Source organism: Miscanthus floridulus, chromosome 7 (genome assembly GCF_019320115.1).
Source record: "Miscanthus floridulus cultivar M001 chromosome 7, ASM1932011v1, whole genome shotgun sequence".
Taxonomy (NCBI): domain Eukaryota; kingdom Viridiplantae; phylum Streptophyta; class Magnoliopsida; order Poales; family Poaceae; genus Miscanthus; species Miscanthus floridulus.
The window spans coordinates 72,747,497-72,819,585 of record NC_089586.1 but is presented as its reverse complement, the minus strand read 5'-3'; the positions used below and the strand labels follow the sequence as shown (position 1 = coordinate 72,819,585).

The 72,089-nt window shown below is 44.3% G+C and overlaps 1 protein-coding gene across 1 annotated transcript; it reads left to right on the top strand.

Annotated features, from left to right (window-relative positions):
- Positions 1 to 20,216: 20,216 nt before the first annotated feature.
- LOC136465652 (uncharacterized) lies at positions 20,217 to 67,852 on the top strand. Its single transcript, XM_066464304.1, has 4 exons — positions 20,217 to 20,408; positions 65,561 to 65,565; positions 65,683 to 65,783; positions 66,058 to 67,852. The coding sequence occupies exons 1-4, from the start codon at positions 20,217 to 20,219 to the stop codon at positions 67,122 to 67,124; spliced, it is 1,365 nt and encodes a 454-aa protein (XP_066320401.1). The 3' UTR covers positions 67,125 to 67,852.
- The last annotated feature ends 4,237 nt before the right edge of the window (positions 67,853 to 72,089 follow it).

The following is a 72,089-nucleotide window of genomic DNA, read 5'->3' as shown; positions in this document are numbered from 1 at the left end:
CAGAGAGAAGACAAAAGGCTATTCTGCATGTGTCGAGTGCTTGGATGACACCGATATGGTAAATCTGCCAAATAACTCAAAGATAGTTTATATGGGACACCGTAGGTTCCTACCTAAGGATCACCCTTACCGTAGGAACAGAAAAGATTTCAATGGTGCTATTGAGAAATGCTTAGCTCCAAAATATCGAGACGGGCCTACGATACTTTGAGAACATAACAAACTGGAGGTTGTCCTTGGGAAGGGGGACAATGCAGTAGCAGCGCCTGATGGGAGTGTTTGGAAGAAAAATTAGTTTTCTGGACACTACCTTACTGGCTATTTCTGAGTATACGCCACTGTCTTGATCCCATGCACATCACTAAAAACGTGTGCGCTAACACTCTTAACACCTTGATGGACATCGGGGGGACATCGAAGGATTCACTAGCCACACGCCTGGACATGCAACACTTGGGAATTAGGAAGGAGCTGCATCCCGTGGAGCTAGAGAATAGCCAGTTCGAACTTTCGGTTGTGTCATGGACATTGAAGAAGGAAGAAAAGCGTGCGCTTATTTCTTTCTTCAATGAACTCAAAGTCTCGATGGGCTACTATGCGAACCTGAAGAGACTAGTGAATATGAGAGAACTCAAGTTCAACTATGGCCCTATGAAGGCCCATGGCTGTCATGTCATTATGACTCAGCTGCTCCCTGTTGCCCTACGTGGTATCCTCTCCCCAAAGGTCCGCGCCCCAATCATAAAGCTTTGCTCGTTCTTCAACACGATATCAAAAAAGGTCATTAATGTGTCCACGCTAGAGCAGCTGCAGTGGGACATAGCCGAAACTCTCGTTAGGCTTGAGATGCATTTCTCGCCGACTTACTTTGATATATCATTGCATCTGCTCATTCATCTTGTTGACCAAATTAGAGCCCTTGGTCCAATGTACCTGCATCAGATGTTTCCTTTCGAAAGATTGATGAAAGTTTTTAGGAGGTACATTAGGAACAGATTCAGGCCAGAAGGGGGCATGGTTGAAGGATGGTCAACAGAGGAGGCCATTGAGTTCTGCACATATTATTTGTACATCAAAAGGGTCAGAGTTCCAGAATCTCGTTATGAGGGAAGACTACGTGGCAAAGGAACGATCGGGGAGAAATCTATTACAGTAGATGACCCTGTTTCTTTTAGATAGGCGCAGTTCGTTGTTCTCCTGCAAGCCAAGGGTGTGATGCCATACATTGATGAGCACAGGCAATCACTGCAAACTCTATATCCGAACAGGTCACAGGCTTGGCTAGATAAAAAAACATAAAGAAAAATTTGTTAGCTGGTTGCGACGTCGCTTGCTTGGAATAAAGTTGGGTAATCAACTGGATGCCTTAGCCAAGGGGCCTTCAAGTACATATCTTAAGTACCAAGGGTATGAGATCAAAGGATTCACATTTTACACAAAACAACAAGATGAAAAGAGCACATACCAAAATTGTGGTGTTCGTTTTGATGCGCACGACGAGAACAGCAACGTGCAGGCGACATACTATGGTTTCATAGAGGAGATATGGGAGCTAGCCTACGGTCCGTTGAAGGCAGCTCTTTTTTGCAGCCAGTGGGTCTGGCTCGAGGAAATCAACACTGACAGTGAATGGGTCACTACCGTTGATCTCACTAAGACCACATACAGAGACGACCCCTTCATCCTTGTAAGAGATGTTATACAAGTCTTCTATGCAAGGGACAACAAGATAAAAGAAAGGCTAAAAGTAGTCCTAGAAGGGAAAAGGAAGATTATTGGTGTCGATGGAGTGACGGACAAAGAAGACTACAGGGGCTATCAGGAAATGAATCCATCCCGGGCGAACGTACCCCTACCTATCCTTCAAGAGGGTGATGAACCTGCTTACATACGAATTGATCACAATAAGGCTCTCATTGTTGATGCACCTAAAGATAGTTAGATTATTGTTAACTATGTAATCATTATGCAGACGTTGTATCAGTAATTCACACTGAATATTTAATTTATATTTTATGTGCATCTCTATAATTTAATTATTGACTATGTAATCAAATATTAAGATGATGTTCACAAACACTATTATTTGATAATTATAGACCATTAATTAATTATCATAGAATTAAATAATCAAGACATAAATTTTTATTTTATTTTAGAATATAAACTAACTGCATTATTTCTATTAATAAATATATAAAGAAAAGCAAACTAACCGAACTCTCTATCCTAGCTCATCTGTTAAGGCCGCACACTCTATACTCTGAGACCCGCGCTCGAATCCCAGACGGGCCAAACTTTTTTGATTTTGCATTTATTATTTAGTAGTGCATTACGATAGGATAAAAGAAAAAAATAAAACCATTCTAACCGAACTCCCTATCCTAACTCAGCGGTTAAGGCCGCGCACTCTCGACCCCGTGACCCGCGCTCGAATCTCAGGCGGGCCAAACTTTTTTATATTTTTTACAAAAAGCCTACGATGGCAGGCTCCAAACCCACCTTTTCTTTCTCTCTCGCATCTTTACATCTGGAACTCTGTATTTTTTTCTATTCTCTTACCCACTCCTAATCAAATCCCTGTTCTCAATGGTACCATATTTTTTTTCGGGAGCGGGGCGGAGGAGGCGGGGAGCAAACGATTCCCTTAGGAATTTTAGGTGGGGTGTTTAAATTCAGAGCTAAAGTTTAGGAGTGTCATACCGGGTGTCACATAGAGGTGTCACATTAGAGTGTTCGGATAGTAATAATAAAAAAAATTACATAAGTCCTCAGTAATTCGCGAGATAAATTTATTAAGCCTAATTAATCAGTCATTAGCACATGTTACTGTAGCACCACATTGTCAAATCATGGACTAATTAGGCTTAAAAAATTCATCTCGCAAATTAGTTTCAATCTGTGTATTTAGTTTCGTAATTAGTCTATATTTAATACTTCATGCATGTGTCCAAATATCCAATATGATAGGAACTAAAGTTTAGGAGAGGAACAAACAAGGCCTAATCAGTTACAGTTATAATATTTTACATTATATTTCAATTGTTAATAAAACATTAAGTCACATATGCTTATGGATATCAAAACATATACCAAACAACATCAATAGACACATATTAAACTTTTCCTAGAAAAATCTCTCATTTCTGGAGCTGGAGCCAAATATGTTCACCTGCTCCAATAACTCTAAAGTAGAGTTCCTCTATAGTAAAGTTGGTGAAGCAAACAAAAAAAAATATAGAGTGGAACATTGCTAAATAGACTCTTAAGCCATCGACTCACGCATTGCTAAAGTAGAGTTTCACTACTAGAATGGTAAAAAATGTCTAACAATTTTTCAATCATGAGGCATTACTTTCTACCGTTGGTCAAGATAGTAGCCGAGCGTATACCGCCAGCCACGCTTGGTTGGGGATTCCCCCGTTTGACAATGGACGGTTGGTAAGTTGCCGATGGTGTACTGTTGGCAGCTTGATGGTCAACGGTCCTAGTTTTTGGTGAGCCAGCATGCTTTGCCGATGAGACTCCGGTTCGCAACATTTTCTTTAACTGTTTATTTTACCAGTTGGAAATTTGATCTAATGATGGTAGTTTCTTAACCGTCGAGGACTATAAACCATTGGGCATTGGCCATAGATACAATTCGTAATTGCTGGCTATCCATCGATCTTATTTGCCCGTCAGTTCTAGTAGCATGCGTCATTTTTTCTAGACAATCAAGATTTAAGTATATGATTATTTTATAAAAAAAAATAATTTACTATATATCGAAATTGGTGGTTGAGTTTGTGGCAGTTATAAATTATAGTAATCACTCAAATATGATGAAAGTACATTGCATTGAATATTCTTTTACGCTACGCCTAGCGGCCCGATGTCCGGCGCCAGGACGCGTCTAGACTCACCTCCAAAAACGGCACCCGCGTACAGAAACAGCGCCAGCATGCGTGCGCATGTCCCATCCACGGCCTTATCTCCTCCACAACCCCATCCCACCACCGTGCTGCCATCTCAGGCGTGCTCCCTCTACAAGCCCCCCGCCGTGCCCCATCCGTAGGCCCCTGCCGCGCCAGCGCCGCACGCGGGGCCTGCACCACCCAAGTGACAAGAGGGGAAGGGCGCACGGCGCCTTTGATTTGGAAGGATCCGGCCGCGACGACGTATGGATGCCCTGCCGACTCCAAGAGATACGATGCAGTAGAAGGTGGGGAGGAGGGATGCAACACCCGATCTAATTTTGAAACGTCTAAATACAAGAGTTGCAACATAGTCTGAAGGCAGTTGAAACACTTGAAACATGCTTCTGAAACACTTAAAAAACACCTGAAACACACTTGAAAACCATTGCAACAATACGCAACATCCAAATAAAACACATGCAACGTATCACGTGAAACATATGCAATATTCAGATAAACACACTTGCAACATGCGTCCAAAAAACATAGATCAAACATTCCTCTGAAACATCTGAAACACTCGAAATATACAATTACAGCATGCCTCTGAAATAATTACAACATGTGCAACATCCCTTGATTTACTTTTGCAACATCCATATGAAACAAATGCAATATACATCTAGAATGCACGAAACACTTGAAACATATATTTGCAACATAGGAGAGGGAAGGCTACGCCGGTCGATTCCGGCCGCTAGGGGTCGGCGACGGTTGCTCTTGAGCCTGGCCATCGCCGATGGTGGTGACAAGGACCGCCGCGACGGCGACGGCGCAGGGGTGCCTTTGCTCCGCAGCCTCAACTCCGTGGTGCTCACCGCGATACCAATGGTAGTGGTCGACACAGGCACAGGGAACGACGAGGACTGCGCGTTCTGCCTCGCGGAGCTCGAGCCCAGGGAGAAGGCCCGCATGCTGTCGCGGTGCGGCCACCGCTTCCATGTCGAGTAACTGGGTGGGGGAAGGGCCCGCCACGGTGGGAAGGAGAGCACCGGGGTGGGGGAAGGGGCTGCCGGGGTGGAGGAGGAGGACGCCAGGGGTGGAGGAACGAGCCGGCGGCAGCCATGGAGTAGCGATGGCCGCGTCGTCGGGTGTGGGGCAGTACCGAAGGGATAAAAATGGGGAGGGGTGCGAGCGCTGCGGGAGTGAGCGAGGCGTCCATCCATCCGGACAGTAATCATATTATTATTGATTCTAGTATCATTTCACAACTAGCAATATATTGCACAATTCATTCAAATTTAACATCTATAAAATAAATGAAGTAGCAAAATAACATTCTCCCTACGACTAATGTACGGATGAAAATACTTGCTTAAGGCTTTGTTTGACGGCACACAAATCCACCCCAATCCACGTGGTTTGGGAGGGATCTTTATGCAGCCAAACAAGCACTACGTCATCATTGTTTACTAAGCATAAGATAAACCGTTTAGTGGACAAAGGGCATTATATTTCCTTTGTTGATCAACAAAGGTCATCATCAGGGTCCAAATCCTAAAGTCCTTTAGATCCATAGCCTTTATTATCATATAGTTATCATAATTCTTGTTGTCATGGTCATAGTCTTCATCACCATCTTCTTCTTTATTTTCATTGTTGTAGTCTCTTGCATCATTGTTGCCTGTGGGGGATATGACCCCCGATATCCATAGGACAAGACATGGGCCGCACCATCAGAGGTGGCCCAGCTCACAAGATCAAGGCGTGCATGGCACTAGTCGACGTGCACCGCTAGATATTGTATAGCACCAAATAGGATACTTTCCTTGTAACCCTACCCCTCTAGAGTATATAAGGAGAGGCAGGGATCCCCTAGTCGACATATACATACATATCATATTCAATACAATACACCAAAGATACAGGACATAGGGTATTACGTCGATCAGATGGCCTAAACCTATCTAAATCACTCTCTATGCCTTGTGTCACCATCTAGTTCCTGATCACGCGCACCTCTATGATAAATCTACCATCGTGGGATACCCCTTGGTGGACTGCTGAGCATCTTTTGTCGACAGTTGGCGCGCTGGGTAGGGGTGTGCACGCTGATCCATGGTGAACTAGATGGAATCTCAAGATCAAGATCACCCGTGGGAGCTCACCAGATCGCTATGACAAGCTTCGACAACCTAAGCGTCGGCGCACCTCGCTACAACTCCATGATGAGATCTCACAGCAATAGTCTACGGCGGCTTGCGACCTCAAGCGTCTCCATGCGTCTCATGGGTGGCCGATTTGCAATCACTACACTAATCGACCGAGTTGCACGTGGCGGTTAGCAGCGGGTGTCAAGACCGAATCAGCAAGTGCTAGCCGATTTCCTGGCATGGCTTAGCGTTACACCCATACAATCACCAGCAACACCGCGACCATCATTATTCTTCACAACAATGCCCTGGCACGATTGAAGCCATTGCTGGCGGCGTACGACCATGACTCTGAGTCGGCAAGCAAGGCCACGTTTGATCTACTAACAAGCAAGCAAATTATGCGTGGTCTACATCACCATGATGTGAAGATGATGCAAGCAAGCAAGGCCAAGGCGTATATGGGTATATGCATGTGCAAACCATGTCCGACTACCAGACCTGCTAACTCTCCCTTGACAATTGATTTTGACTCTAACTCGGACATGCCGGGGGCTTCAGCTTCCGTGATACTTGCCTCTGTTAAGACAAGAGTCTGACGTCTCCACGACATGATCCAATCTGATCGCCAGGCATGCAAGCAATCAGGAGTTGCATGTATTCATGCATATATGTTGCATGTACTCAGCATCAAGGCCATAGATTTATCTACTCTAGCGGCATCTACGAAGACGACACACGCATCAACATCGTGACATGCCAACTACTTCGCTCGGCCGTCTATCAAAGCGCCATGCCACATCACTTCTCCGACCAGATCGAATGCAGCTACGTCAACGATCTCCCTGATTCTGATCTGCCTAAGGCCGACCACTAATATAAGGATGATGTCGCTCGAATTACTTACTCCGATCACCTGCCTCATCGCAATGATGATCACCGCAAAGAACTGCGCCGTGACAACCACGGCCGCCGCCATATGACAGTTTGAAAAGCTTGAGGGCCAGGCAATTTCGTCAATGCTAACTAGATAACACCATACGTCACTGACCAGACATTCTGTCTAAAGCTAAGTCACACTTTAATATTTTTCTAAATATTCTCCAATCTTTGTATATCGCCATAATGTTTCTCCGAGCTATTTTCTCCATGTTTGCTCTCCAAACAATTTTCTTTCATGTATACCATCTTAAAGTTGACATACAACTAAGTCTAAGGCGAACCCCTGAATAGCCATGTTGACGCTTGGATGTCCCTAGAGATGGCCCTGTCTTCGGCTCCGCCCTACACGTGCACGAGTGTCTGCCCTCTGTGTTATGGGTGGTCGACAGCAGCTCCCAAGCGACGCTTTGTTCTTCCTACATGCACACGGGTTCCACACTCCATGTTATGGTTAATAGGCTAGCTAGGGCTAGAGACTCAGCTACACACTAACTGGTCGGGCGGTTTGTATTAAATATAAATACATCTTTAGAATAACACTAAGTGTTCTTACCAACTGATTGCCGAGCTACATACGCTATTTCATCACCATTGCTGATTCTTCTCTAGAGTTCATATATTTTTACATCATGTACTACCCGTTCTACATATTTGTATTGAAGGATCATCGTCTAAGTGATCAGACCACCTGGTGCTCGGACTTCTCCACCGATCAACTGGTCAAACCACTAGCTTCATGGACTTCGTTGTCGACCGGTTGATCGAACTGTTCACCGGTCGCTTCTACGGAATGCTCACTTCACCGCTGACTAGTTGACCAGACTGTTCATCGCTCTGCTTCATCATTAGCTACGCTGGGGGCTTACTAGCTAAGCTGGGGACTCCTCGGTGCTTGGACATCGCCAGCTATGCCAGGGACTCCTCAGTGCTCGAACATCGCTAGCTACACCGGGGACTCCTTGGTGTTCAGACATCACCAGCTACACATGGGGACTCCTCGGTGTTCGGACATCGCCAGCTATGCTGAGGACTTCTCGGTGTTCGGACATCGCCAGCTACACCGGGGACTCCTCGGTGCTTGAACATCACTAGCTATGTCGGGGATTCCTCGGTGCTCGGACATTGCTAGGTACGCTGGGGACTCCTCAGTGTTTGAATTGTTTGTGCAAGCATCGCCAGCTAACCTGAGGACTCCCTTGGTGGTTAGATCTTGCTATGTCTCATCGGTTTCGATGTTTCGAACAAACACCAACTAGTAAATTTATATTTGCTGCGCGTTAGGCTCGGATGGTGTACTAAAGGACACAAGGTTTATACTGGTTCGAGCTGAATGTCCCTATGTCTAGTTTGCTGCTGCTCATGTTATTAGTACCAAAAAAGGTTCGTAGTAGGGGGTACAAACGGTCGAGAGAGGGACAGGCCCCAAATCTCTGATGGAAAGGTCGAAAGGATGCCGAGAGCTTGGTTGCTACTTGGCTATGTGTTATGTGTGGAATCAATCCATTTCTCTAGCAGGGTGCCCTGCTCCCCCTTTTATAGACCAAGGGGGAGCAGGGATTTACAAATGGGAGAAAGAGGAAAAAACTAGAGGGTAGAGAAGGTCCTTCGAAGGATCCAAGTCTTCCTTTCCCCCCGTGCCTGCCCTACTGACATGATAGACCATGTTAGGGATGGCGTGTTCGCTGATCTTCATAGGGCCATGCCCTGGCCTCACCTAGCAAGTGGGTACGTCCCATCCTGCACCAACGGATGGTGCGGCGTGCTAGGGAGCCAAGCTGTGACCCTATAGGGAGTAGACGGGGAAGTGCCCATACGTTCATCATTGTAGATGATGTGAGTTCTCTCTTGGATTGTAGTGGTTGTCGTATGCTTGTGTTAGGATCCACATCCAAGGGCAGATGGTGGCGCCCACAACACTGTAAGACCAAAGTCGGTGTCTACAACACTATTTGGGCTCCACCATGCCTAGAAGAGCCTAAAGCGCCTGTCCTATTGTATCCTAATGGTACCTTCCTATAGGCATGAAGGGCATGGTCCTCGGTACTGCGGTTGACTTAAATGTCTTGTCTTACCCCATGCTCATCATTATGAAGGAGTAAGGTGCAGTCGTCGGGCGGGGCAGACTTAGCCCTTAGCCATCGGGTGAGGCGAAGCCTGCCCTCATCTGTTGGGTGAAGTGGAGCCAGCCCTCAGCCATCGGGGGTCGGGCGAGGCGGAGCCAGCCCTCAGGGGTCGGGCGAGGTGGAACCAATCTTCCGTCGTTTAGGCAAGAAGTGTAGTAATGTTCTTGTTTGACCGGAAGCATCAACGTTCGATGGTTATTAGCTCCACCTCATTAGGTACCCTGGTATTAGGTCCCCGACACTAGCCCTCGAGCCCCTGGGTGATTCAGATAGAATCGCTTAGGGTTTTTTTATTCGCCAGAGGGTGTGCGCGAGCGCACTCTTAGGGTGTAGCCCCTAAGCCCTCGGGTGATTTGGATAGAATCGCCCGGGGGGTATTTTGGACCCTTCATGGGTATGACTATGATATTTTGTGTTTTGACAACCAGATAGCTTAAAGGAAACCCTGGTATGCTGTTCATGGGGATTCGTCCAGGGTCAGCCCAGTTGAGATTTGTTCATGGATTAAGACTCCTTTGAGGCTTGTGCGCCTAAGTTTTGGTCGTTCATGGGCCCATCCCTCGTCGAGATGACCATCGAAACTATTGGGCTAGCCCTCAAACTACTGGGCCTAGGTAGGCTGAAGAAATGCTTTTTGGCCCATATCCCCTATGTGGGAAAAGAGTCCTAGTCTGCTCAGGAAGGTGAAACGTCCGGCGCGATTTTGGTGGGAAAGGATAGGGATCGTGGGTGCATATTCCATGATGTGATGCGGTGGTGTATCGTGGTAGGCTCGGAGACCTAGGCGGACGATTGCTCTTCTCGCATCCATCGCCCCTATAACACCAAGGGGTTCGCCCCTAGGGTTCCATACTTTGCCTTCTCACCTTTGCATCCACAACCTCCACCGCCAATCGCCTAAGCCTCCCGCACCTACATCGCAGCCACCATCAAGCTTGCACCCATATTGCAGCCATCGTCAAGGTCGTAGCTACCCCCTCCCAACTGTTCAATGCAGTCATGGTGCAGATCTGACATCACCCCTTAGCACCTAGAGGGCCTCATTCGTCGTGGCCTCCTTTGCTCGCTGATCACTGCCGAGGAGTGGTGGCTGCCTGGTAATGAGGATGAGTCATCACCGCCCAAAGGGTATGTCATGTCTTTTGCTCACTTCCACGAGCGGGGATTCGCCATACCTGCCCACAAGTTCCTTCATGGGCTGTTGGATTACTATGAGGTGGAGTTGCAGCAGCTTACCCCTAATGGGGTCTAGCACATCGTGACGTTTGCCACCCTATGTGAGGGGTTCCTAGGGATTAGTCCCCACATCGACCTATGGTGGTATCTCTTCGCTGTCAATCTTTTGAAGAAGTGGGTCAGGAAGCAAGAGCTGAGCGTGCCGATGGGATGCGCCGACATTCATCTCCGCAACAACCGGGTGAACAAATACCCATTAATGCTTCTATCGACCTCCAATAAGGGGTGGCATTTGCATTGGTTTTATGTCAAGGATGACATCACCGCCCCCTTGCCAGCGTTCTCCGGGCGCATCATTAAAGAGGTCCTGGGGGCCATGGAAGTGGGGTGTCCCAGACAAAGACAAGAAGAAGATCAAGGACCATCTCGCCGCCCTCCAAATCCTGAAGGAGAGGGGCATGAAGGGATCAAGGATCAGCGGTGCCTACCTTATGTGGAGGGTGGCGTCGCTGATGAGCCATGCGCTTCCCCTATACCTAATGGTGCCCGGGGCATTGCTCGAGGGGATGGCGCTTATCGATGAAGTGCTCCCCCCCCCACTGAAGTGGTGTAGTGCATCAAGGAGGCGATGGAGCCTTCGAAGGATAGTGCTGGCGTTATCCTTGATTTTGTGTATCTGGTGCCGGGGCATCCCCAATGTGGCCAGAACCGAGGTTCATCAATTTCATAAATCCTCTTTCCTCATGCCTTCTTTTTACTTGAATTCTTGGCCCCTTGATGCTAACCTCAGGATAGCGGGACTAGCCGAAGAGACTCATCTTCGTGGATAGCCCGGCTCCACTACCAAAGGATCGGCTCGTGGCGATGGTGAATTGCACCATGGCCGAGTGGGACAGGAAGACGAAGGAGCTCAAAAGGAAGAAGATGCTATAGAAGCAGCAAGGAGAGGAGATAGATAGTGACGATGATGACAACAACAACAAGGAGTTTGACAAGGTAGTTGCTGATGTGGAGTGGGATGTCCTAGAGGGTGAGGATACACTAACAGGGACCCCCTCGTCCATGCAGGGACCCTTCCCGTTCCACATGAGGGGAAGTGAGTCCGTGTGGCTGGCAGAGGCAGGCCAAACCATCGGCCCATCCTTAGGACTGGGTGGGAGCGGGTGGATCTATCACCACCCCTGGGGTGCCGATGGAGGACTAGTGGGTGGGGGGAGGTGGATCTGCTGCCGCACCTGAGGTGCCAATAGAGAGGGGTGGTTCTGCCACCGTGCCCTCAAAGGCAAGGGAGACGAGCCCCTCTACCCAGGAGCAGGGGGCAGGCTCAAAATGGTCCCGCCTAGATGAATTGAAGCAGGAATCTAGGGGTTCATCCCCAAAATGTTCCTACCGCCCAACATCGCCCACGTAAGTCACCGATTCCTATGTTTTTCCTATTTCTCTATTTTTCAACATGACCTTATGCCTTTTAACTCTTGCAGAGTCTTGCGATTGGGCCATTCTTTGGCGCTGGCACCTAAGAAGAGTGTTGCTCTTCAGGCGGAACAGGTGCTGTCGCTTGACATCGCTCCTATTTTGGGCAGGAGAGGAGCCGATGTTGCAGCCTTGTCGACCGATCAGGTGCCACCTGCGGTGGCGCCCATGCCCTTAGTGGGTCAAGTAGGCGTCGGGGCTGAAGAAGCACCCTCAAGGGTCGTCGAGCAAATGACGACGGAGGTGATTTCACCGCCTACATTGGAGCGAATGGAGTCACCACTCGTGCTTGTGGTGCCCTCTATGGTGGGCATGGCACCGCAAGCTGAGGCCCCAGTGTCACAAGCGGAGGTGGCTATGACCATGACAAGCTAGGCGTAGTCAAACACAGCCATGGTGGTGTTCGATGGAGTGGCATAATATGTGCCACCGGTGGCCTAGGCGACGGCACCCGAGGCAAGCCAAACGGAGGAGGACATGGCCGGAGGGTCCTCGGGCATCATGGCAGTGGTGGAGAAGAGCAGCGGGGGGTCACCCTCAGCCCTAATGTTGAGGGGCAGCCGCTCACCCATGCGGGGTGAGCTACCGCTCTAGTGGATGGATCCTCGAGGCCCAACGTCGACTCTCTTCTCGCTCGACGATGCTACCAAGAGCATAGAGTGGGGGAGTCTCGATGAAGGGATCTTGGCTATGATGGATGTCCTAAACTAGGCTAGGGGCATCCTACGTGGCATCATCATTCCCAATGGCTAGGTATTCGCTTGATCTCCCCTCTCGCTTTCTTCTTTTTTCATGTATGTTTGTATTTTTGACACTGATCTTCTTTTCAGTCCCTCATTGCTCGTAGCCAAGAGAAATCCCGGTTCCTCCATGAGCAAAAGGTGGAAAGGGACTGCCTCACCAAGGAGGCTTGGCTGCACGGAGATGTGAGCGCCTAGCTTACTACCGCCCAACAGTGGGAAGCTGAGGCATGTTAGGACATAGAGGGTCCGAAAGGAGTGGGACGAGCAGCTCTAGAAGGATGCCGAGGCCAGCCAGTGGGCCATCGACCTCCTGGAAGAGCTAGAGAGGGAGTAGGATCTCAAGGTGGAAGCCAAGGATAGGTCTGCGGCCCTACGGCAGAGGGTGAATTAGGATGCCGAGGTGATCACCCAACTACATAGGGAGCGAGACAAGCTACACTAGACTATAGAAAGATTTCACTTGGAGTGTGGCACGGCCTATGAGGAGCATGACTAGGCCATCCGAGAGCGCGATGAGGCATGTCAGGGGGTCAGCTCCCTCTGGGCGGATCTTGGAGTGGTAGTGACCCGAAGGCTGGAGGCCAAGAGCATCTCTGCCAGGCTGGGCATAAAGCTTGCCAAGGTGTGGGGGATTCTTTAGGCCGAGAGTGATGAGCATGATCTCCTATGTGCTGCCATTGGGGAGGTTTTCGATGACCTAGGGGTGGCGCGGCCGGAGGAAACCGGCTCACTTGCGGCCGATGCCGTAGATATTACGTCATGGGTGCGCTAGCTTGAGGAGAATGCCTTTCACGCTGTGATCACCCAAGCCTTTGCTTTTGCCCGCTCTCATTATGATCAGGAAATCAACTTTGAGGCAATGAGCCTTGCCTTTGCGCCTGGCTATGAAAACTCTGAGCTAGATGAGATTGAGAAGGCGGTGACTCCTATCATGTGTAAATTTATATTTGTGGCGCGTTAGGCCTAGATGGTGTACTAAAGGACACAAGGTTTATACTGATTCAGGCTCAATGTCCCTACATCTAGTTTGCTGTCGCTCATGTTATTAGTACTGAAAAAGGTTCGTAATAGGGGGTACAAATGGTCGAGAGAGGAACAGGTCTCAAGTCTCTGATGGAAAGGTCAAAAGGATGCCGAGAGCTTAGTTGCTGCTTGGCTATGTGTTATGTGTGGAATAGATCTGTCTCTCTAGCGGGGTGCCCTGCTCCCCCTTTTATAGACCAAGGGGGAGCAGGGATTTACAGATGGGAGAAAGAGGAAAAACCAGAGGGTAGAGAAGGTCCTTTGAAGGAGCCGGGTCTTCCTTTCCCCCCATGGATGCCCTACTTACATGACAGACCATGTTAAGGACAACGTGTTCATTGATCTTCATAGGGGCATGCCCTAGTCTCACCCAGCAAGTGGGTACATCCCATCCTACATCGGTGGATGGTGCGGCGTGCCAGGGAGCCGAGCTATGACCCTACAGGGAGTAGACGGGGATGTGACCATACGATCATCACTATAGATGATGTGAGTTCTCTATTAGATTGTAGTGGTTGTCATATGCTTGTGTTAGGATCCACGTCCGAGGGCAGATGGCAGCGCCCACAACACTGTAAGACCAAAGTCGGCGCGTACAACACTGTTTGGGCTCTACCATGCCTGGAAGGGCCTAAAGCGCCTATCCCATTGTATACTGATGGTACCTTCCTACAGGCGTGTAGGGCGTGGTCCTCGTGGTACTATGGTTAACTTCAATGTCTTGTCTTACCCCGCGCTCATCATTATGAAGGAGTAGGGTGTAGTCATCGGGTGAGGTGGAGCTAGCCCTCAGCCATCGGGTGAGGTGGAGCCTACCCTCAGCCGTCAGGCGAGGCAGGACCTGCCCTCGGACATTGGGTGAGGCAAAGCCAGCCCCCAAACATCGGCGTGAAGCGGAGCCAGCCCTCAGCCATCCGGCGAGGCAGAGCCAGCCCTCAGCCATCGGGCGAGGTGGAGCCAGCCCTCAGCCTTTGGGTGAGGCGGAGCCAGCCCTTGGGGGTCGGGCGAGGTGGAACCAACCTTCCATCATTTGGGGAAGAGTTGTAGTAACGTTCTTGTCTAACTAAAAGCATCAACGTTCGATGGTTATTAGCTCCACCTCATTGTGTACCTCGGTATTAGGTCCCCGACAATCGGTGTGCTATCAAGCTGCTCCATGCTCTTCGGATCAGGGTGCTGATCTTGGGCACCATGTCTAGGGTTTTGATACACGCATTTCAGATGATGGCGGCAAGCTTTCAGACTTCTTTTCTTTGACCCTCCTACAAGATTCATTCTTCATCTTTCAGCAGGCTCAGGGACTAAGTGGCTATACTTCACCTGGTGGTGAATGTAGTGCTTATTTCTTGATTTACCCTCCTTAATGACGGAGTCTAAGTGGCCACACTTCTCCTAAGTGAAAGAATTTTCAAATTTTATCTTGAGCCCCTTACCTCCTTCTAGCAAGCCTTACTTGGCTAAGTCCGAGGTCTCATAACCAGTTAAACTGGTCGGCATTGACTTTCACCACCTAGGTCACCAGTTAAACTAGTCGGCATTGACTTTCACTGCCCAGGTCACCGGTTAAACTGGTCGGCTTTGACCTTCATCGCCTAGGTCACCAGTTAATGTAACACCCAAAATTCTTACTACAAATTAGCAATTAATTCTTAACATTTATTAAATTTTCTATGAATTTTTAACTTAGGCTAAATAATAAGTGTCGGATAAATAAAATATACTATAAGGATTAGAAACAATGGTTGTTGCATTCATGCTGAACCATATGGTTTTTGGTTGAGTGTAGGGCTAGATGATTTGAAGTTGAATTCAAATTCTATTTGAATTTGGCTTAGAATTGAAAATAGATTTGGAAAAGGTTTTTTTGAAAAATCTCCTTTCTTCCATTCTGGCCCTACCCCAGGTTCTGGCCCAGTCTTTTTTTTCCTCCCCCTTCCTGCGCTGGCCGCTGATGGCCCAGCCATGCCCTTCCTCCCTTCTCCTCTTTTCTCCCGATGGCCTGCCGCACCAGCCCACTCGGCGGCCTACCCGCACCGGCCTTCTCCCGCGCGCGCACCGCACAGCGCGTCCTAGCTGGGCACCGCGGCCCATAGCACCATGCCCATCCACTCTCTTTCTCCCTACCCTCACTGCACTACTGGTCCCGTGCATCAGCACCGTCTCCTTCCCCTTCCTTTTCTTTCCCCTGCTCTTTCCTTCCATCGTCCCGTTGATGGCGCTGCCCTGATGGCAAGTCATCGGTCCTCCGCGCATGCAAGGAAGGCAACCAATCAACGCGCTCCCGCTCCCTTTCCTTCTAGTGCTCACTGCCTGGCCTATAAAGCTCTATGACATCCCTTGTTCCTCTCCCATCCTCTGCTCGTAGCTGAATCCCACCGCCGCCGCATCTCTCCCTCGCCCGTGCCTCGGAGCTCAATGCCGACGCCACCCGACGATCCGCCGTGCTTCCCCGCGTCCTTAGGTACCTCCAGTTTCATGAATTGGTCATAGATTCCTTGGATTCTTCCTCACCTGCATGCTCTCTCTCTCTAGAGCACCGCTGCCATTGACCTCGCCTCTAGAGCCTGTCCCGGATGCCACCGACTCTTCCCATCAACTCGCGGTGAGCTTCTGACCCTTCCTGTGCCTTCCATTCACTGTTTCGTGTGCTAGAACGCCGTATCATAGATCACTGTCACCGCCGGCCATGGCGAGTTCGCCAGTGTCGCTGTACAGTCATCGTAGGTTCACCTGCATGCACTAGCGCCATCAGATCTGGACAAGCGGCCATGATTAGCCCGTACCGCTTCGGTACATGACCGGTCCACCATGGACCCATGCACCCAGTCCACGGTGCCACATCAGCGCTGGCCCATGCCGCATGGCACACTGCACCAACTAGAGGGCGCCACGCATCCATCCAGTCAGCAGCCTGATCAAACCCGTAGTCAAGCACGCCCCTTTTGTAGAAAAACCCCTCTGTTTTCATAGAATCAACCCGCAGTACTCATCAGTTCAAAAGTATTTCTATGTAGTCCCGTTTTCTTCCAATTTAGCTCCTATATTTCTAAGTAATAGTGCTTGTAGTCCAAGAACACATTACGGTATGATTTTATTCAAATTTAAGTTTGTTTTATTTATAGAAATGCCATTACATCTTAATTCATGCATAACTTTCATGTTTTAAGTCTGATTTGAGTGATTCTTTTGCTCTTGTGTTCGTAGTAGTACGTAGAATAGATTTATAAGCTTTTCAACTTATGTTTTTACTATTTGGTGTACTGTTCTAATGGAAGTCTATCTTGTATGCATGTAATCATTGGTATGATGCTTGATTGGTGATTGGATCACGATTAGAGGGTGAGCCATTTGAGGTGATTGAAGCCCCACAACAGGATCAATAGTACTTTTAGGATGACGTTGAGGAAGGCAAGTGTACCAAAGGCCCTTGTTACCTATGAACTATTACCATTCATATTCATGCATGTGTTTAATTTGAAATGCCTTTAAGGACTTTACCTAGATGATTTTTTGTACCACATATCCTTGATACCTGGGGTTTTTGGGTAGGCATGTTGGATAGATGCTACAGCGCTTAACATAAAGTAATTGTTAAACATGACTAAAGGCTATATACAATATGATAAAATAGAGCTTTTTAGCAATAGATAGGGGGCTAGAGTACGGGGTTGAGTACTCTAGTGCCTCTCCATAAGGACTTAATCCTGAAGCGACAACCCAGGAGGGTCCGTACAACCCCGAGTGTCATATGGCTCTAACTTTAACCTATTAACTAGATTGTACTAGCTCGCCTATAGCTCCAGTAAGGGTAAGAGGGTATCTTTACTTTTTCTGCTAGGGTGTGTACTGTGCTGCGATGCCCACGTGTGCCAGTCCTTTGTAGCTATGACTTGTTAGTGCAACTAGTTAAGGGTTTTATAGTGAAACCCTACCACACTTCCTGGGAAGAGGTGTAGTGGGTCTCGCGAACCCTAGCTTTGGGAATCATGGCTCGATGGGTAAAGATGTACAATTTCTGTAGAAATAATTAACCTGTTATAATAGCCGTGCTCACGGATATGAGCGGCCTAGATCCTTCAAGATTAGTGGTTACTGTGGATGGTGGATGGTTGGGAATTGAGATAAATATGACTATACTTTAATATCACTTGGGAATTGGGACTGTTCATTAAAGTAGAGAATCAGGATGCTAAAATTTACTCAACTAAAATTGCGAACCGTAGTCAAACAGTGTCAAGCCTTTTGAGCCTCATAGATCCCTTTGATATACTTGCTAAGCATGGTGAGCTTACACTTGCTTTACATCCCATGAAAATCCTAGATGGGTAACAGATAATGGATATGAAGAGTTTCCAGAGGATGTTCAGGACTACTAGGGAGACATTCACCAGTTGGAGTCCCTATGGCAGTTTGGGCTAGTTATTCCGCTGTGATTGTAATAATATGCCCATTGAGCAAACTTTGTATTAACTTTATGATGAGATATGCGATGTAATAAGTACTTTACTTTGATACTATTGCACTTTGTGATATATGTGTGTGTTTGGACATCCTGGCGCATATATATGAGTACTTGGTTTTGCTATGCAAAATTGGGTGTGATAAATTGGTATCAGAGCTATAACTGACTGTAGGATGATCAACCTAGTTAGAAATGGATGTTTCTAGGATCACCTTATCTTTATTTTACTACCTTTAATTTGCTATAAAATTTTTTTCTTATATTCTATTCTTTATCTGTTGCCTAAAATTATTTTGTTCTAATACTCAACCTTTTCGTTCTTATAGATGGCCTGCACCAAGCAGACCCCACGCAAGAGGACTATCGCGATGCCCACTAGGAGGACCAGGTTCACATTGGGCAAGCGTGTCCCAGCACATCTGGTGGAAGCTCTAAGGAACTAGGAGGAGGAACCGCCTGTGGAGGTGCCCATGGGGGAACCTCTGGAGGACGTGCTGGAAGATCCAATGGATGAAGAAATAGAAGAGGGGCCCATGTTTGAGGAGCCCATCGAGATAGAGGAGTCTGAGGAGGATCCTATGGAGGAGCATGAACAAGGTGGCCAGGAGGGAGCTGGTGACCCCGATGATGGAGATGACTCTGATGATTCTAATGCTGATGATGATGGTGGAGATGGTGGTGATGGTGGTGATGATGGAGGAGACGGCAGAAATGGGGGTAATGATAGTGATGATGATCACAATGCATTGTTGGCTCAGGGATGGACTGTGGAGATCCACTATGACTTGGAGGGTGATGCCTACTACCACCCCAAGCTTCTCGCACTTGTACATCGCTACCACCCCGGAGGCACTGTTTAGTATAGGACGGAGCATTGGACCCACCTCGACTACACCGGCTTCTAGGAGACAGAAGTGTACATCCGAGAGGGGACTCAAGTGCACTACATCCATTGCGCCATCACTGCACGGCTCACATGTGGGGCCATCATCAGGGATGCAGCTCAACAGGCACTGGTGGTCAACCGTGACCGCCACTTCAACGACATCGCCTGGGAGGACGACCGATATCTTCCCCGCCATCGGAGCGGCTAGTCTATATGCAACATCGCTGCACCACTTGGAGAGGCGAACTTGAGGCTGAGGCCTATCTTATTGTGCTTGGCTGAGACCAACACCGACTTGGATCAGGCCCTAGACGAGCTCGATGTCATGGGGAAGGCCTATCTGTAGCTTGCCCGTGAGAACGCTACACTGAAGCAGCAGCAAGGAGGTCCATATGTGGAGACACCAGGTGTACCTACTCAGTCACCCCCGAGGAACAGAGGAGAGTTTGGAGACCCCAGCACCAGCACCAACGTCGACCCGTACCCATATGAGAGTCTTAAAAATATGTAATAAACACGCGTAGATATGCGAGAGAGTGTTTAGTTTCTTTCTTTTAATGGTTGAACAAGTGTTACTTGCATGGTTGGATGTTTATCATTATGAACAATGTTTGATTTGGATCTTTGATATGATTGTGATGACTTGTGGGCATGTCCACGGTCATTTAGTTAAGGTTAAGGTTTAAGGATATTATGAATAAATAGTTGGGTTTCGTTTTATCATGCTGTCCATTCTATATCATTCCGAGCAGTCTATCTTTATCAGTTCATATCTCATAATCTAGATGTCCAATGGTCATGAAAATTTTATGGAGATAAGTAGACTTCAACATATTTCTTTTGGATCTGGAATCACTTCAATACCTATTATAAATTGTGAGATACAGCTGTTGTAAGTTGAGGTTCCTATGCTGTCAGAATTCTGGAATAATACTTCTTATCGTCTATATTTGACTATGTAAACGTCAGAATCTGAAAAAGTGTTCTAAATGAAAGTTGTAGAGAATTTCATAAGCTTTCCAGAAAGGTAAACTACCCAATCAGCAGATAAACATAGAGGAACATATGCTCGTTTTACTACACTACTGTTGTCTAACTCGCTGGAAAAGTTTAGAACAAATATCTTCTTGTATACCCTACATATATCTCTTGCCTACACCTACTCTTGTTATACCATTATCTTTAAGGTTTTTATGCTTGGACATGTGAGACTTATATGATGCATCTACAGATGGTGAACACCAGGAGGAACAACCAGGGAGGCGAGGACCTGCCACCACCACCTCCAGTCACCATGGAGCAGTTGATGATGATGCAGACACAGCTGCTTCAGTAGATGGCCAAGAACATGCAGAACATGGGGCAAGGGAATAGGAATGCAACCCCTCATGTCAGAGATAAGAGGGGAGAGTTCCTAAAAGGACACCCACCTGTATTCAAGCACTCTGCCAACCCACTCCAGGCTGATGACTGGCTACGTGCCATTGAGAGGCAACTGGAGATTGCCCAGTGTGATGATAAGGAGAAGGTTTTATATGCTTCTGGACAGTTGCAAGGAGCTACACTAGATTGGTGGGACTCATTCCGCTTCGACCGTACCGAAGCTAATCCCATCACTTGGGCCAAGTTCTGTAGTGCCTTCCGCTCTCACCACGTGCCTACGGGACTGATGAAGCTAAAGAAGAAGGAGTTCTTGGCTCTCAAGCAAGGGAGCATGACTGTTGCTGAAATCATGACAAGTTCATACAATTGTCACGGTATGCACCGACTGAGGTAGATGAGAACGGAAAGAGGCAGGAGCTATTTATGAAGGGCTTAAATGATGGTCTCTAGTACTAGTTACTATCTCATACTTTTGCTAATGTCCAGCAGCTGGTGGATAAGGCTTTGGTGATCGAGAACAAGCGCCGCTAGATGGAGGACAAAAAGAGGAAGTTTCAAGGACAGCAATCCGGGAGCAACTCTCACTTCTGTGCCAACCCTCAACAAGCTCAACCTCAGCAGCGCTATCAAGGCCAGTCAGGTCTCAACCGCAACTAGCAACCCTAGCATGTCCAGCAGCAACAGCAGCACTACAAAGCACCAGCTCAGCGCCAGCAGCAGTCCAACAATGTACCTATGAGGAATAATGCCCCCAATGCTCCACAGAGGAATGGCACACCAAAAGTGCCTAATGCAATTAATGATAATAAATGCTTCAATTGTGGAGAGCCAGGACATTACTCCAACAGATGTCCCAAGAAGATGGCTAACGCATAGCAGAATTATGTTCGGGGGAAGGTGAACCATGTGACTGTTGAAACAGCTCAAGAGGCACCAGATGTGGTGATCGGTATGTTTTCGGTCAACTCAAACTCAGCTACAGTACTTTTTGATTCTAGTGCTTCGCATTCCTTCATAGCATATACATTCATAAAGAAGCATGGTATTCTAGTAAGTGTTATGAAGAAACACATGTTAGTAAGTTCACCTGGAGGGGTAATGAAAGCAGAGTGGATATGCTTAGCTGCTAGCCTCAACATAAGGGGGGTAGAATTTCAAGCAAACCTTGTAGTCATAAACTCATCTAGTATTGATGTCATCTTGGGTATGGATTGGTTAAGGTTGTAGAAGACAATTATTAATTGTGGCAATAGTTCCGTGAATCTTACCACTCCATCCGGAGAGAAAATTGAGTATGTGGCAACACAGTTAGCTGTAGAAATCTATCGGGTTAATCAGTTGGAGGGCACAACCTTAGAAGATATAAGGATAGTAAATGATTACCCAGATGTCTTCCCTGAGGAATTGCCAGGTATGCCACCTGAACAAGACATCGAGTTTATAATTGAACTTTTACCTAGAACTACACCCAAAGCTAAGAGATCCTATAGAATGGGAGTGAATGAATTAGTACAACTTAAGAAACAATTAAGGGAATTGTTAGATAAGGGTTATGTTCAACCTAGTTCTTCACCTTGGGGTGCACCAGTACTGTTTATAGAGAAGAAGGATGGTACACAGAGGATGTGCATACATTACAGGTCACTTAATGAGGTCACTTAAGAACAAGTACCCACTGCCTAGAATTGATGACCTGTTTGACCAGTTGAAAGGGGCTTATGTGTTTTCCAAGATCAACCTTTGATCTGGATACCATCAGTTGAGAATAAGGCGTACTAACATCCCCAAGACTGCTTTTGTGACCCGATATGGACTGTATGAGTTCACAGTCATGTCTTTTGGTCTAACAAATGCACCTGCTTACTTCATGTATCTAATGAACAAAGTGTTCATGGAGTACCTTGACAAGTTTGTCATTGTATTCATTGATGACATATTAGTGTACTCTAAGAATGAAGAAGAGCATGAAGAACATTTGAGGTTGGTGTTGTAGAAGCTTAGAGAACATCAGCTTTATGCCAAGATTAGCAAATATGAGTTCTGGCTAAAAGAAGTATCTTTCCTTGGTCACATAATCTCTAATGGAGGAGTAGCAGTGGATCCCAAGAAGGTTAGAGATGTGTTGAGTTGGAAGCCACCTAAGGATGTTAGTGAGATTCAGAGTTTTCTAGGTATGGCTAGGTACTATAGAAGATTCATCGAGGGATTCTCTAGGTTAGCCAAGCCCATGACTGCTTTGTTAGAGAAGAATGCCAAATTTGTATGGACTAAGCAGTGTTAGGACAATTTTGAGGAGTTGAAGAAGAGATTAACTTCTGCCCCAGTCCTCATCTTACCTGATCTCACCAAAAGCTTCTCCATCTATTGTGATGCCTCACGACAAGGTCTAGACGGCGTTCTTATGCAAGAAGGCAGAGTTGTTGCCTATGCATCCAGACAGCTGAGGAAACATGAGTTAAATTATCCGACTCATGATCTGGAGTTAGGAGCCGTGCTACATGCTCTCAAGATTTGGAGGCATTACTTGATTGGTCATAAGTGTGAGATTTATAGGACCATAAGAGTTTGAAGTACATATTCACATGGTTAGATCCAAATCTGAGGTAGCGCAGATGGCTAGAGTTAATCAAGGATTATGATTTGGACATACACTATCACCCGGGAAAGGCTAATGTTGTAGCAAGTGCCTTGAGTAGAAGGAGTTATGTGAACATGGCCTATACAACTCAACTACCTAAAGAGTTGTGTGAGGAGTTCAAATACCTAAATTTGGGTATTGTGGCTAACACCATGGAGTTAGAGGTAGAACCTACTCTGGAACAAGAAATTCATAAGGGACAGCGGAGAATATCTAGTGAGAATCTTGGAAACAGCGGAGAGAATCACAAGGAGCAAAATAATAAGAATGTGCAAGGTTCAGTTGAATAGACACTCAGTGGATGAGGCAACTTGGGAAAGAGAGGAAGATCTGAGAACTGACTATCCCAATCTCTTTGAACCATCTAAATCTCGAGGACGAGATTCATCTCAAGGGGGGTAGGTTTGTAACACCCAAAATTCTTACTACAAATTAGCAATTAATTCTTAACATTTATTAAATTTTCTAGGAATTTTTAACTTAGGCTAAATAATAAATGTTGGATAAATAAAATATACTATAAGGATTAGAAACAATGGTTGTTGCATTCATGCCGAAGCATATGGTTTTTGGTTGAGTGTAGGGCTAGATGATTTGAAGTTGAATTCAAATTCTATTTGAATTTGGCTTAGAATTGAAAATAGATTTGGAAAAGGTTTTGTTTTTGAAAAATCTCTTTTCTTCCATTCTGGCCCAACCCCATGTTCTGGCCCAGTCTTTTTTTCCTCCCCCTTCCCGTGCTGGCCGCTGGTGGCCCAGCCGCGCCCATCCTCCCTTCTCTTCTTTTCTGCCGACGGCCTGTCGCACCAGCCACTCGGCGCCCTGCCCGCACTGACCTTCTCCTGTGTGCACACCGCACAGTGTCCGCTCTCTTTCTCCCTTCCCTCACTGCACTGCTGGTCCCATGCGTCAGCACCATCTCCTTCCCCTTCCTTTTCTTTCCCTTGCTCTTTCCTTCCATCGTCTCACCGATGGCGCTGCCCCGATGGCAAGCTGCCGGTCCTCCGCGCATGCAAGGAAGGCAACCAATCAATGCGCTCCCACTCCCTTTCCTTCTAGCGCTCACTATCTGGCCTATAAAGCTCTACGCCATCCCTTCTTCCTCTCCCATCCTCTACTCACAGCCGAATCCCACCACCACCACAGCTCTCCCCCACCCGTGCCTCGGAGCTCGACGCCGATGCCACCCGGAGATCCGCCGTGCTTCCCCATGTCCTTAGGTACCTCCAATTTCATGAATTGGTCACAGATTCCTTGGATTCTTCCTCGCCCACTCTCTCTCTCTCTCCAGAGCACCGCCACCATCAACCTCGCCTCTAGAGCCTGTCCTGGACGCCACCGACTCTTCCCATCAACCCGCGGTGAGCTTTCGACCCTTCCCGTGCCTTCCATTCGCTGTTTCATGCGCTAGAACGCCGTATCGTAGATCACTATCGCCGCCGGCCATGGCGAGTTCGCCGGTGTCGCCGTACAGTCGCTGGAGGTTCACCTGCACGCACTGGCATCGTCAGATCTGGATGGGCGGCCATGATTAGCCCGTACCGCTTCGGTACATGACCGGTCCACCGTGGACCCATGCACCCAGTCCACGGTGCCGCGTTAGCGTTGGCCCACACCGCGCCAACAAGAGGGCGCCACACGTCCGTCCAGTCAGTAGCTCGGTCAAACCCGTAGTCAAGTGTGCCCCTTTTGCAGAAAAACCCCTTTGTTTTCGTAGAATCAACCCGCGGTACTCATCAGTTCAAAAGTATATCTATCTAGTCCCGTTTTCTTCCAATTTAGCCCCTGTATTTCTAAGTAATAGTGCCCGTAGTCCAAGAACACGTTATAGTATGATTTTATTCAAATTTAAGTTTGTTTTATTTACAGAAATGCCATTACATCTTAATTCATGCATAACTTTCGTGTTTTAAGTCCGATTTTAGTGATTCTTTTGCTCACGTGTTCGTAGCAGTACATAGAATAGATTTATAAGCTTTTCAACTTATGTTTTTACTATTTGGTGTACTGTTCTAATGGAAGTCTATCTTGTATGCATGTAATGATTGATATGATGCTTGATTGGTGATTGGATCACAATTAGAGGGTGAGCCATTTGAGGTGACTGAAGCCCCACAGTAGGATCAGCAGTACTTTTAGGACAACTTTGAGGAAGACAAGTGTACCAAAGGCCCTTGTTACCTATGAACTATTACCATTCATATTCATGCATGTGTTTAATTTGAAATGCCTTTAAGGACTTTACCTAGATGATTTTTTGTACCATATATCCTTGATACCTGGGGTTTTTGGGTAGGCATGTTGGATAGATGCTGTAGCGCTTAACATAAAGTAATTGTTAAACATGACTAAAGGCTATATACAATATGATAAAATAGAGCTTTTTAGCAACAGATAGGAGGCTAGAGTACGGGGTTGAGTACTCTAGTGCCTCTCCATAAAGACTTAATCCTAAAGCGGCAACCCAGGAGGGTCCGTACAACCCCGAGTGTCAGATGGCTCTGACTTTAACTTGTTAACTAGATTGTACTAGCTTGCCTATAGCTCTAGTAAGGATAAGAGGGTATCTTTCCTTTTTCTGCTAGGGTGTGTACCGTGCTGCGATGCCCACGTGTGCCACTCCTTTGTAGCTATGACTTGTTAGTGCAACTAGCTAAGGGTTTCATAGTGAAACCCTGCCACACTTCTTGGGAAAAGAGGTGTAGTGGGTCTCGTGAACCCCGGCTTTGGGAATCATGGCTTGGTGGGTAAAGATGTACAATTTCTGTAGAAATAATTAACCTGTTATAACAGCTGTGCTAACGGATACGAGCAGTCTAGATCCTTCAAGATTAGTGGTTACTGTGGATGGTGGATGGTTGGGAATTGAGATAAATATGACTATACTTTAATATCACTTGGAAATTGGGATGGTTCATTAAAGTAGAGAATCAGGATGCTAAAATTTAATCAACTAAAATTATGAACCGCAGTCAAACAGTGTCAAGCCTTTTGAGCCTCATAGATCCCTTTGATATACTTGCTTAGCATGGTGAGCTTACACTTGCTTTACATCCCATGAAAATCCCGGGTGGATAACAGATAATGGATATAAAGAGTTTTCGGAGGATGTTCAGGACTACTAGGGAGACATTCATCAGTTGGAGTCCCTGTGACAGTTTGGGCTAGTTATTCTGTTGTGATTGTAATAATATTGCCATTGAGCAAACTTTGTATTAACTTTATGATGAGATATGCGATGTAATAAGTACTTTACTTTGATACTATTACAATTTATGATATATGTGTGTGTTTGGACATCCTGAGTGCACATATATGAGTACTTGGTTTTGTTATGCAAAATTGGGTGCGACAGTTAAACTGGTCGGTTTTGACTTCAACTGCTCGGATCACCAGTTAAACTGATCGTCTTCTCGTCAAAGTGCTCGGACTTGTTCAAGATAGCGTTGCTCAAAGGATACAAGGCGCTCATGGACTAGCTGTGGGGGATATGAGCCCCGGTATCTATAAGACAAGACATGGCCTGCACCATCAGAGGTGGCCCAGCCCACAAGATCAAGGCGTGCACAGTATTGGTCGACGTGCACCGCAAAATATTGTATAGTACCAAATAGGATATTTTTCTTGTAACCCTACCCCTTCAGAGTATATAAAGAGAGACAGGGGTCCCCTAGTCGACATATACATTTATATCATATTCAATATAATACACCAAAGACACATGACGTAGAGTATTACGTCGATCAGATGACCCGAACCTGTCTAAATCACTGTCTCCGCACCTTGTGTCACCATCTGGTTCCTGATCATGTGCACCTTTATGATAAATCTACCATCGTGGGATACCCCTCGATGGACTGCCGAACATCTTGTGTCGACATTGCCCTATAAAAAATAATATAAAATCAATAGGATAATTTACGTGGGTACAAATAAGTTGTATGAGTACATGTACAATCTGCATTTCTCTTGCTTGCAAGGGATGGCAAGTATTATTGCAATTAAATTTCTTTTCTCGTGGATTTGCACCAAATCATTTGCTCGGGTGCAAAAAAACAAAGGGTGGGTTGACTTTCCATGTATGATTTATGTGCAGCATTTAGTTTTCTGGATCCGTATAAAATCCAAATGAAATCTCTTGTAGCTGGAAGGAGTACCTTTTTCTTGGATCCCACAATTTTGGACTTGGCTTTCCGCAGTCATCGTCTCAATATATTTTCCTCCAACTAAGCCACCAAGTTTCAGTGTTAGTTTTCTACACGTGACACAAAAGCAGAAAATAAGACTGCCATCAGATCAAATTGTAGTTTTTTAAGAAAAGAAGTTTTTCTTTAGCTGCGGTCTGCTATTCATCAGATGCATTGACTTTCGCTGAAAAAATAAGCCGAAACACTGTTCCGCCTGAAAAAAACAAACTGAAAAATATAGATTATAAGAAAAGCGAACAGGGCCAATACATGATCCGCAAAGCTTCTGCAGGTCTTTGATTTATTTATTTATTTTGAAAAAAGCATCACATTGTCCTTATTGTTAAGATTGGACTTTGGCTTGCCAACCCCAACCCGCCCCTCCCTTTTCTCCATGATTCACACGATGCCTTTCTTTTTTCCTTTTTGCCTAAGCGTGTTTTAGACAGAGGGAAACTATGAGTGTGATGTATTAAAAAATAGAGTAATTGTGAATCATAGCAACAGGATAGATATCATAAAATATTCACATGGAGATTAAAAAAAGAAAATGAATATAGAGCAGGTACTACGCACAGGAATGAAATTGAGTTACATCAAACTGTGTATTAGTTATATATATGGAGCAGTGTACTAGCTCTCTATAAAAAGTCTTGCCAGCCTATAAACAGGGGCAGAGTCAGAATCAACGGAAGGGAGGTGCTAACTACCTATGATGTTACTTGAACAGAAAATGTAGTACCGCAGGTGGCTACCGGCCCTGTCCGGGGTGCTAGTGTCCGGCCATGGGATGGAAACATCTGTCCGGCAGGTTTTCCGCCCAGCGCGTCTAAAATCCAGAGGGTAGCGCGCGGGCTGATGCTGCCATGCTGACCCACGCCCACCTCACCCATGTCAGCTGTAAGGTCACGCAAGCGAATGACTTTCAACAGACTAAAAAAAGTAAGAACCGATTATACTATCGGATTTTTTATAATAAATCATTCAAAACAAGATCCCACGTGGATATATTTAGATAAAATTTTATTAACAAACATTTATCTTATAAAAATATAATATTTTGTTTTATTGAACAGATACGATGTTCTAGGTTCACAAAACAATGTTCCGTATTCGTAAGAAAAATATTCTCATTTTAGAAGAACAATATTCTAGTTTTAGGTTCATGAAATTGGTATTATAATATATATAAACATAAATAAATAAATACATAAACATAAATAAATAATAATAAAATCTAGAGCAAAGCCTAAGAAAAAAACACGTATTAAAGAAAAAATTAAAAGAACATCATATGGATACTTTTCAAACATCCTAAGATATACTATAGAATATTATATGTATAATAAATGAACATCACTAAATACACCATAAAACATCACTAAATACATTATAAACATCACATCTATATTACGTAACATCACTAAATACATCACAGAACATCACTAAATATATTATAAAACATCGCATCTATATTATGTGAACATCACTAAATACTTTATAGAACATCGCATATATTACGTGAACATCACTAGGATACATCATAGAACATCATAGGTATCCTGTGTGAACATAAAAAATCATAAAACATCACATGTATACTATAAGAACATCAAATGTATATTACACGAACATCGCAAAATACAACATAGAACATTACATGCATACCACGTAAACATAAAAAAACATCACATATAACACGTGAACATAAAAAACATAGAACATCACGTGTATACACATGAACATCACAAAAAACAACAAAGAACATCATAAAATTAATAATAAAATAAAATAAAATAAAATAAAAAAGAAATAAAAGAAAGGTTAAAAATATAAAAAATGAATAAAAATAAACACATAAAACACAAAAATAAATTAAAATAATGAATGATGCACGAAAAGGAAAAAGAAAATATTAAAGAAAGATTAAAATATAAAAAACATGAAACAAAGAAAAACATAATTAAAAAAACAAATAAGAAAAAGAAAAGATAAACAGAACATTACATATACAGCACACCAACATAAAAAAGATAATAAAAAAGTAAAAAATATAAAAAAAATTAAAAGAATAATAAAAAACACATAAAATAAAAATAGAAAACGAAGCACGAAAAGAAAAGATAGAAAGAAAAAAAAAAGAGAAAGTAACGTACGGACATGGACACGGGATTGGGCTGCTGCGTCGGGCTCGGATCTCCAGCGAGCCTTTCGGCGGGAAACACTAGGATCTCCAGCGAGCCTTTTGGCAGGAAACATTAGGCGGGAGCGCTGTTCGGCGCATTGATCCGGTCCGGCCGTTTGGACCGAAAGGTTTCCGGCTTGTCCCCTCCCCTGCCTAGAGACTATAGTCTGCAAAATATAATTTGTAAGCATTCGAAGTGCAGTGGTAGGACCACTAGAGAATATCTTGTAGTAGATAAAAATTTTAATTAGTTGCGGTTACAAATGTTAGATATTTAGATAATTTTAGGCATAATTTATTGTAAAAAAATAGCAATAGATTTGTGATGACATATATGTCATCTATTTGTAGTAGCGTACATGAACACACTAATCATAACAAAATACTGCTGAAAACACCAGTACAGGGAGTCGTGATGCAGAAAGATGTATTCTGTGCAGTCCCGCGAAAGGCCACCCGTAGTAGGCATTTACGTAGCTGGAAACAAGAGGTCGCAAAGCGTTTGAATACAGGGACTAGGATAGGGAAAGAAAAATGGATGAACAGCTATGATTAAATGAGGCGTAAATAATAGATGGCTAGGATACAATAATATCCTTTGGAGGGTGGGATATCCATTTCCCTATCCCTATCCCAATCTCCCTCCAAACGTCACGTAGGAAGTAGATGTTGCAGATGATCGAGATACAACGAAGAGAAGCAATCTCTCCGTAATTATTCTTGTAACAGGCAGAAGTAAGCGTGTGCCGATAACAGCTCCATTAACCGGCCCAAGTGAGAAAACCACAGCCCACCCTGCACGATGTCGTATCGTATTGTGTCGTGTTATGGCGCGGCCCGAGCCTAAGCCTAGCACCGCTCAAGCTCTCGCCATGGCTTGGTGCGGTGGCGTACCCATGTGGCACGCGCATTGCCTCCCTTAACTTCTTAGTAGGAGCACCGAGCACACCTAGACCACCTATTTAAGTTGAGTCGATGTTTGGTCAAAATCCTCATCGAGACAAACTAGGGCCATGTTCACTTGAACTTATCAGCGTGGCTTATCAGCCACGGTATAGTGTTTTTCTCTCACAACAAATCAGCTTGACCTGGCTTATCAGCCGTAGAAACCATCAGCCGTTGTCGGTGTTTTCGGACCACCGATGAGTAAATTGGTATTTGCGCATCTAGCTCGGATGGTGTGCTCGGAGGACACAAGGGTTTATACTGGTTCGAGCGGAACGTCCCTACGTCTAGTTCACTGCTGCTCGTGTTACCGACACTTGGTTTACAGTAGGGGTTACAAACAGACGAGAAAGGGAGAGGATCCCAAGTCTCTGGTGGAAGGAGTGAACGGGTGTTGAGAGCTCGCTTTCCACTCAGCTGTGTGCTCGTATCATACTCTTGTGTTCAGATCCCTCTAGCGTTGGGCGCCCTGCTTCCTCTTTTATAGGTGAAGGGAAAGCATGGCTTACAGAGGAGAAAAAGGAGAAGAACGAGAGAGAAGACGGCTTCCAGGGTGGCTGGGTCCTTCTTCTCCTTCATACGGGTTCTACTGATCCTATAGATGTCAATAAGAATGGCTCCATGTCGTGTCCCTGTTCGTCACTAGCGTCATGCGCAGGCATCATCTGTTGGTCATGGCATTCGACTCTATCCTGGCGGACATCGTGGTGAACTGACACGTCTGTCATGGCGGAGCTCCTATTTATAGCAGAGAAGGATGCGTCCGACGTCGACAGCTCACGAACGAGCTCGCCACGGAGACAACGGCGTGTCACCGTGCGAGAAAGCGGTGAAAAAAGATCAGCGGCGGCAGCTACGTGGCGCCGGCGGCAAGCAGGGAGGTGGCGCTCGGCTTTGTCCTGATTTTTGAATTATTTACAGAATTGCCACTACGTTTATTTTGCAAATTACTCACAATTTTTCTAAAGAAGTTGAAAATCTCCAAAAATGAAAGTTGCTCAACTTTTCAAACTCTACAACTTTGCTTTAATGAACATTTTCAAATTCTACCTCCATTTTGAAATTTGAATTTGGGGTGCACTTGAGTATTTGAATCATTTCAAAATTACTCCAAATTTTATATGTAAACTTGAAAAACTTTGAATACCAAAGTTAATCCTTATAAAATAAGCTTCAACTTTGCTTTTTGTCACAACCCCAAATTCCAAATGGATTTTGAATTAGACAAAAGGGGCAAAAATGACTTTTATAATTTGAATTTGAATTCAAATTTGATTTGTTTACCTTTTTACTTTAACTTTGATTTTTGACCAGTAACATGGCCCATTAGGGTTATTTGAGTCAAATGACACATGGCCTCACATGATCACATGAAATTTGACCCTTGTGGTCATGATCTTTATTTAGAGTTTTGAATCACATCACATAAAATAACAACTTATGAAATAAAGCTTATTTAGTGAATGTATTCAAAATTTTCTACTTTATGAATGTTTTACAATGCACATGATGACATGTCAAGTTTTAGTGCTAGGTCAAAACACCAGAGGTGTTACAACCCTTCCCCTTAAAGAAATCTCGTCCCGAGATTTAAAACCTAAGGCTAAGTAATGGAAAAGGAAATGTGTCAAGCTAACACATTATAACTTTATTCAAAAGGCTAGTGAGGGAGTTTTCCATTCTGTTGACAAACGAGACAAGTTACAATATAGACAAGGTATTACAACTAGATAGAAGCGAAGAAGTTAGGAAAGTTTTCTTCTAAGTAATCCTCGGAATCCCAAGTAGCTTCATCTCTTGACATAATGTTCATTGCATAGGTTTCACAGTCAGACAATGGCAATGACTCTTACGACTCAGGGCATCGGCAACCACATTAGCCTTGCCCGAATGATAATGCACTTCTAAGTCATAATCTTTGATAAGTTCTAACCATCTTCTTTGCCTCATATTCAACTCTAACTGAGTGAAGATATATTTCAAACTTTTGTGATCCGTATAGATATGACAGATGTTGCCTAATAAATAATGTCGCCAAACCTTGAGTGCATGAACAACAGCGGCTAATTTAAGATCATGGGTAGGATAATGTTCTTCATGCTTCTTGAGTTGTCTGGAAGCATACGCTATGACTCTGCCTTCTTGCATAAGAACATAGCCAATACCAATTCTAGATGCATCACAATAGATATCAAACAGCCTCTCGATATCAGGTTGTGCTAATACTGGTGCAGTTGTCAGTAACTTCTTCAATGTCTGAAAGGCCTTCTCACATTCTGTTGACCATACAAACTTAGTTTGATTTTTTAGCAGTCCAGTAATCGGCTTCGCAATTCTGGAGAAGTCAGGGATGAACCGACGATAATATCTTGCCAACCCTAGAAAACTACGAACTTGATGAACAGTGGTAGGTGCTTTCTAGTTCAGGACTTCTTCTACCTTGCTCGGATCAACAGCTATACCTTTAGCAGATAACACATGACCCAGAAATTGTACTTCTTCTAACCAGAATGCACATTTACTGAATTTGGCATATAATTGGTGGTCTCTTAATCTTTGTAGAACAATGCGGAGATGTTCCATGTGTTCCTCTTTGCCCTTAGAATAGATAAGAATGTCATCAATGAACACCACTACAAACTTATCCAACTCAGACATGAAAACTAAGTTCATCAGGTACATGAAATGAGCCAGGGCATTGGTCAGCCCAAAAGACATGACTAGATACTCATATAGACCATATCAGTTAGTGAATGCTGTCTTCAGCACATCTTCTCGTCTGATCTAAATCTGGTGATAGCCTGATCTCAAGTCTATCTTTGAGAACACCTTAGCTCCTGCAAGTTGATCAAAAAGCAAATCAATTCAGGGTAAGGGGTATTTGTTCTTTATGGTGACTTCATTTAACGACCGATAGTCAATACATAACCTTAAGGTTTAATCCTTTTTCTTCACGAAGATAGCAGGGCATCCCCAAGGTGATGAACTGGGTTGAATGAAACCCTTGTCTAACAACTCTTATAGTTGGATCTTTAATTCTACTAGTTCTTTGGGTGGCATCCTATATGCTCTTCTAGACACAGGTGCCGTTCCTGGTTTCAGATCAGTTCTAAACTCTACATCTTGGTCTAGTGGCAGACCATGCAGATCATTGGGAAAGACATCCGTAAATTCACATACCACTGGAATTTTCTCAGCTTCTTCAACAGTAGTTGCACAGACCGTTTCAACTGTACTCTTAGGAAAGGGAAGTTGGATGAGAAGTTGGGTTTTGCTGTTAGGTGCATTTACCCTTATGGTTCTATGTAGGACATCTATGATAGCCTCGTGTTGGGTTAACCAGTTCATACCAAGGATCACATCTATATCTTGATCCTTTAATATCAGCATATTGGTAGGGAACTCATAACCTCCCAAATCAATAGGTACATGCTGGACTACCTCCCTTGTATAGATTCGTCCCTCGGGCAACTGTATATGATATGGTTCTTTTGTTTCCCCAATAGCTATCCCATGCTTCACAACAAATGTACGATTGATGAATGTATGGGATACACCAGAATCAAATAAGGTAATTGTATGATGCTTAGCAATGGGAAACATACCCATCATTACTGGTTCTCCTTCTAGAATAGATTCCACCTGAGTATAGAAGACCCTTCCAGTTTTCTTTTCAGCCTGACCCTTCTAACTGTTCTGAGCATTGCCCTTGTACTGATTCTGAGCTTGAGGAACAGGGGCTTTAGGTGCATCAGGATTATTCTTCCTAGGATACGGACATTCTCAGGAAAAGTGTCTGGGTTTACCACAATTATAACATGGATAATTGTGATTCTGGGGAGTAGCAGTGCGGTTTGCATTATTTATATTATTTTGCTGCTGCGGTGCTTGATGAGGATAAGGCGTATTAGTTGCAGGGCGAATAAAAATTTGCTGCCTGCTTTGGCTTTGTTGTGGGCGGAATGGTGCACGGCCATGATTCTAAGGATGATAGACTATCTTTTGACGCTTTCCACTTGACGATCCGGAAGCAGATATTCTCTTTTTCTTCGCCTCCTTGTGTCGGCGATAATTCTCCTTTGAAGCGATGGTAATATTGACTGTCTCATGATAAGTTGAGTTACCACAAGTTGCCATCATGGTCTGAAGTTTAGTGTTCAGGCCTCTAAGGAAATGATTCTTCTTCTTCCTATTAGTATTCACATACTCTATAGCATACTGTGATAGGTGATTGAAGCACCCAACATAGTGCATCACCGGGTGCTCCCCTTGCATAAGAGCCAAAAACTCTTCTAACTTCATGGTCATCACACCATCTGGAATATAGTGTGCCCTAAAGGCATCCTTAAACTCCATCCAGGTGATTTGGTGACCAGCGGGCTGTATAGCTACCAAATTTGCCCACCAGGCACCAGCAGCTCCTCGGAGTTGCTGTGCCGCAAACCTTGGTTTCTGAATCTTGGTATAGTGAATCAGCTCAAACTTTTGCTCTATTGTCCTAAGCCAATCGTCAGCTTTTAAAGGCTCTTCTACCTTAGAGAACACAGGCGGACGTGTGTCAGTAAAATCAACATAGGTTGACTCATCATTTCCATTATTATGGCGGCCACGATTAGGGTGTGGTGCCTGTTGATTCTGATCCAATTCCCTTAACAACCTAGCATTCTCTGCCGTTGCATTGATGAGTGCGGCTATGGCATCTGCCATAGTCGGAGGCATTGGTGGAGGGTTTGGGATATCATCATTGTCATGCGAGCCACTAGCACCAGCTCGGGTGATAGGACAAGGCATCTATTAGAGAGACACGTTGATTTACATTATTATTTATTGAAAGCAGTTAAAAGGTTTCATGCTACAAAGGGTTACTTATTTATATTACATGTCTTGTATCCCACAAGACAACCCTGGTTTACTAGGAAAGCAGTAAAGGAACTATTACTACTTCGAGCTCTCAATCATCGGTGTCCGTGCCCATACCGGACGAAACCTCATCTTCATCTGAGAAGTACACTAACTCCTCAAGATCCTCCTCCTCTTCTTCATTCTTGACTTCTCCTAGATCTACAATCATTTCTTCATCTGTAACTTCACCATCCACATGAGGAGGACAAAGTTGAGCGTACAGCATGTGTACATTCTCATGAAGAATGGCATTGTCCATCTCCAGGTCTTCTACGTAGAACTCCAACTCATGGACGCGTTCATTGGCCGCATCCTCTCGTGTCCAGGCTTCATTCCATAGCTCTATGGTCATGGTGATGCCCCTTTGCATTTCCACTAGCTCCTCTTGATCTTTGGCATGAGCTTGACGAAGAGTGTTGAGCTCCTTGGTAAGGTTCTCGATGTTGGCGGGATTGCTTGAAGATCCTTCATCTCCTAGGGTCTTGGAACTTCCTTCACCAAGCTCATGGTTTCGCGGTGCCAACTGGTGACGAGGGACTCCGTGAGGTCCAGTGGACTTGCGTGCGGTTATCTTGGTCTTTGCCATAGCCTATAGAAGTTAGGGTAGGACTATAAGAATAGCTCAAGGATAATAGAGGATAGCAAGAATGGGATTGACATTACTTACCCAACCATTTTTAAGGGGAATTATTATGCAAAGTGTTCAAGCATGATGCATGAATCGATCTTACAAATCTAGGTACAAAAGATTTATATAATCAAAAGTACTAGATTTTTAGTACATAGGACAAACCTAATCATATTATCCGCCATGAACTTTCAAATAAGATAGGATTGAGACTAGATCAAAGGTAAGAAGAAAGAAATTTAAACTTTAAAATATCAAGTTTACTTTCTTTGATCCAAATCAATTTGAAGGTTTTCCAAAGTAACCTACAATGATCTTAGATAGGACCTTCTCTGATACCAGCTGTGCAGAACCTCCTAAGAAATTGGGCCCATGTGCATCTATCGTTGTCTCAACAGACCTCTGATAGCATACACGAGTTCCCAACAACTTAATAGGTCTGTTGGGTGTCCTCGGGAAACCCAAATCATCCATGAATCTTTTTTGAACAGGATCCTAATCACAGACATTGCAGATTATAACAGTTTATTCAAATATATACATCAGAGTGAAATATAGCAAAAGTCTTAAGATAACATAGTTTACAAACTACTTGTTTCAAACTTACAAAACCATAAGTGTCATACAACCATAGTAGCAGGATAATATTACATTAACTTTATTTATCATACAAACTAGTGCCTTGTCTAAAGGTCATTCATCATTCCTCATCACCATTGACTTCAAACACAGACATGTAGTAGGGACCAAAACAAGCCTGCGCATGTGACTCACCTGCAACAAGGGTTAACAAACCCTGAGTACAAAGGTACTCAACAAGACTGACCCAACGTAACAGGGGTGAAATACTTTAGAGATGAAGGTGTTGGGGCAAGGTAAGGATGTAGCAAGATTCAAAAGTTCTTTTGCCAAAATGCTTACTATTCTTCATTCTATTTTCAAGTTTTACCCCTAAGTCCTTTTAGTTCATTATCTCAAACTAAATGTACATTTCTCATATTCCAATCCTTTTCATTCCATTCCTTTTCTCAAATTTTAGTAATTCACCAGTCCTACATTGCTTCTGTAATGAATCGAGTCTCCATATCCGCGGAGCACCGGCAATTCGAATTGATTCAAGTCCCAGCTGGGGATTCCTTATCACATGACATATGTAGAACTTAATCTTGCATATATCAACCTCGCTACTGGATCCTCCTATACTAAGCCATCTCCACGCCACCCGAGAGCACAGCACACCTCAAATCTGGCCACATTCTAGCCACGAGGGTACACGCTACTCCTACCATCTCTCCACTCCTAGTGCGTGGGCATTCGTCTTAGTATCAGATTAGCCGAAGTAGGCTTACCGGAGTATGTGACCAGTACTACAAAGTGTCTCATTCAGAAGATCCACAATGAGTGGCCTTTAAGCGACATAGTCGGCAACATTACCCAACATTCAAGATAAGTCACCCGACTAGTCTCTAGTTTACTCTATCTTCTTTCTTTCTTTGGCCAATATGCCATCTTTGATTGTATCGAAACTTTTTACTTTGAAAGCCTACCATAAAGCATACTAAGCATTCTATGCCTTTGTAAATGAAATCATCTTCAAGGATGGTAAACAATTATCAAGGTAGGCAATGCATCAAGTAGGTAACATTTGAATAAATCAACTTAATGCAATAGATAACATAGGTGATAACTTTTCAAAGTAAATAAGGTAATGGTTTAATGCATAAACCGGGGCTTGCCTTCGTTGACGATCTCAGGTTCTGGATCAGTACCACAATTATCGAATCTCGTGACAATCAGGGATTCTTCCACAACTTGCTCAACTAGAATCATTTCACTCTTGGATTCTACACGAAATAATAACATATGATTCAACATGATGACAATGTAAACATGATGCTTTCATGGTGCATGAAATATAATAACACCTCAAATACAACTTTCCTTCACGGTATAGTTGCAAGCCAACAAAACCAACTTACAATTCTACCATCAAGGACTACACAAGTGACTTAACTAAATTGATCTTGAAACCCTACTGGTCACAAAACATGACCAAAACAAGATCAAACCCTAAACTAACACTTAGGGTTTGCTTTCATCCATTTTTGAATTAATTTGGAAATAAGCCCAAAAATGAACTTGTTCCAAATGACCTCAAAATTTTATGTAAGCTTCCTCATGACAAATTACTGTACCAAAACAAATTTCATAATTTTTGAAGTTATACAGTGGCCTACAAAAATCATGGAAATCACATTTATCAATTAATTAACTGAAATTTTGAACATTAAAAATTTATTCAAATTTGAAGTTTCATATTTTTAAACCATACTAGAACATGTACAGAAGCTACAAACAAAATTTTAGAAGTTTTGGAGCTATAATGATTTTCTTATAAATTTCTAAAGTTACTGCACTATTCAAAATCTAGAAATAACAAAATCTCACTATTCCCTCTCTCTCTCTCTCTCTCACTGACAGCCAGGCCCCGCTCGTCAGTGACACAGAACAAGGTTACGGCGGTGCTGCCATCACCGGTCGGCCAAAACGCGCTGGCGGTGATGCTCCGACGAGGCAGACCGCACCTGCATGACCTACTCTACCCCGTGAATCTACCCTAGCCCTCAAGATAGCAGTAGACGCCTCGGAGTGAGCTCTGCACCGGCCATGGCGGCGCGGGCGCGACGGCGCACGGTACAACGTCGGCTACAGCGCGGTAGAGAGTAAAACGGAGAGAGCATCACACTTAGGAGCTCACCGCGAACACGACGGTGGACTCGGTGAAGGCGGAGACGGTCTGGAACAGCTTGGCCACGGTGAGGTCGGTCATGGCGGAGCTCCTATTTATAGCAGAGAAGGATGCGTCAGGCGTCGATAGCTCACGAACAAGCTCGCCACGGAGACAACGGCGTGTCACCGCGCAAGAAAGTGGCGAAAAAAGATCGGTGGCGGCAGCTGTGTGGCGCCGGCGGCAAGCAGGGAGGTGGTGCTCGACTTTGTCCTGATTTTTGAATTATTTACAGAATTGCCACTGCATTTATTTTGCAAATTACTCACAATTTTTCTAAAGAAGTTGAAAATCTCCAAAAAAGAAAGTTGCTCAACTTTTCAAACTCTACAACTTTGCTTTAATGAACATTTTCAAATTCTACCTCCATTTTGAAATTTAAATTTGGGGCGCATTTGAGTATTTGAATCATTTCAAAATTACTCCAAATTTTATATGTAAACTTGAAAAACTTTGAATACCAAAGTTGATCGTTATAAAATAAGATTCAACTTTGCTTTTTGTCATAACCCCAAATTCCAAATGGATTTTGAATTAGACAAAAGGGGCAAAACAGACTTTTATAATTTGAATTTGAATTCAAATTTGATTTGTTTACCTTTTTACTTTAACTTTGATTTTTGACCAGTAACATGGCCCATTAGGGTTATTTGAGTCAAATGACACATGGCCTCACATGATCACATGAAATTTGACCCTTGTGGTCATGATCTTTATTTAGAGTTTTGAATCATATCACATAAAATAACAACTTATGAAATAAAGCTTATTTAGTGAATGCATTCAAAATTTTCTACTTTATGAATGCTTTGCAATGCATATGATGACATGTCAAGTTTTAGTGCTAGGTCAAAACACCAGAGGTGTTACAGGGCTTGTTCTGATCGCTAGCAAAGATACCCATCGGCACCGGCTCTCGGTCAGAAGTCATTTTTGCTAGCGAGTTGGCCGCCTCGTTGAGACACCTCGGGATGTGATTGAGCTTGAGACCGTCGAACTTGTCCTCGAGCTGGCAGACTTCTCGACAATATGCAACCATCTTTGCATTGTAGCAGCTTGATTCCTTCATGACTTGGTTGATGACCAGCTGGGTGTCGCCTCGAATGTCAAGCTATCGGATACCCAACTCGATGGCGATGCACAGGTCGTTGATGACTGCCTTATGCTCGGCCACATTGTTGGATAAGGGGAAATGGATGCAAACCATGTACCTCATGCATACATTGAGGGGAAAAACAAAGACCAGCCCCATGCTAGTGCCTTTCTTCATCAGCGATCCATCAAAGTACAACATCCAGTACTCTTGGTCGACGACTGCTGGCGGCATTTGGATCTCATTCCACTCTACAATGAAATCAGCCAGGACTTAGGACTTGATGGCCTTCCGAGGGGCATATGAAATGCCTTGACCCATCAGCTTGAGTGCTCCTTTGCGATTCTTCCTGTGGCATCCTAGTTTTGGACGACCTCACCGAGAGAGAAGGATGTCACGACTATCACCGGATGAGACTCGAAGTAGTGACATAACTTCCTCTTGGCGATAAGGATGGTGTACAAGATTTTTTAGATTTGGGGGTAGCGAGTCTTGGAATCAGACAAGACCTCGCTAATGAAGTACACGAGATGCTGCACTTCGAGGGTGTGTCCCTCTTCTTCTTGCTCTACCACCAGGGTGGCGCTGACCACTGTATGGTGGCCATAATGTAGAGCAGAAGTGGTTCCCTATCGGTCAAGAGGACCAGGATTGGGGCCTTCCTCAAGAGCTGGTTAACCTTGTTAAGTGCCTCCTGGGCCTCGGGCATCCATTCGAAACGATTAGCCTTCTTTAGAAGCCAATAGAGGGGGAGACCTCGTTTGTCGAGGTGCGAGATAAAGCGGCTGAGCACGGTGAGGCACCCTATAACTCGTTGTACCCCCTTTATGTTCTAAATTAGGCCGATCCTCATGATGGTCGGGATCTTCTCTGGTTGGCTTCAATGCCATGCTTGGAGACGATAAAACCTAGCAGCATACCCCTTAAGACTCCAAAAATACACTTCTCGAGGTTGAATTTGATGTCGTTTGCTTGGAGTTTCATGAAGGTCTGCTCTAGGTCGGCTATGACCTGGTCAGCCCATTTGGACTTGACCATGATGTCATCCATGTAGGCCTCAACGGTCTGCCCGATGAGATCCCTGAAATACTTGAGCATGCAGCATTGGTACGTAGCCCCATATTCTTTAGGCTGAACGGCATTGTGACATAGCAGAATGATCCGAATGGGGTGATGAAAGATGTGGTGAACTAGTCTGACTCTTTCATCATGATTTGATGGTACCCGGAGTACGCATCAAGGAAGCAAAGGGTTTCACACCCTGAGGTTGAGTCGACTACTTGGTGTATGCGTGGCAAAGGAAACAAATCCTTTGGACATGCTTTGTTGAGACCCATGTAGTCAACACATATTCTCCATTTCAACTCTTTTTTCGTACAAGAATGGCATTGGCTAACCACTCGGGCTGGTATACTTCCTTGATGAACCCGGCTGCCAAAAGCTTCACAATCTCCTCATCAATGGCCCTATGTTTCTCCTCGTCGAAGCGACACAGGCACTACTTCACTAGCTTGGAACCTGGCCTGATCTTCAAGGCATGCTCAGCGACTTCTCTCAGAATGCTTGGCATGTCCGTGGGTCTCCACGCAAAGATGTCTTTGTTGGCACGGAGGAAGTCGGCGAGCATGCTTTCCTATTCGGAGGAAAGCATGGTGCAGATGCGCACCACTTTGCCCTCAGATTCACTAGGGTCTATGAGGACCTCCTTGGCGCCCTCTACATGCTTGAAAGACTTGGCCGACTGCTTGGGGTCGGGTGCTTCTTTGACGACCTCCTCCTTGATGGCCGCAAGCTCTTTGGAGGAGACAATTGCCATGGCATGTTCGTAGCACTCGACCTCGCACTCGTAGGTACGCTAAAAGGAGGTGCTGATGGTGATGACCCCGTATGGACCTAGCATCTTCAACTTTAGATAGGTGTAGTTGGGGACAGCCATGAACTTCATGTAGCATGGACATCCTAGGATGGTGTGGTAGGTCCCGTGGAACCTAACCATCTGGAAGGTAAGGGTCTCTATCCTATAATTGCTCAGATTCCCAAAGGTGATGGGCAGATCAATCTACCCAAGTGGCACGGCTTGCTTTCTCTACTGGATGCATGATCGGTTGATGCCCATAGTGTCGAGTGTTTTAGCATACATGATGTTGAGGCCGCTGCCTCCATCCATCAACACCTTGGTGAGCTGCTTCATGCCGATGATTGAATCGACCAGGAGTGGGTATCTTCCCGATTATGGGACGCTTTTTAGGTGGTCTGTCTGATCAAAGGTTATGGCAGACTCTAACCATTGGAGTAAGGAAGGCATGGCTGGCTCGGCCATATAGACCTTGCAGCGTGCAAGCTTCTGGTGGTGCTTGGAGTCATAGGCCACCGACCCTCTAAAGATCATGAGGTAGCCATCCAGTGTCGAAAATCCGCTATCCTTCCCCTTAGCGTCATCTATGGTCATCTAAGGCTCCTTCGTATGCCCCACCTATTGGAGCCTTCGGACAAGAACCGCTTCATGAGGACACAGTCCTTGTATATGTGCTTGATGGGGAAAGCATGGTTCAGGCATGGCCCTTCGAGCAGCTTCTCAAAGTGGTTTGGGGTACCCTCAACAGGCTTCCAACCCCCATTGTGGTTGGCAGCGACCACAAGCGAGCCCTCGTGCCGCTGCTTGTTATTCTTCTTGTTAGGCCACAAGCGAGCCCATTTTGGTGCCTTTCTTCATCAGCGATCCATCGAAGTACAACATCTAGTACTCTTGGTCGATGACAGCTAGTGGCATTTGGATCTCATTCCACTCTACAACAAAATCAGCCAGCACTTAGGACTTGATGGCCTTTCGAGGGGCATATGAAATGCCTTGACCCATCAGCTTGAGTTCCCACTTTGCGATTCTTCTTGTGGCATCCCGGTTTTGGACAACCTCACCGAGAGAGAAGGACGTCATGACTATCACCGGATGAGACTTGAAGTAGTGACGTAACTTCCTCTTGGCGATAATGATGGCGTATAGGAGTTTCTAGATTTGGGGGTAGCGAGTCTTGGAATCAGATAAGACCTCGCTAATGAAGTACACGAGATGCTGCACTTCGAGGGTGTGTGCCTCTTCTTCTCGCTCTACCACCAGGGTGGTGCTGACCACTTGCATGGTGGCCACAATATAGAGCAGAAGCAGTTCCCTATCGTTTAGGGGGACCAGGATCGGGGCCTTCCTCAAGAGCTACAACACCTTGTCAAGTGCCTCCTGGGCCTCGAGCGTCCATTCGAAATGGTCAGCCTTCTTTAGAAGCCAATAGAGGGGGAGACCTCGTTTGTCAAGGTGTGAGATAAAGCGGCTGAGCGCTGCGAGGCACCCTATAACTCGTTGTACCCCCTTTATGTTTTAAATCAGGCTAATCCTCATGATGGTCGGGATCTTCTCTGGTTGGCTTCAATGCCATGCTCGGAGACGATAAAACCCAGCAGCATACCCCTTGGGACCCCAAAAATGCACTTCTCAAGGTTGACTTTGATGTCGTTTGCTTGGAGTTTCATGAAGGTCTGCTCTAGGTTGGCTATGACCTGGTTAGCCTATTTGGACTTGACCATAATGTCATCCACGTAGGCCTCAACGGTCTGCCCGATGAGATCCCTGAAACACTTAAACATGCAACGTTGGTACATAGCCCCGCGTTCTTTAGGCCGAACAGCATTGTCACGTAGCAGAATGATCCGAATGGGATGATGAAAGATGTGGCGAGTTGGTCTAACTCTTTCATCATGATTTGATGGTACCCAGAGTATGCATCAAGGAAGCAAAGGTTTTCACACCCTGAGGTCGAGTCGACTACTTGGTGTATGCGTGGCAAAGGAAATAGATCCTTTGGACATGCTTTGTTGAGACCTATGTAGTCAACACATATTCTCCATTTTCCACTCTTTTTTCGTACAAGAATGGCATTGGCTAACCACTCGAGATGGTATACTTCCTTGATGAACCCTGCTGCCAAAAGCTTCATAATCTCCTCGTCGATGGCCCTACGTTTCTCTTCGTCGAAGCGATACAGGCGCTGCTTCACTAGCTTGGAGCCTGGCCTGATCTTCAAGGCATGCTCGATGACTTCTCTTGGAATGCCTGGCATATCTGAGGGTCTCCACACAAAGATGTCTCTATTGGCGCAGAGGAAGTCGGTGAGCATGCTTTCCTATTTGGAGGAAAGCGTGGTGCCGATGCGCACCACTTTGCCCTTGGATCTGCTAGGGTCTATGAGGACCTTTTTGGCGCCCTCTACACGCTCGAAAGACTTGGCCGACCACTTGGGGTCGGGTGCTTCTTCGACGACCTCCTCCTTGATGGCCGCAAGCTCTTTGGAGGCGACAATTGCCATGGTATGTTTGTAGCACTCGACCTCACACTCATAGGCACGCTAAAAAGAGGTGCTGATGGTGATGACCCTGCATGGACCTACCATCTTCAACTTCAGATAGGTGTAGTTGGGGACGGCCATGAACTTCACGTAGCCTGGACATCCTAGGATGGTGTGGTAAGTCCTGTGGAACTCGACCATCTTGAAGGTAAGGGTCTCTATCCTATAATTGGTTAGATTCCCAAAGGTGATGGGTAGATCAATCTGCCCAAGTGGCACGGCTTGCTTTCTCTGCTGGATGCTCGATCGGTCGATGCCCACGGTGTTGAGTGTTTCAGCGTACATGATGTTGAGGCCGCTGCCTCCATCCATCAACACCTTGGTGAGCCGCTTCGTGCCAATGATTGGATCGACCACAAGCGGGTATCTTCCCGGTTACGGGACACTTTTTGGGTGGTCGGTATGATCAAAGGTTATGGTAGACTCTGACCATCGAAGTAAGGAAGGCATGGCCAGCTCGGCCATATAGACCTCGCAGCGCGAAAGCTTCTGGTGGCGCTTGGAGTCATAGGCCGCCAACCTCCAAAGATCATGAGGTAGCCATCCAGCGTCAAAAATCCGCTGTCCTTCCCCTCAGCGTCGTCTGTGGTCATCCAAGGCTCCTTCGTAAGCCCCATTTGTTGGAGCCTCCGGACAAGAACCGCTTCATGAGGACACAGTCCTTGTATAGGTGCTTGGCAGGAAAAGCATGGTTCGGGCATGGCCCTTCGAGCAGCTTCTCGAAGTGGTTCGGGGTACCCTCGATGGGCTTCCAACCCCCATTGTGGTTGGCAGCGGCCATGAGCGAGCCCTCATGTCGCTGCTTGTTATTCTTCTTGTTGGGGCGGTTGGAGGCACCTTCACCGGCATCTTCGTCCCGTTTTGCCTTGCCCTTGGGCCGGTCGAAAATCACCCAGACTGCCTCCTCGCCCGAGGCATGGCTGGTGGTGATGTCGAGGAGCTCCTTGGTGGTTCACAGGCCCTTACATCCCAGCTTATGAACCAGGGACTCGCACGTGGTCTAGGATAGGAAAGCTCCTATGACGTCGGCATCGGCGACGTTGGACAGCTCGTTGCACTATGGGGAGAAGCACCGGATATACCCACGAAGAGTTTTCCTGGACTTCTATTGGTCGTTTTTTAGATCCTATGGGTTCCCAGGACGTGCGTATGTGCCTTGGAAGTTTCCTACGAAGATTTCTTTTAGGTCCGCCCAACTTTGGATTCGGTTGGGCGAAAGGTGTTCCAACCATGTTCATGCCGAATCGGCCAGGAATAATGGAAGGTTGCGAATAATGAAATTGTCACTATCTGCTCCACCGGCTTAGCAAGCAAGCCAATAATCCTTGAGCCACAGTCTAGGTTTTATTTTCCCGAAGTATTCGAGATGTTGGTCGGTGGTCGGTACCGCGGTGGGAAGATGACATTGAGGATGTGTCGGCCAAAGGCCTAAGGCCTCGGCAAGTCGGGGCTCAGACTTTGGTCCTCTCCACTGTTGTAGTGTCCGCCACGACGAGGGTGGTAGCCGCAGCTAGCCTCCTCCCTCTCATTGCTGCAAGCACGCCTGTAGGCATCTAGGGTGTCGCGCGCGTCATGGTGCAGGCCAAGACGCTCATGCACCGGGACCTTGGTGCATGGCTTGTCATCTCGCTGCGCCTGGTAGACTAACATGTCCCTATCGGGTCGCTCTGAGGGCGCGCGCTGGCTAGCGCCGAGCTCGCGTCATCGGGACAGCGAGCTCTCGGCCTACTACGCCGCCGCACGCTCGAGTAGCGTGTGAATTTCGTGATGGGCCCAACGATACTCGGGCGTCGTCGGCCCCGAAAGCCCCTAGAGCAAGGTCGCTGTGGCAGCGATGTTCTAGCTTGCTCGGGTGAAGTGTGGGAGGGTTTCATCGTCCTCGATGATCCTTCGGTTCGCGTTGAAGGCCATGGCATGCGCACGCCCACTGTCTCCGTGGCGCTCAATCTCTCACTTGAGCTCTGCGTGTTCCTGCTCCAGCTAGAGTCGTGCTTTTTCGAGCTCTTGGTGCCATGCCCTCAGCTGCTCTACCTGCAGACGAGGTAGAGCCCCTACGTCCCCCTCGACCTCATCATCGAGGTCATCTATTGGGGTAGCCCCTCTCTCATGGATGCTTTCGATGTATCCTTTGGGGTACCTACTATGAAACATTCTCGCGAGGTGTGATGGCTCCCCCTTCTGGAGTCAGAGTCGCAGGGCGACCCCAATTCTCCTGCAAGAAGGTCATGAAAGGATTCCGCGACGTATTCGGTCATCCCCACAAATTCATCGTTCATAGGGAATGGAGGTGTGCATTGCACCATAAGGTGGCCAACGGTCTCTGCGGCATTGCGCTGACCGAATAGGAGCGTTGTCGAAGCGCTCCGGATGAGGTATTCTAGGGAGAGCAGCTCTCCTCCGACAAGCTGCATCATGACGTTGGCAAATGAGAAGGTGAGGTGGCGTAGGTCCTCCCGGGACGATCGGGGTCCCAGGAAGGCGCCGAGCTGGCGCTCTAGCCTCCCGTAATCGAAGCCGAGGAGCTGGTCGCTCCCAGGGGCGCGGGCCTCCGGTGCGTGTAGCTGCAGCTCCTTAAGCGCCTCGACGATCGCGTCGAGGCCAGTGGAGTAGAGAGGTTGGACAATGGCAGGAATCTACACCAACTCTCCCTCTGTCGTAATGATGAAGTCCAGGCTCCCAAAGCGCACGTGCGCGCCTAGGACCCAACTGACACCGTGACTAGACATCTGAGGCCTGATGTGGACATCAAGACACGCAAAAAGCCCCTACCTAGTGCACCAACTGTCGGTGTTTTTGGACCACCGACGAGTAAATTTGTATTTGTGTGTCTGGCTCGGATGGTGTGCTCGGAGGATACACAGGTTTATACTAGTTCGGGTGGAACGTCCCTACATCCAGTTCGTTGCTGCTCATGTTACCGGCACTTGGTTTGCAATAGGGGTTACAAACAGGCGAGAGAGGAAGAGAATTCCAAGTCTCTAGTGGAAGGAGTAAACGGGTGCTGAGAGCTCGCTTGCCGCTCAGTCATGTGCTCGTGTCGTGCTCTTGTGTTTAGATCCCCCTAGTGTGGGCCACCCTGCTTCCCCTTTTATAGTCGAAGGAAAAACGTGGGTTACAGAGGAGGAAAAGGAAAAAACGAGAGAGAGAAGGCTTCCAGGGTGCCCGGGTCATTCTTCCCCTTCATACGGGTCCCGCTGATCCTGTAGATATCAACAGGGATGGCTCCATGTCGTGGCCTTGTTCGTCACTAGCGCCATGCGCAGGCGTCATCTGCCGGTCATAGCATTCCACTTCGTCCCGATAGACGTCGTGGTGAACTGACGCGCCTGTCAGCGTTCGTACAAGGATTAGGCAGAACTGCACCAATACGTCCGACACTATTCTTGATGTGAACCCCAGGTATGGCCCATCATGGCCACGGGTTACATCGAGGCGTGCCAACCTCTTCCCTGGCGTCAGAGTTTTGACCTAGGCCCATACGCTTGGACCTGAAGTGGTTGGCGGTGGTATGGGTCCCCGTCGGACAAGATGAAAACCACGTCCTCGAGGTCGGGCGAGGCGGAGCCCGCGACCTTGGGCGAGACAGAGCCCGCGTCCTCGAGGCCGGGCGATATGAAAACCGCGTCCTAGGGTCGAGCGAGACGGAGCTCGCATCCAAGGGGTCGGGCGAGATGGAACCCGCGTCCTTAGGGTCGGACGAGACGGAGCCCGCGGACTTGAGGTCGGACGAGATGGATCCCGTGGCCTTGAGGTCGGGCGAGACGGAGCCCACGGCCTTGGGGTCGGGCGAGACATTTTAATATGTCACGAGTCATCCGGGGAAGTCAGCGTGGGCGCTAATTTCTTTGCTTTGGGTATCCCTAATATCGATACCCGACAGCCGTAGAAACCATCGACCTAGCATTCAACATGAGCCTTAAAGTTTATTCGATTTAATTGAATTAAAAATGGGCAAAGCCCAAATTAAATCCACACAAAAAAGACATCAATGATTTGTAAGATTCTAAGAGTTCGATAGGCTAACGAGGCGAGTTGTGGTGTATGTTACTTCGATATTTAGAGCCTAGTTATTTTCCAACATTTTTCTCTGAGGCTTGGTCATTTCTGTTGATGAATAGAAACGAGGAGAAGCCTGTTTGTGTTGGGAGGGGGAGTGTGAGGATAACCCGACCTGGGAATCTGAGATCACCGGCCATCGGAAACGCAACACCAGATGAGACAGGACTGGACTCCGAATACTGCAGAATAAGCTGAAACTACTCTAGATCTTTCAACGTACTACGTACAGCACACCACCTAATGTCCCAACGTGGAGACGTGGGACGGCGCCCGCGAGCCACAGGTTTCAGCCTTTGAGGCCGGCGCTTCGGGCGCTGTTGATCAGACGCTCAGCCACTACTACAGAATGAACTGGTTGGCCCATGCGGTAACAGCCTTTAGTTCCGGTTACCGTGCCGGAACAATGATCCCGGGACTAAAGGTGGAACCTTCAGTCCTGGATCATCGAGCCGGGACTAAAGAGGGACCTTTAGTCCCGGTTGGTAACACCAATCGGGACTAAAGGCCCTCCAGCCGAGCAAACCTGGCGCACCCTTTAGTCCCGGTTGGTAACACCAACCGGGGTTCACCCTTTAGTCCCGGTTGGTAACCTCAACCGGGACTAAAGGTTCCTTTTCTTTTTCTTTTTTTTGTTTAATTTGTTTTCAGTTCAGTTACACGTATTTGTTTAATATATAATATGTTTTTATGTACGTATTCTACGCTACTAATATAAATACACGCATGCGTATAATTACATCTAATTCTCATCTTGAGCATTATTATATTCGAATAAAGTATGAAACTATATATATTATAGATATATATATATATATATGTATATATACAACACTTTCATAATCTTGTTCTCGAAAATAACGATATCAATAAACATTTAATTTACATCATTTATTCCTTAGGATTAAAGTAGAACTCGCCGTTGGAATTTAGCACTTTTTCTAGAAGATATCCTGCTATTGACTCTTGAACTGCTTTCAGATGGTCTTTTTGCATGACCCTTCGTTTCAACCATTCAGTCTTGCATTTGAAATAAAAGGAAAAGTATTAATACACATATATGTATATATATTCATTTAAAAATAAATAAAAATTGATATATACGTACTCTGAGGACATCTTCAGGAGTTCTACTTATGTGCGCAGTGATAAATTCACAAACGTAGTATCCATACAAGTTATTACCTGGTTCCTGCCGTAAACACCACTGTATGAGAAGAAGATTATTCTCATCATCTCACACGTAAATTGAAGTACGATATAGTAATTAAACACGTGGGGAAGTGTATATAGTACAACTTACTGGTATTTCAACTACATTAAGTGGTGCCTTGCAATCCTTGCGATGTTGCCGAATAAACTCTTTCCAAACCCTGTGCGACCAATAATGTACGATCGTTAATAAATTATGGCAAAGTCTATTCAATAATAGTTGTGCGCGAGAGATCGAAATTACCCTTGGATAATGTCTATCATATCTTGGTATAGTGCCTGTTCTTTTCTCCACGAGTTAAAGATTAGTAACCGACTTGAGTTTAACTCAATGACAATGAGTATCCAGTGAAAACTGCATTGGTTTATACACACACGTACATGCATATAAGTTGTATTGATATTACATAAAATGTGTAGACTACATTATTATTAACACTTACTCAAAGTTGTATGGGAAAAGTATTATTGTCTTGTCGTGCTGCTTCACGAAGAACATCATGATATTCTCCTGTGCTTCAGATACCCATCACTCCTTGACAATAATACCGGTTTTGAATACGATATAAGGATCAATGAAGCCAACACTGGTGTCTTGTATTCTTTGGAGCTCTGACATCTGGAATCTGTATATAAATATAAGTTACATGTGAGGATAATTATATACACATACGCATGGAAGTGAGTTTATTAAATAAAAGTAAGAATCACTTACAAACCAAAGGAGCTAATGATTGATTTGTCCAGAGCGTCCATGTGGTATAATTAATGCAATTCTTCGAAACTAATATATAAGATGTCATCCCCACGGAAGTAATGATGGTCTCTAAATCTGACAAAGATCCACTGCTCACCCCTGCCACACGTCTGCATGTACCACTTGTTGAGCAAGTACATTTGCGTACCTAATTCATTCAGAGCCGCAGGGTTGTACAGACTTTTGCCATATTTATAAGTCTTCCAGGTATCAACTTCCAGGTTCTGGATTGGAGCTTTGCCCATCAATTGATCCAAGGTTAAACTAGTATCTTGAAAAAAGCATTAAGGGCTTGAACTGACACTTCTCCAGAGTTGTCTGGTCGATAGACTTCTATGTTGGAACCATATTGATTAGCAACAACAAGATTTTGCATTGGTTGCTTCTGTTGTCCAAGCTATGGGACATCCTTCCCTGATGCTCTTTTCCTTTTCTTATCTGCATCATATGACTTCATGAGGGAGTGGTCATAGTCTGATAATGGCGAAGGCTTACGAAGTTCAATCACCTTTTTCTTGTGAGCATTGACCTTCTGCCTCAGCACCTCTCGTGGTAGGTAAAAGTACGGCTTCTCTTTAAGCTTTGCTTGACTCTTCTTTTGGTATCTATAAAAAAATCTGTCACTTTTTTGTCTTCTTCAGCTGCTATTTGCTCATCAGTCTTTTCAGAAAGTATTTCTTGAGAAATAACTCTTTTTCTCGGGGTCTTCTTTGCCGCCGGGACCTTAGACGTCTTTGTAGTGCGTCGCTGTGGAGGGGGTGGGGGCGGTGTTGGAGACCGGCGTGGAGGCGATGTGGCCGGTGTTGGTGGAGACCGGCGTGGAGGCATTGGAGATCGTTGTGGAGGCGGTGGGGCCGGTGTAGGAGTTGGAGATCGTTGTGGAGGCGATGGGGCCGGTGTAGGAGTTGGCGATCGCCATGGGGATGAAGTCGTCTCGCCCCCCGCGACGCTGTGATGAGATGGGGAATGAATGATTAGGCTAGGCTAGGGGGAGACCCTGCTACAAAAATAAGTTGTGTGTCAATTATTTTTTAAGCCAATAGAAAATTAATAGAAAATAATATTTCATTCACTTTCATTCGTACCTAGGGTGAGGTAGGGGAAGCGGTGGCGCCCCAGGAATGATGACGAAGCGTTTGCGCCATTGAATAAATGTCTTCTCTGCTTCTCCTAGTGTCTTCTCCCCATCACCGCCTTCAATGTCAAGAGGAACATTGCTGTAACCTTTGAACACTCTATCGACCGAGACAGTAGCATATCCAGGTTGAATAACTGACCCATGGATTCTTGGTGTCTTCGTTCGGTCTATTGGAGATACAACCCCGACAGCCACCATGATTGATGCATTATTACCATCTGGAATGTGCAGCTCACATGTTGTTAGAGGCTCAGTAATGTCATCAACAGGGAAGCGCAACCCAGCGTCGTCTTGAATAACTGGCAGCTCCGTAGAAGCACAACTGCTTTTCATCTGACCAACGGGGCTAATGGTGACTCCCGGCGTTGATTGCGATTGCATTTGACTCATTGCTAGCTGCACTTGCCTCTTGATCTCGTCCTGCATTCTTGCCTCGAGAGATTTTTCTCGTTCACGTGATTCAAGCAATGCTTGTCGTGACTCATCAACAAATTGCTCCAATGCACGGATTCGTTCTGCCTCCTCATCCTTCTTTCTCTGGCAGCTTCTATAGGTATCCTTATCTGCTGGGAATGCGTGTAGCCACGGAACCGCCTCATAGCCTCTTGTTCGACCACCGTGTTCGGGATTCTCTAGTGCATATGTCAATTCATCCTTCTCTCTGTTGGTCTTGAAAACACCACTATCAGCTTCTTCCCTAGCACGAGCTAGTCTCTGTGTTGCTCTCTCAATTTTTTGGCCGAAAATTAGCTTGCCAGTGTCTGGGTCTAGGCTTCCCCCATGAGCATAGAACCAATTCTTCGCACGTTGAGGCCAGTTCTTCTCTATTGTTTCATGTATGATTCCTTGGCAGTAATCTCTGCTTCTAGGTTCTGCCACTTGGGAATAGCACTCTTATAACCACCTGATCCCATGCGATGATGGTATTGCTTCTGTCGGGCATTTTGCCGATTCCTCATCACACGTTCCTCACTGTCTTGGGATGTCTTGTATTCTACGAAGGCATCCCAATGGGACTCCAACTTGACAAACGCCTTAGCATTGAAATTGGCGTAGCATTCTTCAAGATAAACTTTTTATACAATGTCTTCTTCCAACTCTGGAACAATGTTGCCATCTTCTTCATTGTCCAATCCCTTACTAGCTCCTTCAAAGCATCATCTGCTTGTAATGTGAAATGCTGAGTGATATCTCTCTAAGCTAGGTTCTTGTCACGATCAGATATAAAACTAACATTAGGAGCGGATATCTTCTGCTTCCATTCACGAGCACTAACTGGGATCCTATCCCTTACAACGAACCCACATTGATTGACATATGTCTGAGCATGTGGTCCCAATGGTTTGCCGGTGTCGGTGTCGAATTCTGATATTATGAAACAGTCCTCTAATGGCTTTTTTGGCCCTCGGACTTTCCTACTTTTGTCGGTGGTTGATGTAGATCCAGAGACCGGCTACATGAGTAGAAACACAACGATTAACAACAAATATGCGTACGCATGCATCTATAAGAGATGATAGATAATCGAATATACCTCGCTAGTATTTTCTTGCGCGACAATTTGTTGATCTTCAACCACCGGCATATTCAGGATATTCTCATAATCAGCAAAGTACTGACTCGTGTCATCTACATCCACATTGGTGCCGGCGTTGATAATATCCGCCATTATGTCATCACTCAAGTTATCATCCGGAGCAGCCATTTGTATCTTCAAGATAACACATAGATAGAATTACTATGGTACATAACATAAGTACATGTGATAACACATATAGAATTACTAAATCCAATTAAATATAATAACACATAATATTTCATCAACATGGAAATAAGTACATGTATATATATACACATAGAATGATACAATATATTTTCTCTCTCTCTCAACACATAGAAATAAGTGCATATGTCTATATCTCTAGATATGCATGTGATACACATAGAATGTCTCTCTAGATACAATTTTCTCTCTCTCTCAACACATGAAAATAAGTACATGTATATATACATATAGAAATAATTAAGTACATATGTATACATATAGAATCTCTCTCTAGATATAATATATATAGAGAGATAGAATATATAATTACTAAATCCAATTAAATAAATCTAACATGAAATTAGATAAACTAGTAATAGATAATACATTTTAATCTAACATATATCAAAAACTATAATAAAAAACTATCTAAATAAAATACTAATTAAATTTTAATACATTTAAATCTAATATATCAAAAACTATCTAAAAATAACTAAAAAACTAACAATAAACTACTAATTAAAATTTAATACATTTTAATCTAACATACAACCGAGACTTTGTAAAAAATCTAAAAACAATGGCCGATCGAGAGCAGCAGATCAAGATCGAGTTCGACGGAGGCCGTACGGCGTGGGCGCGCAGGAAGCGTCGGCGACGGAGGGTGGGGTCGGGTGCGGCGGCGGAGACGGGATGCGGCGATGCGGGCCTGGAGAATGGCGCGGCCGGGCGGGGGTAGACGACGACGGCGGCGCGGCAGAGACGAGCTCGACGACGGTGGATGGCGCGGCCAGGCGGGGCTGAGCGACGGAGGCAAGATCGAAGATGAACAGAACAGACGTTTGATATATATAGCCTGCGACCCTTTAGTCTCGGCTGTTAACACCAGCCGGGAATAAAGGACATTTAGTCCCGGTTGGTAAGACCAACCGGAACTAAGGGTTGGACCTTTAGTCCCGGTTGGTATTACCAGCCGGGACTAAATGTCCTTTAGTCCCGACTAAAGGTATTTTTTGGCGGGCACCGAAATTGTCGCCCACCCTTTAGTCCCGGTTCTTGGTCTGGGCTGGGACTGAAGCCCTGAAAATTTTGCCAACCCGCCAGCGTAATTGGAAAGGCCTAGAATTTTGATTTTGTTTAATACTAGGTTAATCAATTAATTCCATAGCAACTTTAATACTTTGCAATATTTATTTTAAAAAATACTATTAATTAACTAATTATTTATTGTAAATAGGAAAATTTTGTAACCTAAAGTTTTTAATTTCTTTTATGAATATAGAATATAAATGTTACTAATACTAAGTATTTTGTTAATGCAAAAATATATTTATAACTTAAAATTAATAAAACTAATATTATTCGATAGGAAATTTATTATCATATTATTGTAACGTCAATGTTTCAAATTTTTCTCGGTTTTTGACCAAAATTGACAGGAATTTTTTGTTTAACCTATAAAAATAGAGAAAATGTAGTATTTTTTATTCTACAACTTTTTCAAATGAAAAAATAGCCTATATAAGGATTGTATATATTGATGAGCTTAACAAACTCGGTATTCAAAACTTTTCAATTTGAGACAATCTAGAGTTCCAAAAACTAGTTTGTAGGCGTCGAAATTTAAAAATCACAAATTTGAACCATCCCAACTTTCTCAAATGGAAAGTTGACCAAAACAACAATTGTAGATCTTTTTGATTTTAGCAAACTTGGTATTCAAAACTTTTCAATTTGAAGTCATTTAGAGTTCATAATACTAGAGTCAAAGTGTTGTTTTTTTATTTGACCAAATTTGACTTGGTCAAACTTGCTCAAATGAGACACTAAATGACCTCAGATGAAAAAACTCTGAATACCAAGTTTGATCATCTTAGCAAGATCTACAATTGTTATATAGCTCATTTTCCCATTTGAGAAATTTTTATCAAACACTAGTCACAACTTCTTTAATCTCATATATACTTTCTAAAACTATGTCATGCACTTGTGAAATTTGAACTACATTTTGTTCAAGCTTTCTCAAATGAAAAAATGGCCTATATAAGGATTGTATATATTGATGATCTTAACAAACTTGGTATTCAAAACTTTTCAATTTGAGACAATCTAGGGTCTCGAAAACTAGTTTGTAGGCGTCGAAATTTAAAAATCACAAATTTGAACCATTCCAAACTTTCTCAAATGGAAAGTTGACCAAAACAACAATTGTAGATCTTTTTTAGTTTAACAAACTTGGTATTCAAAACTTTTCAATTTGAAGTCATTTAGAGTTCATAATACTAGAGTCAAAGTGTTGTTTTTTTATTTGACCAAATTTGACTTGGTCAAACTTGCTCAAATGAGACACTAAATGACCTCAGATGAAAAAACTTTGAATATCAAGTTTGATCATCTCAGCAAGATCTACAATTGTTACATAGCTTATTTTCCCATTTGAGAAATTTTTATCAAACACTAGTCACAACTTCTTTAATCTCATATATACTTTCTAAAACTATGTCACACACTTGTGAAATTTGAACTACATTTTGTTCAAGCTTTCTCAAATGAAAAAATAGCCTATATAAGGATTGTATATATTGATGAGCTTAACAAACTCGGTATTTAAAACTTTTCAATTTGAGACAATCTAGGGTCCCGAAAACTAGTTTGTAGGCGTCGAAATTTAAAAATCACAAATTTGAACCGTCCAAACTTTCTCAAATAGAAAGTTGACCAAAACAACAATTGTAGATCTTTTTGAGTTTAACAAACTTGGTATTCAAAAATTTTCAGTTTGAAGTCATTTAGAGTTCATAATACTAGAGTCAAAGTGTTGTTTTTTTACTTGACCAAATTTGACTTGGTCAAACTTGCTCAAATGAGACACTAAATGACCTCAGATAAAAAAACTTTGAATACCAAGTTTGATCATCTCAGCAAGATCTACAATTGTGAAGTCATAACATATTACATAATATCCGTCTCTAAAACATAATATATTAAACATGCATCGTTGTATCATGCGGGCACAATAGTGAATTTCTTCTTGACGTATGACCCTTGGTTATGATCTTGTCGTAACCATGGAGTGTCTTCATCATTTAACATGATGCTTGGATCTTTCTTCACTATGAAGGGTGGAATTCGGACATTTCTTTCATAATCTTCTGACATGTCTGACTTGTCTTAATTCCCACTATATTTATTTTCCCAGAAAGAATTATATGGCGCTTTGGCTCATTGATCATTGAGTTGATGTCTTCGTTTTTTCCTCTTTTGATTTTGTAGACATGTCTTTCACATAGAACACCTGACTCACATCGGTAGCAAGAACGAATGGTTCCTCTTTGTACCCAATATTGTTGAGGTCCACTGTTGTCATTCTATACTCTTTTGTCGACTGTTACCCCTCCTCCGGTCAGCTTCACCCATTGGCACTGGAACAAAGGGACTTCAAAATTAGGTGCGTAGTCTAGTTCCCATATCTCTTCTATGCGGCCATAATATGTTTGTATATTCCCATTTGGATCTGTTCCATCTATACGAACACCACTATTTTGATTGGTGCTCCTTTTATCTTGGGCAACTGTGTAAAATGTATTCCCATTTATCTTGTACCCTTGGTACGTGAGGATATGCCATGATGGCTGTCTAGCCAACAAATATAGTTGCTCATCAATATTGTCATCGCCTTGACATTCTTTTCGCAACCAACCACTGAAACTTTCCATGTGTTGACGCCTAATCCAAGCTTCAGTCTTCCCTGGAAATTTGGATCATAAGAACTCCTTATGTATCTCGATGTACGGATGCACCAATGACGAGTTCTGAAGAACTGTGTAGTGTGCTTTATTGAAATAATCGTCTTCCATGCCGATATATGTTTTCTTCCCTAAAGTTTCTTTACCACTGAGTCGCCCCTCGTGTCGTGATTCGGGAACGCCAATCGGGGCAAGGTTAGGAATAAAGTCAACACAGAACTCAATGACCTCCTCTGTTCCATAGCCCTGGGCGATGCTTCCTTCAGGCTTAGCACGGACTTTCACATATTTCTTCAAGACTCCCATAAACCTCTCGAAGGGGAACATGTTATGTAAGAACACAGGTCCAAGAATACTAATCTCCTTCACCAAATGAACTAGGATGTGTGTCATGATATTAAAGAAGGATGGAGGGAACACCAACTCAAAGCTGACAAGACATTGAACCACATCATTCTATAGAGTAGCTAGTTCCACTGGATTGATTGCCTTTAGAGAAATTGCATTGAGGAATGCACATAGCTTCACGGTGGCTAGACGTACATGTGGAGGTAAAATTTCTCTTAAAGCAACTGGAAGCAATTGCGTCATAAACACGTGGCAGTCATGGGACTTTAAGTTTAGGAATTTCTTATCTAGCACATTTATTATACCCTTTATATTGGAGGAGAATCCCGATGGGACCTTGATGCTGCTTAGACATTCGAACATGTTGTCCCTCTCTTCTTTGCTAAGCGTGTAGCTAGCAGGACTTAAGTAATGACGTCCATCATCTGTCTTCTCTGGATGAAGGTTGTCTTGTTCTTTCATGCCTTGTAAGTCCTGGCGTGCTTCAAGTGAATCCTTTGGCTTCCCGTACACACCCATGAATCCTAATAGGTTCACACAAAGATTCTTTATCAGGTGCATCACGTCGATTGCGTTGCGGACCTCTAGGACTTGCCAATAGGATAGCTCCCAAAAGATGGACTTCTTCTTCCACATGGGTGCGTGTCCCTTAGCATCTTTGGGAATAGATTCACTGCCTTGTCCCTTTCTAAATACTACTTTCACATCCTTGACCATTGCGAGTACATCTTCCCTAGTTTGGTTATGAGGCTTCTTCTGATGGTCTGGCTTACCTTTAAAATGCTTCCCTTTTTTTCTTACTTGGTGATTCAACGGAAGGAATCGACGATGGCCAAGGTACATGACCTTTCAACATCTTTTCAAATATATACTATCAAGGTCATCAAAATAATGTGTGCATGCATTATATCCTTTGTTTGTCTGACCTGAAAGATTACTTAAAGAAAGCCAATCATTGATTGTTACGAACAACATTGCTCGTAGGTCAAAGTGTTCTTGTTTGTACTCATCCTAGACACGTACACCTAGTTTGTTCCATATAACTAGAAGTTCTTCAACTAATGGCTTCAGATAGACATCAATATCGTTGCCAGGTTGCCTCGGACCTTGGATGAGGATCGGCATCATAATGAACTTCCGCTTTATGCATAACCATGGAGGAAGGTTGTAGATACATAGAGTAACTGACCAAGTGCTATGACTAGTGCTCTGCTCTTCAAAAGGATTCATACCATCTGTACTTAAGGCGAACCTTAAGTTTCTAGCCTCATTTGCAAACTCTAGAAATTCCCTGTCTATCGCTCTCCACTGGGACCCATCAGCTAGGTGTCTCAGCATATTGTCTACCTTACGGTCTTCTTTATACCACCGCAACAACTTTGCATGGTCTTTATTTCTGAACAAACGTTTTAAGCGTGGTATTATAGGAGCATACCACATAACCTTGGCAGGGATTTTCTTTCTAGGACGTTGTTCACCCTCGACATCACCAGGATCATCGCGCCTGATCTTATACCGCGATGCTTTACATACCATACATTCATCCAAATTCTCGTATTCATTGCCATGGTAGAGGATGCAGTCATTAGGACATGCATGTATCTTCTGGATTTTTAATCCCAATGGGCAGACAACCTTTTTTGCTTCGTACATAGTGGTGGGCAATTCATTTGGCTTCGGAAGCATCTTCTTTATGAGGTTCAATAAATTCCCAAATGCCTTGTCAGATATACCATTCTTTGCCTTCCACTGTAGCAATTCTAGTGTTGTACCCAGCTTTTTTTGCCCCTCTTCGGCCGTCGGGTATAGCAACTTCCTATGATCCTCAAGCATGCGCTCGAACTTAACTTTCTCTTTTTCACTTTCCCATTCTTGTTGTGCATCACGAATGGCATCGCCAAGAGCATCACCGAGATCATCTTCTACCGCTACCTCTTCTTTATCTCCCCCCATTGTAGTATCATCAAAGGCACCATACTGAGCAATAATGTCATCAATATCTAAATCTTCTCCTTCACCTTCTTCCTTCATGACCCCGCTTTCTCCATGCTTAGTCCAACATATATAGTTTGACATGAAACCTGACTTAAGCAAATGTGAATGAAGACTCATTGAGCTTGAATATTCCTTTAAATTCTTACATAGGGCACATAGACAGCACATGAAACCATCCCACTTATTTGCCTCGGCCACACCTAAGAAATAGTGCAAGCCCTCAATAAAGTCTTGGGAGCGGCGATCGGTATTGTACATCCAATGGCGTGACATAATCTGTATTACACGACAAATTATGAAAACCTTGAACATAATTTAGTATTTTATTACACAACATAAATGACACACACACGGTTGATTAATTAACTAAGTCTGGCTATAACGTAAGCAATCCCAACTATCACTAAACAAACTAAAACTATAATGCACTTCAGTAACATAATTATTTCATGATCGTACGCAACTAAAACAGATAAATCATTTTTCTGTTGAATATCAATAAGCTTCTCCTGCTGGCTCACTGCCTCATCAGCAGCAGCCGCTACCTCAAGCGCACCCAAATTCTGCACGTATGTAGCATAATCTTCCTCCCAGTACCAACCATCGCATCCATTGCCCTCCCACTGTAATTAAAGCCAAAAAATATTTAGTGAAAAATATTCAAGAAAAGCAGGTCAATTAGCCATAAAGATAAAATACGTAAGAAACTCACATCGCGATCCGGGCACTTGTAGAAAACACGACCCTTGTTGGGTCCCTGTCTCTTGACTCGGTATTCCATCATAATCTTCTGCTTACACTTGCCGCAGATAATGAGAGGGAGTTCTGGCCTCAGTCGTTTCGTAACCAAACGAGAGGCCGATGATCCGGTACCAGTTGTCATCTACTTTCTATACTTATTTTTGCAAACTAGTGTAAATTTCATATTTTCTAAAATGATATATTTAAACAAAACTAGTACGGATTTCACATGTTTCAATAAATAACCATCCGTACTAGTTGACCTTGCTTACGTGATCATCTTGGCTAGCATTTCTCCACCGGACGGCACCGTACTTGGTCAAGGAAGAGCTCCGATTCTACGAGAAAGGGAACACGGTCTTTCACGACCATTGCCGCTCTCCCTCGTAGCATCAAAGTTCCTCCTTGACGTCCGTTACCCGCTCGGCAGAGAACATGTTGGCCGAGCTAAACACGGTCCGCAAGTTCAACTAGTACGGATTTTCTATAATTTTCTAACTATTTACTAAGTTTTTCATTTCATGGAAAATTTAATTCTAAAAAAGGCATGATTTCTAAGTAGTTCATTTCATGAAAAAAATAATTATAAGTGAGCTGCTCGATATCGGCGAGCTCATGGACGTTTAGGTTGCCGAGGATAGTAACATTTGTAGATGACATTTGTAGGTCTGAAGTTATCAAATATCCATCAAATTATAGCTCAAAAATATGTTTCAATAAATAACCATCCGTACTAGTTGACCTTGCTTACGTGATCAACTCGGCGAGCATTTCTCCACCGGACGGCACCGTACTTGGCCAAGGAAGAGCTCCGATTCTACGAGAAAGGGAACATAGTCTTCCACGACCGTTGCCGCTCTCCCTCGTAGAATCAAAGCTCCTCCTTGACGTCTGTTACCGCTAGACAGAGAACATGCTCGCCGAGCTGAACACGGTCCGCAAGTTCAACTAGTACGGATTTTCTACAATTTTCTAACTATTTTCTAAGTTTTTCATTTCATGGAAAATTTAATTCTAAAAAATAAAAGGCATGATTTCTAAGTAGTTCATTTCATGGAAAAAATAATTCTAAGTGACCTGTCTCGATATCGGCGAACTCGCGGACGTTTAGGTTGCCGAGGATAGTAACATTTGTAGATAACATTTGTAGGTCTGAAGTTATCAAATATCCATCAAATTATAGCTCAAAAACATGTTTCAATAAATAACCATCCGTACTAGTTAACCTTGCTTACATGATCAACTCGGCGAGCATTTCTCCACCGGACGGCACCGTACTTGGCCAAGGAAGAGCTCCGATTCTACGAGAAAGAGAACACAGTCTTCCACGACCGTTGCCGCTCTCCCTCATAGAATCAAAGCTCCTCCTTGACGTCAGTTACCGCTAGACAGAGAACATGCTCGCCGAGCTGAACACGGTCCGCAAGTTCAACTAGTACGGATTTTCTACAATTTTTTAACTATTTTCTAAGTTTTTCATTTCATGGAAAATTTAATTCTAAAAAATAAAAGGCATGATTTCTAAGTAGTTCATTTCATGGAAAAAATAATTCTAAGTGACCTGCTCGATATCGGTGAGCTCGTGGACGTTTAGGTTGCCGAGGATAGTAACATTTGTAGATGACATTTGTAGGTCTGAAGTTATCAAATATCTATCAAATTATAGCTCAAAAACATGTTTCAATAAATAACCATCCGTACTAGTTGACCTTGCTTACGTGATTAACTCGGCGAGCATTTCTCCACCGGACGGCACCGTACTTGGCCAAGGAAGAGCTCCGATTCTACAAGAAAGGGAACACAGTCTTCCACGACCGTTGCCGCTCTCCCTCGTAGAATCAAAGCTCCTCCTTGACGTCTGTTACCGCTAGACAGAGATCATGCTCGCCGAGCTGAACACGGTCCGCAAGTTCAACTAGTACGGATTTTCTATAATTTTCTAACTATTTTCTAAGTTTTTTATTTCATGGAAAATTTAATTCTAAAAAATAAAAGTCATGATTTCTAAGTAGTTCATTTCATGGAAAAAATAATTCTAAGTGACCTGCTCGATATCGGCGAGCTCGCGGACGTTTAGGTTGCCGAGGATAGTAACATTTGTAGATGACATTTGTAAGTCTGAAGTTATCAAATATCCATCAAATTATAGCTCAAAAACATGTTTCAATAAATAACCATCCGTACTAGTTGACCTTGCTTACGTGATCAACTCGGCGAGCATTTCTCCACCGGACGGCACCGTACTTGGCCAAGGAAGAGCTCCGATTCTACGAGAAAGGGAACACGGTCTTCCACGACTGTTGCCGCTCTCTCTCGTAGAATCAAAGCTCCTCCTTGACGTCCGTTACCGCTCGGCAGAGAACATGCTCGCCGAGCTGAACACGGTCTGCAAGTTCAACTAGTACGGATTTTCTACAATTTTCTAAGTTTACATATAAAATCATAATAAAGTCCAACATATAAAGTTACACATGCATCTACATCGCAAAATGAGATAATCTACTGATAAAACATAAGAGGATTAAGTTTGTTACCTCCAAAATCAAAGAGCAACACCAATGGAGGGGGAGAGAGCAAGAACAACAGCAAGCTGAAAAACAGAGGCAGTAAGTTTGAATGGAATGGCTCGGGCTCGGAGAGGAAGAAATGAGCTGAATTATAGGCAGGGATTATTAGTCCCGGTTAGGGGTCCAAACCGGAACTAAAGATTAATCTTTATTCCCGGGGCATCACCCAAACCGGGACAAAAAGCTTTAGTCCCGGCTGGTATTACCAACCGGGACTAAAGGTAAACCTTTAGTCCCGGTTGGTAATACCAGCCGGGACTAAAGACCCCTGCCCCGTGGACGAGGGTCCTTTAGTCCCGGGGGCAAAAAAATGTCGAGGCTAATATCAAATTAGGACATCGTTCTAAAGTCTGTTCTCTAGTAGTGAGCGCCGGTGCACCTGCTGTGTTCGTGCTCAGATATGAGTGACATGTCGACATTTCAACCGGAGCAAAACGGATGTTCTGGACCTGTAACCCTGCCTGTTGACTGACTAAATGTAGGAGTATGCTGCAGATCTAGCTGGGATATCAATATATGAATGAACATGTCCATGGGCCATAGCCGTGTTGCTTTGCTATTCGGCCTCGAGCATTACAGCTCGTGGGATCTTGAGTTGATGTCCCACAGCACTGTTTTCATTGGAACTGTTCCTTTCATATTAATTCGATGGAAATATTAGTATGACGAAGACACTCCCTTTTTGTACAGTAAGGCTAGCTAGCTAGCTGTACTTTTAACTACACCATGCATGTTCAAAATCTGAGTTCGGTGTGAAATTTTCATGGAAGAAATTCAAGTTTCTTCCAAGAAAAGAAGTCACCGATCATTTTATCATTGAGCGTGTGCAAAGCTTTGTAGGGTTTGGTGTCATCGCCTTTCCTTAGTCCGCGTTCCAGCAGGGTTTGGTGTTAATCTTCTACACGTGACAACTAGAAATAGAGTAGTCAATCCCAAAAAAGAGAAAAGATGCTTTTCACCAGATCGAATTTGAATTGAGATAATAAAAAAAAGGGTTGATGCGCCGGTCCATGTGCGTCACATTGTCATTATTAAGGCAGCGTTTTATTTGTCGCCTTGAGCTTATCTCAGGTTTCCAAGTTTGTTTATATGGTCTTTCAGAATGAGGCTTTTATATATGAAGTTCCACACGGGCTTTTCAATTCTAGAAGTATTCCTTCAAAGGCTTCACATACATTTGGTTCATTCACAACTCAAATGTCACACATTGATTAAGAACCTCGTGCTTTGCATTGTCTCTTAATTATATAAAACATATAAACACCCTTTTGTTTTATATATATTAGAGTTTAGAATATTTTTTTAAATTACAAATGTATTGCACATTCCTATAGTTATTATTTTTATCTAGTACTCCCTCCATCCAAAAAAAAACATTGATTATTCTAAAGTCAAGCTATCTTAAGTTTGATCAAGTCTATAATATACATATATTACCAAACAAGTATCGTTGGATTCGCATAAAATCTGTTTTACATAGTTACCTATTTGGTGTCACAAACATTGATAATATATTCTCTTTAAACCTGGTCAACTTACAATAGTTTGACTTAGAACAAAAGTAGCGTTACCCGTTTTTCAGACAGAGAGCAGTAGATATTTATGAGATTTATTATTTGAAAAGACGAATGTACTGTGATTATGGATTTGTATAGCCTTGTGGACAAATCTATATAAAGCAGGAGATTTCGCTCTTAAACAATCTTTGTGATAGAGGTCGAAGCTAATCATATCCTACCATAATAATCATGCCCTTTAAGTACTTGTGACGTACTCTAACATCTCCATAGTTGTAGCATGATCAACATTGGATGATCATACCTCCGTCAAAGCTGACGAGTTCGCTCACACAGATGCTAACCCTTTTGTTTCCAGGATGTAGTCGGGAGATGGTGTGTTATGGACGTCACCATGGAGGAGGCAGTTATAGGCCCAAGGCACCAATGAAAGAAATGCATGGACAAAATCAACTTGACTCAGCGAAACACCACTTATAATGATGTTTACAATATGGCCTCAAGGGCTAGTCTATAAGCCGCTTATACTGATTTTTATGGCTTATACGAGCAGTCGAACACAGCCGATAGTACTACTAACTCCCATTAATATTATGCTGGTGAAAAAGACAAGCAGAATAAGATCACTACCCCAGCTGCGTATTCTCCCGTCGGTCCAGCCCTTTCCCCTCGGCCGCGCGTCCTCCGTCAGCAGCAAAGAAGTATCACTCGCGTGGCAGCGAAACCGTCTGGAGAGATGTCTCCCGTCGACGGGGCACCGTCAGGAAGCTAATCTGGTGCTTTTCGCACGCACCAACTGCACTCACGCGCGCTTTCCTGGTGTCTTTCGCGCCCAAAAATGGGATGGAGCGAATTATTTGGCCACGCGCCCAGCACCCTGGCAGCTTTGACTCCCTTGACCGTATCTGCTACTCCTCCCCTCCCCCAAATTCTCTCTCCTCACGCACAACCACAGGCGCAGTCACGCAGGCTGCCACCAGTCTCCAGCGCCGCTGCCGCCCAGCCAGCAATGCCGCGCCCCGCCCAGCCACCCGCTTCGCCTCCTAGCCACCACGCCATTGCCGCCCGTCGCACCTGCCTCAAGCGGCGGCCGCCGCCCTAGCGACCGGTGCGGCACCTAGAAACCAGCAGCGCCGCCCGCTGCCCCCATCCACCACGCCGTCGGCCTCAACCAGCAGCGCAACCAAGCCTCCTGCAGCAGCTCCCTTCGGGCCCCAAGGTGTTGCGACTTCGATTTTGATTTCTTTCCCCAACGATTTTGCCCTGTTTAGATCGAAAATCAATTTTGCATCTTGTAATTAAGTTGCTTCCGCCCTTGTTGATTGATGCTCTCATCTGATTTGTCTCCCATTTTGACTGCTCGCTTCGGGGCTTCTTTGCTCTTGCAGCAGTGGACGTCTAGCGGGAGCAACCTGGACTACCAACTCTAGCACCCCCATCTGGTAGAACTCTCCTATCACTGTCAAACAGCAAGGTCAGACCATGCCTTGTCTCTCCTTCCTGGTTTCGTTTCTCCCTACATGAATTATTATCTAGCATATATGTTCTTCATTTGTGATAGCCTTGTTGTGGTGAATTAGCTACTATTTGGTTGCTAGCTGTTGTGATCTACTCTATTTTGCGCAAATTTAGATATAACACAAATTTCAGTGACTAATTTTGCTTCTCTATTTTTGTATTGTGATTCACTAGTTATGGTATACTAGCTAAATAAAAATTTGTTATTATGTCTTTTAGTGTTCTATTACTAGTTGTATATGAATTTTTATTTTGTTTGACTGAAGTAATTTGTGTTATGTCTGAATTGGTAACAGGTTCCTCACCATGATCTGGTTGCCTGTTGCTGCTTTATTTGGTTCATTCTATGAGCTGGCCTCGAAGTCTTGGACAACTACTGTGACTCTGCTAGCTACTGGTTAGCTCCTATCTTCTGACTCAAGTTGGCAGATAAGATATGACAGATCGTGGGTGGATGTTTAGTGGTTGGAAGCATGGTAGGCTATCAAATGAATGGGTTGACAAAACAAAAGAGTTTTTGGATCATTCCTTCTCAATCCCTGAATTAGTTGAGTCTGATACAATTAGGTGCCCTTGTTCCATACGCCGGAATTTTTTTAGGCAAAAAAGGCCTAGGATAGAGTTACATTTGTGCCACAATGGGTTCAAGGAAAATTACCAAACTTGGACAGCACATGGTGAGAGACGGGGAAATCAGAACCTTGAGATTGGTTCTGAGGTAGAACATGAGGGATTTGGTGAGACAGATCGGATGGATGCTATGTTAGTTGACTTAGCTGGTGAGCATCCACCATTAGATGATGAAACACCAACTGGTTTTGCCGAAACCTTCTATAGAATGGTTGTTTGTGCAAATGAGCAAGTACATGAGCAAACCTTGCATTCTAGTCTCTCTGTTGTTGCTCGTCTATTGGCCATTAAATCACAGTACAATCTTTCAGTAGCATGTTATGATGATTACATGGAACTGATGCATGAACTCCTTCCTCCTAATTCTAAGATTCCTAACAACTTCTACCGGTCTAGAAAACTGCTAGAGGGCCTTGGTATGCCATACCATAAAATTGATGTCTATGATAAAAACTGCATGTTGTACTACAAAGATAACAAGGATAAGGATAAGTGTGACATATGCGGTACCTCCCACTATAAGGATGGATCAAACAAGGTTCCTAGTAAAGTGTTGCGCTACCTGCCCATTACAGATAGGTTACAAAGATTATATGCACATGAGGGCACATCAAAACTCATGCGTTCACACAAAGAAAATCTAGCAAGCTCTACTAAAATGTTGCATCCATGTCATGGAGAGGTATGGAAGCAATTTGATGCTGATTTCCCAAACTTCACAGAAGATGCTAGGAATGTAAGACTTGGTATTGCAACTGATGGGTTCATACCATATAAATTGAATGCAACCTCTTACTCTTGTTGGCTAGTATTTTGGGTTCCCTATAATCTTCCACTTGGTGTTTGTATGAAGCCTGAGTATATATTCCTTGCTATGGTCATCCCTGGACCAGAACACCCTGGAAAAAACCTAAGTATCTTGCTCCAACCTTTGGTAGATGAATTGATAGAGCTATGGGATGGGGTATGGACATGGGATGCTTCAGTGAAGCGAAGGTTGAAAATGAAAGCATCATACTTATGGTCTATACATGATTTTTCCTGCGTATGGCATGTTTGTTGGATGGAGCACCCATGGGGTTTTTGCATGTCCACAATGCATGTGTGATTCTAATGCATATCGATTACGTAAAGGCTGTAAGGCTACCTGGTTTGACTGCCATAGGCAGTTTCTTCCTGTAGACCATCCCTTTTGGATTCAAGAAAATGCTTTTCGCAAGGGCAAGGTAGTGTGAGAAGGCCCCCCTAGGTACTTAACATGAGAGGTGGTTAAGGCTCAGCTGTACAGACTGGTTGATGACAGAGACAAATATGGCAAAGAACACAACTGGACATATATAAGTTTATGACTAATAATTATGACTAATAATTGTTGTTATTTCTAGGATGACTACAATGAAGCATTGCAAGAAAAGTATCCAGAGAACTGGCAAGAGCAACCTTTTGATGGTCAAATTGCATATAATATTGGTCGTGGCTTGCCCCATGGTCGTCTTGCAATAGGAGATGGTGCTGTCAAGAAGGGTACAATAATTGATGCTGCTAAGGCAAGTGGGAGAAGGCCAGCAACCTCAAGGGCTTTTCAAAATCTGATGGCAAGATATGAGGAGTCAGTTGCAACCATTGATTGCTTAACTAAACAAAATGCTGCCTTGGCTCAACATAATGCCACATTGACTCGAGATGTGAAGCGTAATGGTTGTGCACTTGAGGTACAATTTTGTTTTGGCGCACTATCTGTCTATAGTTGAAGATAAAAAAACTAATCATGTTGGTAATTCTTCACTTGCATCTCATTATTAACCAAGTATAGATAGAGATACCACCTGACCTGCTTCAGGAAGAAGAAAATGAGATGGTAAGATTAAATCTTAAACTGTTTTCACTCTATCCAACTGAATAATCATGTTTTTTTTTGTGATTTGTATGTTCCTTTCATAGTGAAATGTTTCTAGCCTTTATTTGGTACATATGGGCATTCATATTCATGATTCATATTAAGTTATCACATTGTCATACTTTAAATATATGTTTTTTGTGATCTGTATGTTTCTTTCATAGTTAATTATTTCCAAAATTTATATGGTCAACATATTCTCATGAATGGTCCTATTTATTTTGTTTTGGATATAGGGAGGAGCTATAGATGGATCCTCTCATGCTTCAGCCAACCTGGACAACAGTGATGGCCATTGATTTGTGTGATGGCAGGAAGTATTTAGTGGAGCTATATTCTTGTGCTCATCAGACTACAGGTTATGGCAACATCCAGGGAGGGGCTATAGATGTATCCTCTCATGCTTCAGCCAACCTAGACAACAGGGATGGCCTGATTTGTGTGATGGTAGGAAATATTTTGTGGGCCATAGTCTTTTCTTCATCGAACTACAGGTATGGTTACTACCAGCAAGTTGGAAGGGCATGTGTTGTGCACAGAGGTATTTTGGTCATCACGCAACAAATGTGGATTCTGCATTTCTATCATTCAATGCATGTGTGCAAGACTGCTAGTTGTGAAGTAGCAGCTACATATTGTTTATGCACCGTATGCATGTTTGTGCAGAAACAACTACATATTACCATCAAAGCTGCATTCTGGTACCAGCAGACGGCCTCCTGAAGGGTCAAGGCATGTCATCTTGAAGCAATAGGTGCCAGATTAAGTATTGAAGGCATGTGTGTTTGTGTAGCAGCAAGTTGTGTTGGGAGCTAGATATTGCCTTCATAGGCGCTTATTAGGAAACTGCCATTTGAACTAGTGGCTGTTAGGTATCTAACTAGGAACCGTACTTCAAATTGTGCCACCTGTTAGGTACCTAACTAGAAGGCTAACTAGCTAGTAGTAACTATAATTTAGCTTTGGATTGAGTTGTATTTGTTATGAACAACTTGAATGATGTTTTAAGACCATCTGTAATATTTATATTACTTGAGTATGGATGAATGGTTGAATGACTTGCTATATAATATTGTTGCATTGAGTGGTTAAATCAGCTACTGTTAACAGTAATTCTAATTGCTCAAATAAACTAAAATTTTTGAATGTGCAAATTGGTAGGCAGATCATTTCCTGTCAGAGATACCTTGACGGTATGTAACTGACAGGGAAGACAATTTTTTACCTGACAGGTTACTATCCGACAGGGAAAGTTTGAATATATCCTGACAGTAAAGTAATTGACATGGAAGTTGGAAGCATTCCTGACGGTTTTATACCCGACAGGAACTAGTTCCTGACAGGGTGTCACGACGTCTTTCCTGATGGTTTAAGCCATCAGGGGATAGTTACTGATGGTTTTCCATCAGGAAAAGTCCACTTTCCCTGTCAGTCTATCCTTGACGGCTCAACCCTAACGGTTACCATCAGGGATAGTCTTCCACGGTTTTTGCTGTTTAACCTGACAGTTGTGGCCGTCATGGAAAAACTAGCTGGGGTAGTGGATATGAAGCCACTGCACTGTACGTGAGGAGAACTAAGGTGTTTCCTAGAGGGGGAGGGGTGAATAAGCAATTCCCTACAAATCCAAACCCGTAGCAGAATAATTAGATAGGTCTTGCTATATTACATGCTATTTTTTTTTACAAAATTTAAGGCGACTGATCTGAACCGTCGGATCAGCATCTTGCAGCAACAGGGTCATCTTCAACCTCTTGGCTGCTGCTTTGCCAAGCTCCTATGCACTCTGATCCCATGCTCCCCCACCTACCGCCAGCCTCCTCCTGTCCTTGGCAGCGTCCCTACCGCTAGGTCCACCTTCGTTGCCCCCCCACCGCGCTAACCTTAGAGCTAGCACTGAAGCTCACCGTGCCCTCGCCCCTGCCCTAGCTCGGCCATCCGGTTGTCCAGCCACCACCACGGCACCTCCATAACTACCTCCCTAAGCCCTTCCTTTCTAAGCACGTATCCATTGGAACCCCCTAAAACCTGAACCCCGAACCCAGGAAGAAGATGAACAGTGTCGCATGAAATCTTCCACGAATTTTTAGGTGACTAGAATGTAGGAGTTGTGTATTTATATAGAACACAGTGATTTGGAAACTAATTATATATGTCTTAAACATATACCCTAACAATGACTTATAGGTTGAGCTCAGTCATTCCGCAAGCTAAAATGACTCTTAAGTTTACGAGAGCAACTCCAGTAGGAGCACCCAAATCAGGGCCCCTATTTTTGATTTGGGTGCTCCCCCTACTTTTGTTGTGAAAGGATCTAAACAATGCCTAGACGGGGGTGAATAGGCGTATCTAAAAAATTTTGCGTAATCTCAAAGTCAAATGTCAGTGATAGTCAGAAGTCTTGATAGTTTTGGCCAAAACTTTCGGCAGCCAGCACTTTCGATGCAAACAGCCGAGAGTTCCAAAACCTATGAGAATAGCACTATAAGTGCTAAAATGAACTTTGAGTGAAAGATATCTTACAACCCCACTCCCTAGCGGTAAGATGAAGTGCTGGGGTTGCTCCTTTGACACCGGAAGGTCACCACTCCGTAGATCGAGTCCAAACCCTAAGAGGAGAGTTGGGGAGGAAGACAAACCAACAAGAATAAATATGATAGCATAAATCATAACAACAACAAGTACGTAGGACAGAAGAATTTATCCCAAGGTTCGGCAACCCCACAAAAGAGCTCCTACGTCCTTGTTGTTGAGGAGACCACAAAGGTCAGAGTCTCTTCCACCTCCTTGCCTCTCTCAAAGCAACCACAAAGGTTACTCGAGCTTTCTACTAAGAAATCAAGGTAATACAAACTTCCCAAGGCTCTTCCACAAGATGAAAGCTCTTGGGCGATGCCTAGCCAGCTAGGGTTGCTAGAACCCAAGAGTAATAGACTCAAATCCAACCGGCTTGATGAAGAAATCAAGTACTCAAGCTTGCCAAAGTGATTCTCTCACTCAATCCACTCTCCTTTAACTCAATACCCTAGGGGAATCAAAGATTGGAGCAAAGGGGAGAAGAGAGGGGAGCCTTGAATGCTTGGGAGCTGTTTTGGATGAAGGTTGGTGAGCAATGAATGAGTGATGGCAGTTAGAAGAGAGGAGAGAGATATTTATACTCAAAGGCAAATCCAACCGTTCAGATCTGAGTCAGAAGTTTCGACATAGATCGTTGGAACTTCCGGCTCAACACAAAAACACTGTTCATAGATAGTCCACTAGGCTTGCTCGCATATCGTTGGAACTCCCGACAGTTGTCGGGACTTTCGGCTTCCGTTGGGACTTTCGATAGACATAGTAAGCCAGGCGACTAAGTCCCAAAGTGTCGGGACTTCCGGCGAGAGCAGTGACTTTCGGCACCTAGAACTCCCTGACTCCCGTTGGGACTTCCGATGGACGAAGATGCGCAAGCAGCTAAGTCGTGAAGTGTCGGGACTTCTAGAGGGAGCCAGAACTTCCGGCACTCAGAACTCCCGACTCTCATCGGGACTTCTGATGGGCGAAGATTCATAGGCGGGCTATGGCTAAGTCAACAAGCGCTGGGACTTCTGGCACCAAACGTCGGGACTTCTGACAGCTAGAACTCTCGACTCACGCCGGAACTTCCAACTATCAAAAGTCCACAAACTATGTCCAAGTGTTCATGAGGAGATTTTGTGTCTCTCTTTTGGTTTTACCTTTATGCTTGAGCACTTTATCTTCCTTAGACCACCTAACTTGCACCCCTCTTATAGTACGACATACCTAAACCCAAAACAAAATAAAAAGGATTTGGAGAGCACTTTGGGTTCATCCGCTTTTTGCACTTGAAGAATTGAGAGATACCATTTCATCTTAGATCAACTCTTTTAAAGCTTTCAAGGGACTAAAGCTGCAATATATCACATTAAGATCTCATTACTCCCTAATTTGGATGTCATCAATACACCATAACCCACATAGGGGGCAAATGCACTTTCATGTTGGCCCCCCCTACTTTTGCATCTGCTCTAGCAGAAGCCCCCAAATCCTTTTTAATAGACACTACCAATTGGGACCCACCTATCATCCTCGGTTCTTTAACAACTGAGCTATTTTAACATAAAAGGATCCATAGGGAAGAAGGAGCATGAGTGGAGGAAGGAGCATGTAGCGGAG

Bases quoted from the DNA above. Each gene is read 5' to 3' on its own strand.
- LOC136465652 (XM_066464304.1), top strand. From the start codon at position 20,217: ATGGCCAAGAACATGCAGAACATGGGGCAAGGGAATAGGAATGCAACC. The intron at 65,784-66,057 runs GTTAGCTCCTAT...AAACTTGGACAG, and splicing joins TGTGACTCTGCTAGCTACTG to CACATGGTGAGAGACGGGGA.